The sequence below is a fragment of the Equus caballus genome, chromosome 20 (genome assembly GCF_041296265.1).
Source record: "Equus caballus isolate H_3958 breed thoroughbred chromosome 20, TB-T2T, whole genome shotgun sequence".
Classification (NCBI taxonomy): Eukaryota; Metazoa; Chordata; class Mammalia; order Perissodactyla; family Equidae; genus Equus; species Equus caballus.
In genome coordinates this window covers 51,053,044-51,125,132 of record NC_091703.1, presented here as the reverse complement: position 1 = coordinate 51,125,132, position 72,089 = coordinate 51,053,044, and the positions used below count along the sequence as shown (strand labels likewise).

The 72,089-nt window shown below is 37.3% G+C and overlaps 2 protein-coding genes and 1 pseudogene across 2 annotated transcripts; 2 read left to right on the top strand and 1 right to left on the bottom strand.

Moving 5' to 3' along the window:
- The first annotated feature begins 4,153 nt into the window (after window positions 1-4,153).
- On the top strand, window positions 4,154-21,342 carry CRISP2 (cysteine-rich secretory protein 2). The gene is made up of 10 exons (NM_001081932.1): window positions 4,154-4,239; window positions 5,110-5,208; window positions 6,361-6,397; window positions 8,106-8,176; window positions 11,588-11,704; window positions 12,485-12,572; window positions 16,167-16,312; window positions 16,740-16,837; window positions 18,745-18,833; window positions 20,788-21,342. The coding sequence occupies exons 4-10, from the start codon at window positions 8,108-8,110 to the stop codon at window positions 20,913-20,915; spliced, it is 735 nt and encodes a 244-aa protein (NP_001075401.1). The 5' UTR covers window positions 4,154-4,239; window positions 5,110-5,208; window positions 6,361-6,397; window positions 8,106-8,107; the 3' UTR covers window positions 20,916-21,342.
- Window positions 21,343-38,854: 17,512 nt separating this feature from the next.
- On the top strand, window positions 38,855-51,828 carry LOC100629418 (cysteine-rich venom protein-like). Its single transcript, XM_023625071.2, has 8 exons — window positions 38,855-38,941; window positions 39,984-40,042; window positions 44,867-44,986; window positions 46,802-46,892; window positions 48,018-48,163; window positions 49,283-49,377; window positions 50,181-50,269; window positions 51,382-51,828. Exons 2-8 carry the CDS (start codon window positions 39,989-39,991, stop codon window positions 51,507-51,509), a joined length of 723 nt encoding a protein of 240 aa, XP_023480839.1. The 5' UTR covers window positions 38,855-38,941; window positions 39,984-39,988; the 3' UTR covers window positions 51,510-51,828.
- A 10,374-nt stretch (window positions 51,829-62,202) lies between these two features.
- Window positions 62,203-67,357, bottom strand: LOC100068794 (mediator of RNA polymerase II transcription subunit 7-like; annotated as a pseudogene).
- Between the last annotated feature and the right edge of the window lie 4,732 nt (window positions 67,358-72,089).

Genomic DNA, 72,089 nt, shown 5'->3' with positions numbered 1-72,089 from the left:
CAAAACTACATGTGCATTTACCCTTTAACCCAACAATCCTTCTAGGATTCATCTTTAAATCATTTCTAGGAATTTCATATTCTTCTCACGACAACATGAAAATACATATGTGCAATGTTATTTATTAAAATAATTTTGTAACTGCAAAATATTGGAAATAACATATTGTCCATAAATAAACAGTTGGTTGAATAAACTATAGTGCATTCATACAACGTAGTACTATGCATTTTTTCAAAAGAATGAGGATCTTTATGAACTAATATGGGGTACTTTCCAGGTATATTATTAAAAATAAAAAAGAGCAAAATGCAAAAGCATTTTTACAGTATTCTATGTGTAAAAAAGAACGGCAAATACAAAAATACACATGTACTTATACATTTATAGAAAATGTACATGCAACATAGGAAGAGTATACCAGAAACCAATGAGATTGTTTATCTACATTGGTTGAGCAAGAATTGGCTAGGCATGATGGAGGGTGTCAAAGGAGTGGGAGAAAAATAGAGGGAGTGCTAATTCTCTGACTATTCCTTTTTGCATAGTTTTAGAGTGTGAACTATGTTAATGTCTCACGTATTCTTTAAAATAAAATATAATCAACAAGAGTGGGGAGGAAAATCCAGAAACGGAATAGAAACAAAAACAAATTAAACTATATTTCAAACACATAAAATAATCATCATAAAGGGTGAAAAAAAGAACCAATTCAACTAATATTTGAATGCCATATTTGGACTGTCTTCTATATTTATATAAACAAATGCTCCACTTTAGTAGATAAGGTTTTGATTTTTTTGTTTGTTTTTAACATAGACATATGGGTTAGTAGTTCCGAAACTACTATGTATCCTATGATTGAATAAATAAATAAATACATTATGAATAATGGGAGCCAGATCTCTCACTGTTGGAGAAAGGCTTTACACACATGGAAAGGAGGAATACACAAATAAACCTTGTGTTGTTGTTTTTGAATTGGAGGTATTGGTAGGAATTTATGGTTTTTAACAGAGTTGGAATGAGTTTCTAGGGAAATATCAGTGAGCAAAGCAGAAGGAATTCCTGCCCTTATGGATGGATAATCTTTGAAACTGGGAGATAAGAACATAAGGGTTTCCAGCCACTAGGGTCACAAACCACTCTTTGGGATGGTAAAAATTATTTATAAAATGTAATGCCAAAGGAGGAAATGCAGTCTTACCACTTTTTAATGATACCCATTGTGGCTTTGAGTTAAAGAAAATTCCAAAAAACAAAAATTCATATTGGCTGCCTCCTTAGCCCTGCAACATTGGCAGCCAGCATCAAAGACAGTGGTGGCTGAGTGCCCGTTGGGGGTGTCAGCCAAAGGCAAACTCATCTTTGATATCTGGAGCTACTGGCAACATGCTCACTGAGAGTTCCCAGTCGTCAGAGTCCTTAGCATCCCAGATCTGTGAAAGAGACTGGAGGAGAAGAGTAAGAAAAGAGCAGATGCCATGTGGGAGGTGACAAGATCTGTTAGTTAATCTTTCAGAAAATCCCTCAGGGCCTAGGGGCACCGAGTAGTTAATTGGGTGAAAAGTTTAGAGTTTATGGCTCTTTCACTTGAAGGTAGAGGGGAACACTATCTCTACCTGTTACACATATAAATGCACACGCACACATGAAGACAACTAATGGGAACTACCTTAAAACCCAAACCCAAGGAAATCTATGAAAAAGCTACTAGAACTAATAAGCAAGTTTAGCAAGGTCACATGATTACAGGGCAGAGGGGAGAACAATTTGCATATAGAGGAACAGGTTAAGATTACCGTGGATTTCTCAGCAGAATCCATGCAACAACCTAGTCCTCCTAACTCTCAGGCATTTTCAACACTGCTCCTTTTAACTCAGCACACTGCTAATTTCTGATTCTACTTGAGTATTCAGGAGTACCTGTAGTGTTCCTGTCAATAATGGAGATGTGCTTTTCCATGCACTCTCCAACACATGTAGACTCGAAACCTGCAAGCTTTCTTCTATTCCTAATTTGCCCTCCATACCAAACTCATCATCAACACTGTTTTTTAATCTCTTCCCATCCCACCCTTTTGTGCAATTGTCTAGTGCTTTAAAATTAATATGGGAAATTGTAATCACGCTCTTATTTTTCCTATCACCAATTTCTCAGCTCTGCAAATCACCCTGCATAATGCTATTAGGTAGCCTTCATGAGGTAATATTTGATCACATACTTTCACAACTCTCTAAACATCAATGAAATTCCTTTCCCACATTATACAAGCAAGCAAATCTTCTTAGACTTCTATACAAAATTTCCCCAAGATTTTCAACAGTCTGTTATTCTGACTTAAATATACCTTGTGATACATTGATTTGTCTGTTTCTGCTCTCCAACCAATTATAAAAAACTCTTTTTTCTTTCTGATGAAGTCATATACATTTTTCTAAGCGGTTCAAATGTCACTCTACCATTTAGTTTTTACCTGAATAATATCAACTCACAGAACTCCCAATTACTGTGTACATTTTCTATTTCAACTACTTAGCACTAAACTACCCTACCTGGTAATGTTCATATATATGTATCTTTCCCATAGTATTATAAGTCTTAGAGGAAAGAGAGGGTGTGTTCTTTTCTCTGCATTCCCTAAGAATCTAGGCCAGGTCAATATTTATTCACTCAACGAATATTTACAGGCTCCCACCTATGTCACTGGTATTGTGCTAGGCTTTGGAGACATGGCAATAACCAAGAGAGACATAGGGAATTTCTCAAAAACATGTTCGCTGACAGTATCTATCACTACAGCATTCAAGTTGCTATCATTCTGACATCATCTATGGGAAGAGGTAATAATTATAGGTATGGTGTCTCCAAGAATGAAAAATAGAATATTCACAGTAAATTATAGGATCATAATAAATTATTTTGCACCAGAAAAAAGAACATATTGTACCAAGCAATTCTATAAAAAGGTGGCTGGCAATTTTGTGGATACAGGCATCTGAAACACTAAATTAGTAATTTAAGTAAGATATGGTGTAAACATGAATATAAAAGTGAGAAAGAGAGATCCAGGGAAGTATTTCCTAAACATTCAGAAAGGCAAACTGTCAGGAGGGAATTTTGATTGAAAGCAGCCGTAAGAGTAAAGCAGTCTAGGATGACTTCTAAATTCCAAGATTTTTTCAGTCAGTGATACTCAAACTGTAATAGCAGTAAAGGAGAACCAAAATAACGTCTATGCATTGGTCACTTAAAATTTTAATATTGCTAAGAGAAAAACGGCATTCAGCCCCATGAAAAATGGCAGTTTGTTGTAGTTACGGTTGAGCCTAGGTGAATCTCCAGGGTTGGAATGAGAAATTTCAAGCTTCTTTGCACTGCTATGGAGAACCAGCATGTGATGAATGTTAATCTTTGGTTTGACACCTTCTGACTCAACCAGTCCTCTAGGTAATGAGTTAATTTATTCCTTTAAAACTTGAAAACAATTAAGCATAGAAGAAAACGCACCTATTACTCATCCGCCCTCTGTGAAGAGAAGCAACACGTCTTCAACCACACCCTAAAAGACCTGCTGAGCTTGAAGCCAGAAGCCTTAGAGCAGGAATTCTGGGCATCTTCCTAAGACTTATTCCTGTTACTCTTCTTGAACGTCTTAACCACAAAACTGTCGCGGAAGGGAAGAAGAAAGGCAAGAACAGGAAGTGTTTATGAGCGAAGCTGCAAAATGCCCTTTTTATCTACATAACCCTGAGTGCGCTGTTGGCACCACACTGATGTTTTGCTGCAAACATGTCTATGGACTTTTCCAAACAGCTCTTTCAATTCTGACTCGCATTAATTTAGGAGATTTTGTCTGAAAAGGAACGCCTCCTTTTTCAGCCACGCCCTGGGCATTTCGGATCCTGATATTATCTTCATCCTCCATCTAGTGTTCAGGTGTGTGAGCAGACATCTACCTTCCTCATCAAATGAAAGTAATGAGAGAAACGCAGAACTCTGCTTTTCACAAAGGAAAGTGCGTAAGATTTTCTCGGTGCAGCCCTAGAGGGCGTTGGGGTAGTTGCAGGAAGAATTCAGTTAGCCAATGACTGCGCTGAAGGCATAAAGCCCTATGACGTCGCACGCACACACGCACGTGGTAGCCCGGGTATCTTATTCTCGCTGTAGGAGGGGAGAGTAGCCGTTAGTCTCTGGCTCCGGACCCGCAGCAGGAAGATTTGGCAGCTGGAGCCAGGGTAAGAATTAGAACTGGTGGGAAACTGGAAATGACCAGGGCCTGGGGGATGGGGTAAAGACGGGAGAGCGAAAGATCTGTGAGGCGAGGGCTCTTCTAATCCTTTATGCCTCTTCGGCATTCTGATTGGCACATGGACTGATTCAGTGCGTGTGGATAGAGCGTTGTTTTGTTGCTTAGCATAAATCCACCAAAGACTTTCAATATGTCTCTCTCTGTTTATCCTGTTGAAACTCTTTACTTATCTTAAAAGAGAAGTCATTCTATGTATGTGAATTGCTCTGTCTTAGCAGAAGCCTGAAGTCATTTCTAAATCTGGCCTTTGATAAGGTGAAATCAAGAACTTTAGTTTCTTGTTTATGTTTTGAATGCACAGTTATTACAAAGTGTATAATAGAAACAACTGGCATTGTGATCGTTGACTCTTCTAGACTACTGTCATCTACGACTTTCAAGAAAAGACATGAAGAGATATAGTTGTGATCCATGTAGTAAATGCTCAGTTTGTCGGTGATTACTTATAGAAATTATCTTCTAAAGGGTGTATGGGTTGGAGGCCTAGGTAAGGAGCTGTGAGTCTTGAAAATGTGCTGTGACATTCCAAGGAAGTTAGTCAACCAACAGTTAATTGAACTTCTTTAAGAAGCCTGTTTCCTTGTTAGTGTTTGAAGGAAATGCCAGGATGCCAAACCACAATCTGATTTCAAAAGGAGATTATAGTCTTAATGGTGAGGTAAGGTAAATACAGTAAAGCAGTAGAGAGCAATACATAACAATTGGGTCAAATTTTAAGTGTGTGGCAGAGATTATTGATATCACCTATCTACTCTTCACATCTTTATTTTAAATATCCTCTTTTTCCCCATTCTAGGATTATGAAACCATACACCATCCTCTTCCTGTAGATGCCCTGGGAGACCCATGTTATCCTGGTCTTAAAACACCTGCAAGAAAGGGCACTTTTCCATTAGTAAGTAGCAAGGAAAAAAATGGCAGCCGCCTTTTAAACTGTGTATGAATGTGCGTTTAAAGGAATAAAATATGATCAATTTTTCTTTAAAGATGCTCTCAACAAAAGTGTCATTGCTTTCATTGATGCAACAAAGATGATTATAGATTGACTGAGTGAGGGTTTGGGGGAGAGGAGAGTGTCAAGGAGGAGTATGTGGCATCATGGTCTATTGAACTATGGAATTGTGGGTCATTTATTGCAAACCTATTAGATGACTGAGCTAAACAGAATCTTCAGGCTCATGTGTATGTCTTTCAATGAGCTAATGAGGATGCAACAGCTCAGGTGTTAGATTATTTTCCTAAAGTTAGCCAGAAGGTCTCCAGTAGAACTGGGCCTTGAACATTTGAATCTCTGATTAAATACTGATTTTTTTCCTGTGACACCTGGAAGTAAAAAAATCTTATAAGCACTTCTAAAATTAGCAGTTCAATCGAACAACATGCATTTATTGAAAGATCTTGTGAGCTCAGCAAACTACCATGCGTTGAAATGGGTAATAAAAATATTAATAATTTCCATTTACTGAATATTCTATGCCAGGCATTGCATTAGGTGTTTTATGCATATTATGCCTTTTAGTTTTCAAAGCAAATCTATGATATGATAATCCACATTTTACAGAAGAGGAAAGTGAAGCTCAGAGAGAATTTCCTGGAACTGATGGTTTACTAAAGACCATACTCTTAACCAGTAAACTGTAGAAAGTTGGTAACTGGGAAGTAAAAGTTATAGAAGGCTGAGGCATGGGCGTTCAGCTATAGGGTAGGATCCTGGTTACCTTAGCAGTGATTAACCAGTCTTGAGTGGTTATTATTAAAAAATGAGGCTAAAAAGGCAGCATCCAGATTTTAGTGTGCCTAAGAAGAGGAGTGGGCTGCTTAGGGAGGGAGGACCTGTTTGACTTGTGTTAAAAGCTACATGGGAACTAAATAATGTCAAAAACAATGTCAGACAACTGGCGATGAAATTTGAAGCTATTAGTGTGAAAAATTCTGTTTTGGAAATTTACTAACTTTGACTTACTTGCACAACCAGAATTTGCTAAAACAGGAATAGGTGTATTGTCTATTGTGCTCCAAGCTTCTCTCCACCTTCCTCTTCCTACAGCTGAAGCAGATACTTCATCCTGCTCTGAGAACCAACAGTAAGTGATAATTCATTTATTTTGATGTGAACATTTTTGTCAAACGTTTTTATTTTGCCAATGATAAAAAGATATAATTAATAAATTTACCCATGACTTTCAAACTTTATGGATAAATTTTTATTGATAGAATGATCTCAAGTTAATTTTACTCTTTTGTTCACTATATCAAATAGAAACTTAAATGAATTTTCACATTTCATTCTAAAGTAGATCATATAAATAATTTCCATGTTTGTGACTTTGAAACAACTATACTAGAACTATCTTTAATAGAAAAATGTAAAAGCATGACAATTTGTATTATATATACTTCCATTTAATGATTTTTACTATGAATATCTATGGTTATGTATTAATACAGGGATTGTTAAAATGAGGATAGAATGTCTCCATTGTGCTTCAGAATGATTGCTTTTTCCCAGTTGAAACTATGTTCCTTTCAATGTGCATTGACTTTGAAGTCATGGTTGGATGAAGGCTAATTTATGACATTACTGAAGAATGTGCCATTGGCATAGGTTAAGTAACTGTTCTATGCCTCAGTTTCTTCATATGTAAAATATAATCAGACCCACCAAGGTATGAGAGTGGAATTAGACATCGGATTTTACCACACATGATCAATAAATGTTCACTCCTCTCCTTTTTATGAGCACACTGTTGAGCATAAAGGGAATACATGGAACAGGTGTCAATTGTCTGCTATTTACAAATCAATAAGGCCTGAGAAGGACCACAAATAAATTGTTTAGAATTTGCTTTCCCTCCAAGAATTTGGGAGTACTATCTCACCCAAAGAAAACTACTCAAGGCACATTCCTTTAATTTACAAAGTGAGCAATCATTGACTAATGGTGGGAAGTGAGTGCTTCCTAAATGTAGTGATGATGTTGCTTCATCTAAAGGATCAAGGATTTTTTTGACACATTGAGAAGGGACAGCATGGGCAGCCCAATGCTGAACGTCTTTTAAAAAGTTAATATAAAATCTTTGAACCAAATCATGGATTCAGCAAATGTGAACACACTAGATTTTTAATGCATTAATTGTATTTGTATTTTTTCTATACTCGGAAATTTGGAAATATAGACAAGTATAAGGAATAAGATAAAAATAACTTTCAACCCCGCCGTTGGAGGAATAACCACTAATAAAGTGTTTGCACATTTATTTCTGTATAATCACAACCCTGGAATCTTGAGTAGAGTCATGGGTAAATAAAAGGACAAACAGTTCTACTTTTCATAGAGAAGAGCAAACCAAGAGATGGTACACAGTAAAAATAAACTTTCCCCAAAATTGAGATGAATAGTCAATCCAGTACCATAATTAACTATCAAGAAGCCTGGTTTCTTCCATATTTCCTTTTCGATGGGCTTAGGAGCCATAGAACTGGGCAGAAAGAAGTGGTATTCCTAGCCTTTATAGCCTTTATATATACCTATATATAGGTATACTTCAAGGGCATCAGTCAAGTTCCTCAGTTTTTTAAATTTTTGTTGTCCCTGTCAGAGACTAGGTTGGGTCTTCCTTGATTCTACTGGCACTGTATGATAATCTTCTCTTGTTACATTATCCATGAATTTGGGAATCACAGTTCCTTTGAGATAAGCAACATCATTATATTAGTTTTTCCCTCTTGGTCAGAGGTCCATGTGCTACATGTTTCAATGCAAACCTTTGTTCTCTTTGACTTGCTTCCCAGCAATGGCTTTCCTCCCAGTGGTGATGTTTTTGGCTGCTGTGCTACTTCCATCTTTACCCACAGAAGGAAAGGTAAGGTTAAAGTGGAAAATCTTTCCAGAGCTACCAAGGCAACTTTTTTGGGATGGCGAGGCATTATGAGAGTGGAAGGGGCAAGAGTGTCTGGTAATCACAAAGTAGTTGTTGGTAACTCAGAGCACTTAACACAGTTATCTAGATGAAAGTCTAAGGCTGAGCTGTCCAATGTCTGAGCCACTAGTCACAAGTAGCTATTGAATACTTGAAATGTGACTTGTATAAAACAAGATGTACTGTAAGTGTAAATTACACACCAGATTTCAAGATTTGTTACAAAACAAAGAAGAAATATCTCACTAATAATTTTTATATTTAATACATGATGACATGATATTTTGGATAATTAAATAATGTATCAGGTCCTTAGGGCTGTTGTAAGAAATTAACACAAATCCGATGGCTTAGAACAGCAGAAATTCATTCTCTCATGGTTATGGAGGCCACTTGTCTGAAATCAAGGCATCAGCAGGGCCATGCTCTCTCTGGAAGATCTAGGAGGCAATTCATTCCATGTCTCTCTCCTTCCTTCTGGTGGCTTCCACCAAGCCTTGGTGTTCTTTGGCTTGTGGCTGCATCACTCCAATCTCTGCCTCCATCTTCACGTCACCTTCTCTTCAATGTGTCACTTATAAGGACGCTTGTCATTGTATTTAGGGTCCACTCAGATAGTTCAGGATGATCTCGAGATCTTTAACTTAATTACACTGCAAAGACCCCTTTCCAAAGAAGGTCGCATTCACAGATTCTGGATTAGGACATGGACATATCATTTTTGCGGACTATCACTCAACCCATTTCAAATAAAATATTTAAATTAATATCACCTATTTCTTCTCACTTTTTTAATGTGACCACCAAAAAGTTAAAATTACATATAATGCTTGAATTATATTTCTAATGGACTCACTGGTCTGTGAGATTAAAAAGCTAATGATAGTCCTCCTCTCCCAAGACCTTTTCTGATTTTCTTTTTTTAATTCATGTCACTGTGATCCCCACAGAAAATTAACAATATATTTACATAATCCTAAATTAACACATCTTATTCCTACATCACCACATTTAATTTCATCAATACTTTATGACAAAATTATACGTGTTTTTTACATATAAAAAATCTAACTCTAAAGATCTTAGTGTTTTGTTTTGCTTTGTTTATTAATGGTCATAGACTTAGTATATGAGAGCCCAACTCTTGAACTCAAATCCTCTATTTTGAATATGCTACTTCCCTTAAATAATCCCAAGAACAGGGTCAGTCATCCTCTTCAGTGACTGGTGGGTAGGTGCCCAGATAAGGTGCTAGCTCCTGATCAGAAAACCTCTGAATGTGAGGAGCTTTGGCCATTGCTGCCTGCTCCCACACTCTCCTTTCACTCCAGGCATACAAGATTAGCTAGGATGCCTCAGACCATAGAATTCTGACACTGGGTCAAACGTCATTTGGCATCCAGAAATACAGTCATTATGTTGCCATAATCAAATTTTCAATCTCAAGGCAATTTATTCATCACCTAGGGCTTCATTCAAGTAGTTTGCTGTCTTCTCAATTTCTTTCTTTATGATTTCCTTTCATGGCCTTTTCTAATGCCCTATTATATTTCTTGTCCATCTCCTGATCTTCATTTATAAACTTATTTAAAAGGGAGATATCATTTAGTCTTTGGCACCACTAACTGTTTGTCGATCAGATGCTTTACATAGCCTCTGCCTAGTGTGGTTTTCAGTCCCTTCTCAGGATGCCTAGAAAACATTATTCTTCTTTCAAAACCCTAATCCAGACCATCTTTTGTGAAGCCTTTCCTAAGCTCGGTCAAGAAGAATTGATCCCTCCTTCCTTTATATCTGGTAGGTCCCACCTATCATTTCAGTTATTATGTGGCGGTGTAATTATTTATGACCTGTTGCCTGTCGAGTATAAACTCTTTAAGGAGAGATAGATAGATACTATATTTGATCCATTTTATTCTCAACACTTTTCATATTTCCTGTTGTCCAATGAAAGTTTTATTGATACTTATTTAAAAAAAAAAAAAGCATATCTTCCTCAGTAGAATTTTTACCTACAAAACAAGATGGGGTAATTGGCAGAAAATAATTACTTCTTTCTCAGGGACCAAATTTTGATGTGCTTTGAAATGAAACTACTTTACTTTAAGTAGGTTTTTGAAAGTCAATAGGAAATATCCAAGGATGTTATTTTATGCTTTGCTGTAATGCAGAGATTGACCACTACTGGTATTTCACATGTGCATCTTTTCTAACTTAGGAATCAGTAGCTGGGAATGGCCAGATCTGTGGGTACAATGGCATTCACTATTGGTCCCTGTCCTTAGGAACATACAACCAAGCAGGAGAAATGGGCATTTAAGTAAAACGTGGCAATGTGGTCAGACCTGTGTTTGCAGTATTTGGAGAGCTTTGAGAGAGCTCAGTATTGAGAGGAGGAGAGAATAACTTACCCAAAGATGTTAGGGAAAATCAACACAGGGCCTGTCTGTTTAAACTTACACTTCAAACTCTTGCTCAGGCTCATATAATATCACACCATTGTGTAAATTTAGGTCATCAAATTGCGTAAACCTTATGGAATAATTCACACACCCTACTGCACCTCCAGGCCTAGTCCTCTCCCCTCCCCCACAAAAGATACACCAAAAATATCAGCTCCTGATTTAGTACCTTGGCAGTTATATTTCTGTTATTAAAAGGAACAAAGTCAGCAATAGTCCATTAATGGATGGCTTTGCTCCCTCCAAATTACCTTGGAGATTCTTTTAATACTGAAAAAAATGTCTTTTGAGTGACCTCATAAAGTCTGCCCATAATAGGTAGAATTGTTTTACTAGAGTATTGAATGCACTTCAGCTGAACCTAAACATTCTTTCACCTAATGCATTCTAAATACATTCTTTCTCTAAATACAGACACCATGTTATCAAAGTCTAGGATGAATCTTGAGGTCCACCCTTATCCCCCTGCTGCAGCCTGATCAGATGTGAATGAATATGTCTGAATGTGCCTATTGTGTACTTTTGTGGTTATAAAATATTATCACTCTTATGTCTAGAAAAATCACATTAAGAGTTCCCTTGAAACTAGAATTTGGCATTTGTGGCCTTAGAGAAGTTTTTGATTTGTTGTGCCATGAATTACATTCCCATTCTCAATGCCTCAAACTACCTCTTTCCTGTTTGTCACAGCTTTGCATCAGATTCGTTGGCAACTCTTAAATAATAATTAATATTGGTTTGAACTGAATGCCTTTTTTAAAAAATTTTATTGAGGTCACTTTGGTTTATTACACTTTTTAAAGCGATCTTTGTTCCCTTGAATTAACTTATTCACTCTTAAATGCAATTTTCAAAGATGTTCAAAAATAACCCTAATCTTATTTCCCTTTAGGATCCAGCTTTTTCTGCTTTGTTAACCACTCAAACCCAAGTCCAAAGAGAGATTGTAAATAAACACAATGAACTAAGGAAATCAGTCTCTCCACCTGCCAGCAACATGCTAAAGATGGTAAGAGGCAGCAATATAGGGAAAGTGACGTGAACCAGTGGTGGTAGGAGCAGGTGGCCTGCAGTAACTGGCATCTCTTAAGAACTTTGTGAGTTAGCAAGTTCTGCCTCTATTTTGGTATACTATTTGACCTTGTTATGGGCCGGGCAGAAATTAATTTTCCTTTGTAACGGTTAAATGACTTGTCAAGGTTACAGGGCTATTAAGTTGGGAAGGCCGAGTTAGAAGCCAAATCTTGAGACATCAAATGTGAAGCTGCCACATTTTTTTGTTCATTATCTTTCCTAGTCTGAAATAAAGATCTCCTTTCCTTCAGGATCAGTGCCATTTAGGGTAGATAACAGCCTGCTTTCCAGGGCGTAGTCCATAAAAGCTAGATATCTCCCATATGAGCCCAGTGGTCTACAAATAGAGCTGGAAATAATCTAGGCCAGCTTATTACTATGGAAATATAGTTAGATTACTTCACATGATGATCAGTATTTAAAGTGGCACCATTACTAAAAATCCTAGGAGCTGCTGTGCTGTCATAAATAGTCAGATATTATTGTATTAGATACATCACCTATGGACTTCTCTTCATGTGGAAACTGGCACCGGGGCAGACAAAGACACACATGTACAAAACAAACGAAAAGATATTTTAATACCAATGACAATTAGATAATACATCTACAGAAATTTTAAAGTAGCGCAAATCAACATACCACTCAGATAATAAAGCATATGTCTCATTGGAGTTGAATCTTTAAGTGTATTTTTTTTTCCTGTGACATTTAGGAATGGAGCAGAGAAGCAACAGCAAATGCCCAAAAGTGGGCAAACAAGTGCACTTTAGAACACAGTAGTGCAGATGACCGGAAAACCAGTACGTAAATGAGTCAATATTTGCTGAATAAATGAACAAACAAAATAATATTGGATAAATAAAATAGAATGGACCATTCTGGGATGTTGCATTAAGAAGACTTTGTGAATAAATGCTGCTTTTACTGCTGTCTTTTTAAAATCAAAGTGTGTGTACCTAGAGAGATAATTATACGTACCATTTTGTTGTTGTTGATTGTTTGCATTATGCAAATCATTTCTTAAGCAATATTTTATTTGTTCCTCTCAACCAGCTCATAAGTAAATAGTTCATGTATCATCATTTTTCCAATTTTAAAGATTAGAAAACCAGGATGTAGGAGGAATGACTTACCCAGGAACGCAACCTGAAGTAGTGACATATGTTGGAAAGTTAACCAGGCTTTCTGATTTCTAACCCACTGCCCTATTTGTGATGTTATGTAGCTGTTTGGTGTTTTGAAATCTGTTTATTTTGTATTCATAAAATATATTGAATTATGTTAAATTGTTCCTGAATTTTGCTCTAAAAATATTTAACCTTTTTTAATCAGGATGAATATTTTGGGTATGTTGATTCATTTTTTAATTTTTGACAACTGTCAAGTATTTTGTGCCTGTAATGCATAGAAGAATATATGTGACTCAAAAAACTGTGACATATCTTTTCAAGGATCATAAAAACTATAAGAGAAAAAAATTTTATACATGAACTTTACATAAATTATTTATTTACATTTTCAAGCATGATATACATATAAGCAAGCTCAATTTGAAAGTATGAATAATTTACCAGTTATTTAATAGACCTATTATTTATATTATTGATGCTAACATTATAATGAAATTATGAAGAGAGATGATTGCATTCAGTAGAAGATTGAAATAAATGGTCTAGAAGTTCCAAGTCTACTGTTAGATTCTTTATATCTTTCCATCCCTATTAAAGCAGATATCCAAGAACACTTTATATTCTCTTTAAGCAGCATGTGGATGTCATATTTAAAGCCACTAAAATGTAAATATTAAATGAGTGCTTGAAAAGATAGGGAGAAGTTTCTGAGGTGCAAGGTGCTTCTTTCTTTTTTCAATTAGGTTTATTGTGGTAAGAACCCTTATTTTTATTTTTTTATTTTATTGTGGTAAGAACACTGAACATGAGATTTACCCTCTTAACAAATTCTCAAGCGTACAATACAATATTGTTGACTATAGGTACAATATCATACAGGAGATCTCTAGAACTTATTCATCTTGCCTACCTGGAACTTTATGCCACATTTTCAGCCCCAGCAACCACCATTCCACCCTTTGATTCTATGAATTTGACTGTTTTAGATACTTCGTAGAAATGAAATCATGCAGTAGCTGTCTTTCTGTGACTGGCTTATTTCACTTAATGTAACGTCCTCAAAGTTCATCCATGTTGTCGCATGTTGCATAATTTCCTTCTTTTTTCAAGGTTGAATGATCTTCTCTTGTGTGTATATATATAGATATATATACCACGTTTTGTTTACCCATTCATCTGTCAATGGACATTTAGATTGTTTCCACATTGTACATATTGTGAATATACTGCAAAGAACTTAAGAGTGCTAAATCTCTTCAAGATCCTAATTTCAGTTCCTTTGGATAAATACTCAGAAATGGATTGCTGGAAAATTTGATAGTTCTACTTTTAATTTTTTGCAGAACCTCCCTATGGTTTTCCACAGCAGCCACACCATTTTGCTTTCTCACCAACAGTGTTACAGGATTCCATTTTCTCCACATCCTCACCATCAATTGATGTCTTCTTTTTTTTTTTAATAGACATCCTGACAGTTGTAAGATGATACCTCATTCTGGTTTTGATTTGCATTTCCCTGATGATGAGTGACATTGAGCACCTTTTTGTATACTTGTTAGCCATGTGTGTGTCTTCTTTGGAGAAATTTCTATTCAAGTCCATTGTGGTCAGAAAAGATCCGTAGTCAGTCCCTCTTGCGACCCCCAGAAAAGATGGATCTTTGGACATTCCATCCAACTCTTTCTCTTCCCAAAGAGAGGTTAAGAGCTAGAGTTTTTTGCCTGCTTACTCTGTGCTGAACCAGGAAGGGACATTATAGCAACTGCCAGCCCAAATCTCTCTCTCTTCTCACTAGTCCCAGGCAGCAAGATTATTCTACATCTTGTTAACATTCTGAGACAGGCAAATCAGACGCCAGTCCTTTGGGTGACCTCTGGAAAATTTGTGGCATTGGATGCCCAGACCAACTCTTTCCCTCCCCAAGGAGAAGCAGGAAGCTGTGGTTTCTGTCTGCTTGTCTCATCACAGGATGAGCCAAGGAGAAGAGCTATGGCATCTGCCAATCCAAATCACCGTCTCTGTTCTCCCCCAGGGGCAAGACTGGGCCAAACCCATCAGAGCTCCCAAACTGGCAAGACAGATGCCAGTTCTTAGGGCAGCCCTGGAAAAATTGAAGCATTGGACGAACTCTTTGCCTTCCCAGGTGAAAGCTGAGAGCTAGAATTTTTCATTTGCTTGCTCTATGCCGAGCCCGGAGGAGGAGTTACGGCGTCTATCAACCCAAGCCACTATCTCCATTCTCCCCCAGGTGGTTAGCCTGTGCCTGACCGTCAGAGCTCCTAGACTATCAAGACAGAAACCAGCACACTGGGAACTCCCCTTGAAAAAGTTGGGATGCTGTCCCATGAACCAATTCTTTCTCTCCCCCGGGAGAAGCTGGTTGCTAGGGGGGTCTCTCCCTGATCATATGGCACTGTGCTGAAGATAGGATTCTAGCAAGAGGGTGTCCCAGTCTCCCTACAGGCTTCAGTGAGTCTGCTTTCATGTTTCTCCAGGGTACTGGAGCCTTTCGGTTAAGTTTTGGATTTCTCACAAGGGCAATGTGTTCATGAGTTGTTGCTGAATCAGTGTGTGTGTTGGGCGAGGGAGAGTCCAGGGCTTCCTACTTTAACACCTTGCTGATGTCACCCTCTGCAAGGCCTTCTTGCCTAACTCTCTCAGCAGGGTTTGGCCTTGTGACATTCTGATTTATTGATAAAGAGGAAATCCAAAAATTTTGAAAATTGTCATTCCTCCTGATGTCAGCTACCTTTTTGGGGGGGGCTCTTAAAGACTGCCTATAAAGCTTTTTCTTCAAAGTTTACACAAGATCATAATCATAAACATTAATTCAGCATCCTGTATGTGAAAAATCTCTGATGAAGGTGGGGAAGAGGAGGAGAGAATAAAATAAAAGTTGGTGGCTGCCTTTTGCAAGCTTACAATACAAATCTGAGAGCACAGGAGGCAGTACACATGTGAAGAATTTAGCATGAAAAAGAATGCATCTTTGACAGTCCAGAAGGAGAAGGATTTTTAAAGGATAAGATCTTCTCAAGCTGCTCAAAGTTTTCATGTTGAGGCCAGCCTCAGTGTACTGGGAAGATCTGTCTTATATTCAGCTTTATAGCTGATAAGGAATGTAAGCACCTTTTATATATTAATTAATAGTTAGCAAGTATAGGCACTGTGTTTGAAGGGCAAAAGCCTTTGGTTCACTGAGTTGATTTCTTTTGCCATCAAATGCTTTAGTGCTTTCCTCATGAATGATCTGTTTCTTCTTAGGTACGAGATGTGGTGAGAATATCTATATGTCAAGCGACCCTACTCCCTGGTCAGATGCAATCCAAAGCTGGTATGATGAGAGCCTTGACTTTACCTATGGTGTAGGACCAAAGAGTGCCGGTTCAGTAGTTGGACATTACACTCAGGTAAGGGAAACAAATTAAAATACTTTTACCGTAAATGCTGTAACAGAGAAAACTTCTCCAAATTATGACCAACTCCAATGATTTGGGGGAAGAGCCCGAGTAGGTATAATGCAAATAGTCCTGGCATTTGGCTGCTACTTCATCTAGAGCTGTCGTCTTTTTCCATGGCCTGCAAACTCTTGGTAGGGAAGTAGACTCGGTACTTTCCCAACATTATAAATGGATAAAGTAGTGAACCTACATGAAAATTTAATATTTTAGAATTTTGTGACTTTGTTTCAATCATTTAACTAAATATTTCCATCAGGTACATGGTTATAAACGACAATAGTAATGGTTTTTCAGTTATATATTTGCTTCTGTTTTTTTTTTTAATATTTTCCCTCTTCTTTAATGCACTATCATATATTCCTTTATGGATTTGTAGGCTGTTTGGTACTCATCTTACCGCGTTGGATGTGGAATTGCCTACTGTCCCAATCAAGAAAGCCTAAAATACTACTATGTTTGCCAATATTGTCCTGTGTAAGTATACACTTAAGAGTTGAATGCCAATAACTTCATCTGTGATTTAATATTTTAAAACTCTCATTTACTAGATAAACCAGAATAAAAAGCATATTTCAGTAAAGGGAAAGAATAAATCTTTGGAAATGTTCTTTAAGCTGAGATACATTCAGCTTACCAGAGAGGAGACTAAGTTCTCAGTTCCAAGTTTAAATTTGAAGCCTTTTCCTCAATTATAAATTGATCGCCTTTCCCTGAGATTCAAGGTTATTCCGTGAGCGTGTGTAGTGTGTATTTCTCTGGATTTGGTATCGTCAGTTCTAGCTAATTTCACACTCTAGGAAGCTGGCAGCTTGATGGTTAAGCAGGGGGTGGTAGTGGAGTGGCAAATAAGGGATGGCAAATTGTGATTTCAGCCCTTTCTGATAAATGTTCCTACTCCTGCTTTGAAAACCACTTAATGTTATTAGCATCAGAAATCATTCATTCTTTTGGGTCTCAAACATTTTTCAACAAATCTTTGATATATTTCAGAGCCCTTAAAAAGGTAACATCTTAAATCTTTGTTTCTCAGAAGTTTTCACAGAAATACTCCATAATGAACCAACCCTTAAGGTCTTGATTTATAGCAGGAAACAGGCTCTTTCATCAAGCAGGATGTTTGAAGTTATCCACAATAAGTACTATGGATGTATTGAAGATCTAAAGTTAATGTATCCGTTAGTCTTAATTTCTTTTAATGTTTGAAATTGCTTACCACTGGAGGCAGGGGGAAGACTTCTATAAGATTTATTTTGAGGCTGTAGATAATCCGGGGATGTAGATTTCCGGTTTGAGAGGTATGACCTCCAAAGTCATTTTCCTGTAAGCCCCTATTAGGGTTTAGTAGAAAGAATTGAAAGATCCGAGGATAAAGCATCCAAGTGCACTGCCTGGCTGTGAGTGGGTGCATCTGGAGCCAGGCATCTGAAGTGAGAGCTGGAGTGAATAATGAGGGAAAGCAGGAGTGAGGGAACTTCCAGAACACTTTTGTATCCACTTGACAGTTTTTCCAAGAGCTCCCACACGTCCAGCTATGTTCTGTGCAGGGAGACTGAGATAGAAATGCATTGCCTTGGGATCTTGGCCCACTTGACACTATTGAGATTTGGACTCCTATGTACTTTCAAATGAACAAGATGCCAATAGGGTAATGATCATCAGTGAGTTACAAGTTAGTCACTGTATGATGATTACACCTTAGATATTGCTACTTCTCAAAACGTTTTTTAATTAATGTATTTGTTTTTGCTAAACAGAAAAATCTCTTACACGCCACCTCTAGAAACTCATAAACCTTCCCCAGCTCTCTCTGCTCCACAAACACAAACACCACTAACTACTTAATATCACTATCCCCGTCTAGAGGTCAAAAATTTGTATACCGGAGCTTTACTGTCTCTGGTTCATATTAGAGAAATTATGGTATTTTACCATCTTTCAAATCTAAATTGATATTGTAACATTGAGTATTCTTTTCCATACTACAACCCCCTGCCCCAGGAACCTCACCTGTCTTTCTAGGAAATACGTTCAACCCCCAGCCAGCACATTGAGGTCTGTTGCTTTACCGATGTGACGGAGTCTATCAGGAGATGAAGAGAGTGTCGCCACATGGAAATATACTCTGAAAACTTTAGACTCTAGTTATCCCAATTTAGTTATTCAGCCTGCAGAATTATAGTCAAGGAGATAGGTCAATGTGTGAAGTATTTTCTTAATTTGTATCTTATCTGAAGTACACACTGGGAGTTGTAATTTTTCAGTTTTGCCAACATAACTAAAAAATTTAATAAGTATGTATGTTTGATGATTGATGCTGCCCTTGGAGTAGAAACTAAACAGCAAAGTGAAAAATATTTGACATTATGTATTTTAAATTTCAGTGGTAATAATGTGAATAAAAAGAACACCCCTTACCAGCAAGGAACACCTTGTGCCAGTTGCCCTGGTAACTGTGACAATGGACTATGCAGTAAGTTTGAAGTGATTAACTTGCTATTTTAACAAAGAGTTGATATTGTTTTTTCTTTTTATGGATTAAGAAATCTCCTTAAGTAGCCAATTTAAATAATGTCTTTATGCAAAAGGCAAAATGATACTCAACAGAGTGTGTGTTTAAGTAAACATTTTACACACTTCAATAACCTACATATTATTTGTAATGAAAAGAATATTACCATATGTAAGATAATAAAACTTCTACCATCAATGTGTTTTTGTGACTATGCAGAACTTTTTAATATTAACTATATGTGTTTCTGGTAAATGGTTCATTTCGTCAAAATTAACATTATACTAAAGGTCGTATTTTGATAGAATCAAAGTGTATAAATCTAAGGATGTCAGACCACATTATGGCTCAGTCTAGACAGGCAAACCAAATATTATATTTCTTTTCTGCTGAGTTCATCATGCTGATTACTTCATTTTCTTCTATCGTATAATTGGAATCATAGTGTTTAATGTAATAAATGATCAGTTGCCCTATAATTTGATAGTAGTTTTGTGCACATTTTTAATAAAATTCCATCTCTATACAGTATTGGCTCACAGAACTCACAAACACATTGTTGCAAAAGGAGAGAATAAAATAAATGTCATATGTATCATTTCTAAAGTTGTCATAAATAGAAGTAAAAATAGCTGTTGGCATTTTATAGTTGGGATACTTTTATTAAAATTATTACAAACAATAGAGTTAATCCATTCTCTGAGATTCTTCCCCTTCAAGTGCATTCATCATTAGTTAGCATTCTTTATGACTGAATTATATAGCTATAATGCAAAATATAGATGATATAAAAGCTATAAATCAACTGAAGAGAAAAAACATTGAATATTTATACCTCTGCGGAATGATATTTGCTAAGGAACTTGGAATTTCTCCTGTTAGCACACTCAATTGAAAGATTTTAAACAAAAGAGTGACAAGGTCAGAATGATATTTTATAAAGAGCTTTCTGGCAATAGTATGTAGAAACAATTGGATGAAAGTCAGCCAGAAAGCTGTTGAAAACCATAGGTTGAAAAAAAGTGGATGTCTTTACTGCATTACTGGCAAAATGAATGAAGAGAAATGGACAGGGGTGAGAGACAAGAAATGGAATAGCCAGTATTTGTTACCTGTGCTGGCTGAGCGCTGGTCAGAAGTAGAAAAGAAAGCAGTTCAGGTTGATTCAGTTCCTGGCCTAAATTACTGAGTAGTCAGAGAGCCATTTCACTGAGATTGTGGGAGGGGTGTAGGGAGACCATACCCAAGAATTGTCAGCCTTGTGGGTAGTATGATGAGTTTAGTTTGAGATTTGTTGAATTTGGGGCTCCTGGGGAACATCTGAGAAGAAATATGAGAAGGAAAGGGGGCATATTATCATTGTTTTACATCTTTATCTTCCCATAGAAATCACTTTCTCCAGAAAGAAAGCACTGGAGTCTAAACAGTGCTGCTCATTAGTGTGACATGATGGAGATGTTCTCGACCAGCATGTGTCTTACAAGTAGCCACTAGTCACATGTGGCCTTTGAACACTTGAAATGTGGCAAGTAAGATTAAGGAACTGAATTTTTTATTTTATCTAACTTTGAATAATTTAAATTTAAATAGCTGCATGTGGCTCGGGGCTCCCATTTTAGACGCTGCAGGTGTAGAGAGATTCATTATGTTTATTTTATTCTCTTTGCTAAGAGAGAAAATTGGGTCAATTCATTTTAGAAACATATCACCAAGATCAGAATAAAAAAGTGAGGAATTAATCAGTGAGCTCAACTAAGACACTCCATATGTCCCTCGAGAAGTGAAAGACCATCATAGTGTAAGTGACGCTGAGCTTTGTCCAGTCCTACACCACCTCATGCACTTTGAATGTATGGATTATGTTGCTGCCACTGAGGAAAATGATAATGACGTAACTAATCTGTTTTTGTTACAGCCAATAGCTGCGAGTATGAAGATCTCCTTAGTAACTGTGATTCCTTGAAGAAAACAGCTGGCTGTGAACATGAATTGCTCAAGGAAAAGTGCAAGGCTACTTGTCGATGTGAAAACAAAATTTACTGAAGTTCCAGTGTGCATTGCGCAAGACTAAGTGGAGAAGGGCTGCATCCTTTTGTTGACACATACCAGAGGGGAAATTATAGGCATGCTAGTTGCAAATTTGATTCCAGACAGCAATGCATCTTTTTCTGTTGGATCTTTACAGAAATCTCTTCCATACAATGATTTACAAAAGCAGAGTAGTCTGTGATGACAACATTGGGCTTTGATGTGAATTTGATACTTTAAATGTAATGAATTGAGTCAAGTTGAAGATTTGAATGCTCTACAACCATAAGACTTAGGTCCTAGAACTTTGGATTAAAATGAAGAATTACGTGTTTCCTGAAACAACATGTCAACAAAAACCAAAAACACTGTAATATCAATGTCATTCCTACTGCATGATTTTTAACATGTATAAAGAATGAATTCAAAGATTGACATCTACCTTTGTCTCATGGCCTCATCTTTCAACAAAAGTTATAAGTAAGAATAAAGAACTTACTACCTGAGCAACCACATAGATGTGATTCTTGTGCCATATTTTATAGTATTCAGAATTAACCCTAGCTCTATTCAGCCTAGATGAATGGTTCTACAGAGCAGAATTTCCAAAATATTTGCCTGTAAAATTAAATTTTAACAAAAAAGGAATCAGTTGTATTCTTGCTTCCTTTTTGCCTTTGACGTTTTGATCTCCTTCCTACCAGTTTAGTTGATAAATTTAAAAAAGGACATTATTTGACAGCATCTACAAATATAGCTTCACATGAAAAAAAAGTAAGAATAAATATTTTACAGAGATTTACCATTTATAAGTCTTTGCATACGTTCTCATTTAAGACTGGTAACAACAAAGTATAGTAGGCCCAATTTATGGATAAGAAAATATATACCAGAAATCTAAAAACAGTGAAGGAGGTGTTGAAAGTAGTCAGAAAATAGGTCTGGCCAGACAAACGGTGAACTAGCATGAGCCACTGATGCCCCCAAGATGAAACAGATTATCCAAATCATCCTATACTCATTAACAAAATAGAATTCATAATTCTAAAGCTTCTAAAACAAAAGTTCCCAGGCCCAGATAGTTTTACTGCAGAATTCTACCAAACATTTAAAGAAGAATTAATACAAATTCTACACAATCTTTTCCAGAAAATTGAATAGGAAGGAACACTCCTCAATATGTTCTTTGAGACTAGTATTATCTTACTACTAAACCCAAGGAAAATACAAGAGGAAAACAAAATGAAATAAAACAATAATCCTTTGACTGCATTTTGCAGATAAGTAAACAAGGATAGGAGGGTTGAGTACCTTGTTCAGACAGAAACAGCCAGCAAACGTCAGAGCACAGACTCAACCCAAAAACAGCCTGACAGAAGCCTCATGTTTTTAAGCAATACACAATGCTGTTTCCTGATCTAGACTAAAATTAACTGACAGTTTGGATTAAATGTGTATTCATGCTGAGTAATTTGAAAAGAAAAATTGGCTTTATATAAAGTTCTTAGGTAGATTACTTGTTCTATGTTCATGGAGATGTTTTATTTTTGACAATGTGGTATTTAAGCCTTGTAATTCAATGGCAGTCAGGCATAGAATACCTCCTTATAACTTCATAAAATTACACAGTGACTCAATCCTATTGACTTCCATTTCTATTATCTTAAAAACTGATTCTGTAATTATAAAAAAGTTGACAAGAAGTAGATTAAACCTTGAAGAGTACTGATTGAGTGAGGGCATGAGGGAGACTTTTGGAATGCTGGTTACACAGCTACACACATACGTAAAAATTAAGTTGACTATATGTCTTTAAGATTTTGTGTGCTATATTATATGCAAGTTATACCTTAATTTAAAAAAGAATAAACATGCAGAAGAGATGGAAGCAAGGAGGGATGAAAGGAAGGAAAGAAGAGAAAAAAAGAAAAGAAAATAGATTACCATGATAGAGCACAGAGGCACAGGTTTGGGGAGAAAATGAGGTGTTCAGTTTGGGGCATATTAATATGGGGCATATTATAAGTGGAGGTATGGAGTAGCAGTTGAATATGTGAGCCTGGGATTCAGTCTAGAATGGAAATAAAACTTTGGGAATGATCACTGTATAGACGATGCTTAAAGTCATGATACTATATTAAATTCCTGGGAGTGAGTGAAGCAATATTCTGAATCCCATACCATGCTGAAGCTGGTGAAGATAAGATGTACAGGTCCACCAAGAGTGTCAAAAACAGGAGAAGAACAAAAAAGGATTAAAGAGTGTAATGTAAATGGATGCCAGAGAGACAGATTACTGTATAACTCCTATTTTTTAAAAATTTTTTCTGTCAAAGAGAGAAATCTTTAAACTCTATAATCCAGCACAGTTATCAGAAGAAGGAAAATAGTAATATTTTTTTAATTTTTTTTTAAAGATTTTATTTTTTTATTTTTTCCTTTTTCTCCCCAAAGTCCCCCAGTACATGGCTGTATATTCTTCGCTGTGGGTGCTTCTAGTTGTGGCATGTGGGATGCCACCTCAGCGTGGCTTGATGAGCAGTGCCATGTCCGCGCCCAACATTCAAACCAACGAAACACTGGGCCGCCTGCAGCGGAGCGCACGAACTTAACCACTCGGCCACGGGGCCAGCCCCAGGAAAATAGTAATGTAATCTGTGAGCAGACAGTAACAAGTCATCTAGATGCTTGGGGGCTATACAAAAGCTTTTTGAAGTGATCGTGGAATCACTATCAGTTAACCTTGAAAAATGAGGAAGGAGAGCAATGCGAGGTGACTGACCTATGACAAATGGAAGAGACAAAAAACATCTTGAAAGCTTGATATTAAGCTGTGGGAAATTCCTACAATTTAAAATATTTTTCTTTTACGTTTTGACATTCTTGAACCATGGTTTCGTAGATAAAACAGAGTGATAAACACACACTTTTAAAAAGATTGTGCTAAACTAAATTTGTTTCTCTTTTCGATAGTCGATGCATATAAATCAGTTGATCCCATTTTATAAAACTATAAGTGTTTGGGAGCCCACAGTTCATCTAAATGCTTAGCAGAATTGCATTCAATTCTTATTAGAACGTGGGGATTACTTGCAAATATTATAATGGGTACTTGAAACTGGTTGGTTGAAAAAAATGCTAATAATAGGGACAATATCAATCTGCAGTTCTCTGTACTTGCTTACACAAATTTCTGACCTCAGTTGGATGCTATTAGTCACTGCTTCCAGTGACTTCCATGGAAGCGGTCAAGTAGGCAGTGCACTGGGTCAGCACTGAGCAACCTCTCAGGAATTTGTAAATAACATTTTATTTCTTAGTTAAACCAAGATTTGACAATGTGATTTTTCAATTTCAATTTCAACTGAAACGTTTGAGAAGCCCCAAAACTCCAGTCAAGGTAACCTATATTTACTCTCCTGAAAATAAGATTGGAATGTAACGATAATTCATTAAATTGAAACTTAATGAGGAAAGACTATGTATTAGACAGGGTGTGTCAGTGTAAGGCAGTGGCCCATAAGAGTTATCTCCCAGCCAGCAGCATCAACTTCACCTGGCAACTTGTTAAAACCTCTGAATCAGAAACTGGGGGTAAGGCCCAGCAATCTATGTTTTAACACATCCTCCGCTAAATCACGCTGAAGTTCAAGACCAAGTGACCGATGGCACAGAATAGGGAAGGCACCAAATTTGGCAGACTCCAGTGTAGTCATTAGGGGCCAGTATTCCATGTGGGTCAATGCTCTTTCATTAATCCCATTACGACTTGAATGAAGTGCCTCTCAAAACCCTTTGCCTTTGCTCTACTTTTATGATCAAAGCAGCTTTTTAATTTCATGCTTGACCTTCAAATTGCCGTCACTGTGAAAGAGGAGCCCTTAATGGGAGACATGATCATCCTAAACTTGGACAGATGGCTAATACCTTAAATGACAGAATCAAGAGGAGCAAGCATTGGGAAAGCTGGAATATGGCAGTAAGGAAGACAGAATTGAGGTTCAAAAATCAAGTGTGGATGAACAAGTCGAGCAATACCAGGTGCATGAGTGTCTTATTTGAAAAAGACCTGGAGCTTTTCATTAACTGCAGAAGTGACTTATGACCACAGTAAGACAGCACTACTAATGTGTTGATGTAAGCCTAGAGAGGGAAATATTCACTCAAGACAAATAAAGCCCATTCTACTGTGCATTGTGGAGAACACACCAGAACCCTATATTCTGATGTCAACTTTTAACAGAGCGCTTGAACTAGTGTCCAAATGACGACGATAGGGAGGTGAGGTCTATTAAAACCGTAATCATCCAACAGGACATCCACATAGCCATTGAGACACCAAATCTGCAGCATCCCACACACGTGAGCATGGCTGCCTCTCACTCAACAATCATTTCTGGAAGACACAGTCATTCCTATACTTGCTTTGGATTTGGCACTATAGACTGTTTAGTGCCACTAGTCTCCCTTTGCAAGTAACAAAACTTGGTAGAAGGAATTAAAGTGGGAAAGGTGCCAACTTGACACTGGTCCTTCTTGAGATATGGTGATCAGAGGCTTTTGGGCAGGGCCTGGCTTTAATGATAAAACATGTGACAGTGACCTCAGGCTGGAGAGTCTCCTCTCTTATCTCCTTCTCTTTAAGTCCTGATGCTATCAGGTTTGCCCCTCCACAATTACAAATATCCCAACCACATAGAAGAAATAGAAGGGGTTGGGGGAGGAACTAGTTATGATATGAGACAGCAAGCCTCACTTGCCACAAGTAACTTCATTTGCCTTCCACTTCTCAGATTAAAAAAGGAGAGTAATAGAGCTATCAGGATTCTTTTCTGGAAAAGATGTAATTAGGTGGAAAATTTTATTCCCCAGAGCTTCAGAAGAACTCTATCCCCATAGAAAAGCAAAGTCTCTTGTTGGACTACACTTCTTCTAATGTGGCCCCATGCTGAAACGGGGACACAACACTGCTCATGGGGTTGTGTATGCCTTATCACCTAGTCAGGTTATACAAGCTCTGTGGAGTCATGGCTGACTTTTCTCGTGTGTTCCCTAAGGCACCCAGCACCCTGTAGAACAATACTTGATGCCCAGGGAATATTTGTTGTGTTGACTTATTTCTAAACACCTTTTCTAGTGCTCTATTTTTGATGTCATTATTTTTGCTTTTAAATTCTGGATGCATTTTTGGTATCCTGACCCTGCAAGTATGAGATGTCAGAGCTTAAAGGGACCTTCCTGGGGCCAGCCCAGTGGCATAGCGGTTGGGTTCATGGGCTCCACTTTTGCGGCCCGGGTTCACCGGGTCAGATCCCAGGCGCAGACAGACACACTGCTCGTCCAGCCATGCTGTGGTAGGCATCCCACATATAGAGTGGAGGGGGGTGGGCACAGATGTTAGCTCGGGGCCAATCTGCCTCAGAAAAAAAAGACCTTCAGAGGTTCTATAGCTTGCACTCTTTTTAGAGACAAGAGCACTGAAACCCCAAAGATGAGGTTACAGAGATAATCAGTAGCAGTTACAAGTCTAACATTGATTCATAATCAGGCTCCCTGACTTCAATTTCGGTAATTGTTCCATTAGAACTATATCCATTCTTGTATATCATCATTTCTTATTTATCTACCACAATCATACTTGCCTTCATTACCTATATCCTTATTAATTACCAATCCCTTAAAAGATTGTCTTCCGAGCTTTCTTTACATTTCCTCAGGTATATCTTTAATCCTTATTAAATTTGGTGTGTATTTAGCTAGAACTCTGTTCAGTATCCCACGTCCAGTACTCTGCTTGACATTAGCTACTGAGCAGTAATTTAAAGGATGGATACATGAGAAAGTAAGTAAATGAATGAAAAAACAACTGAGGAATTGCTACAGGACTGTGTTTGGTGAGACTGACAGATATTTTCAGAAGTCAAAGGATTCTTTACCAAAGAGTCCTTTGGCAAAGGATTTAAGAAATCATTAATGTATTTCCTGCTATGATTGTATGCAAAAGAACACAATCTGTTCTTCAATCTATTGAAAATAAAGAAGAGAATAGTCGTCATCTCCACCTCTTTGGTTAACATGGAACATCACTTCTATTTTTGTGGGGAGGAAGAAATAAGAGCCAACTTCCCTTTGAAACATAATGAATACAAGGAAGAAACATGTAAAGGAATCAAGAAAGTTTAGTTGATTCCCAAATTCTCTCTCTCTTTAAATTATGTTTATTATTTTAGAATGATAAGTTGATATATTGGTTGTTTCATGCATGTAAAATTTAAAGAGAAAGTAAAAATATCTAAACATTTAGTATAAAGGAATATAGCACAATATATTTGATGGAACAAGAACATTGAAATTAAAGGCAACTATGGGCTCTGATATATATCAAGTTATATTTATAATTGACTCTCCATTGGATATCCAGCACCATTATGCATACCTCTCGTAAACCAGGGATAGTCTTTCATAATACATATTGAGGATCTAATATGTCCCATATGTGCTGTTAGTTGCATTGGGAGATCCTGACTTCATAGCAGGTATGGATCTCCTCAATTTTTAAAGCAATGTGAGCAGGTTTTATATTATTTTCTAAATATAAAGAACTCCATTAACTGGAGATCATTACTACTAACAGGGATGCAAATAAGGTTCAACATTTTTCTCAGCAACTTGGAGTTATGAGTTTAGGGTGCTGACTTGCCAAATTTTAGGTTGAACTAAGGCTGGCAGGGATAACAAACACAGAATCAAGATAAAAGTGATCAAAGGGATGAAGCCAACCTACACCACAAAAAGAAACAAAGAAAGAAAGAAAGAAAGAGAGAGAGAAAGAGAAAAGAAAGAGAGAAGGAAGAGAGGGAAAGAAGGAGGGAAGGAAGGGAAGAAGAACTTTGATTCTGGTATACTTTTGGGTCACTGGGTCAAGGTGATAAGGAGGTAGCTGAGAAACTACACTAATTTCAGTCTCCTTTGGTGGAATAAAGTAGGTGTTAGCCTTTTCTTCTTCCTATGAAGCCATATGGAGAAATGAAAAGCCAAGAGTCTCTAGAGAAGGAAGGTCTGCACCTGCTCCCATTCTCGGAACTCACACATCACACAATTACCTAACTCTCTGAGCCGGTTTTTCTAAGCGTCAAAATAAAAATTCTTGCCCAATTACTTTACAGTCCTATTCTTACATAATGATATTTCTGAACTTTTCCTGACAGTAAAACATTATGCAAACATTAGATATCATTATTACTCTGCTCAGACTACACAAAGAGTATTATTTTCTAATGTATGATTCCGCAAAGGAGACTTTAATAAAGGATGATTTAACAGGAAAGTACCTGAAAACCATGACTTGTTACAAATTCTTTACATAAGGAAAAAAGATTGAGGCTGTGGGGATATGATATTCTTAAGTATCATTGGACTCCATTCCCTGGTCTATCAATTATGAGTGTCCTAACTTATCACATCAAATCCCAGTCACCATGTGCCCTGTTACCAAACTATACTTCCTGGAGCGCACTTAGTATGTGTCTCTTGCCTAAAAATCTTCCAAAAGATTCTGTTTCCTATAAATTAAAGCGTTTAACTTGAAATGTTGTGACCCTTCATAAACTGGCTAGAAACTCTATTCCCAAACTTTTCCCCTTACGATAGTAGGATAATGCAACTATTTGGGATCCCCTAGAAGATAGCATAGTAAGGATAAATAGTTTCCTCTACAATTCCAAAATATCTGCTTTTATGTATATCCCTATCCAACTAAATAGATATATCAGTTCATATTCTTGTATTGCAAAACAATAAGAAAACCCAATCCAAAATGACAAACAGTACAGAAGCTTTTTCTGACCTGTATGACTAGAAAGACCCAGAGGAAGGCAGAGAGCTGGAGCCAAAGGTTTTCAATGTTCTCGAGTCACCAGATTCATTTGTCTCCTGTCTCCTCAGTTATACCCTCCTCCACGACTTGGCTTCACCTGCAGTTTATGTTTTAATGCTATTAAAAATTAATCTGTAGTTTTAAACATGGAACTAAGAGCACGTGTATTTATCTCCTCAGTGAATGCGTTTTTATACAACAGCAGGAAATGAATAAAAAAATAAGATTTAATGTCACCTCCCAGCTTCCTTAGGCCAGGCTTCAAGGAATAAAAAGATCTCTAACTCAAGGAGGGGCAACGGGCTATAGCTTCTCGCCATTCCAGACAGGGCACAGGACTCATGGCAGAGGGCCAGGTGGGGTGATGAGAGTTTGCAATACTCCACTGGATCTGAGAAACTGGTTTTTTTCTGTCAAGGGACAAAAAGTCTCACTAGTGGATGTTAGCAGATGTGACAGCACAAGCACGGGACTGGATGTTTTTCCTGCTACTTCAGACTTTCCCAGGAAAGGCAACCATGGAGCCATGGGAGCCAAGCAGCAATGGGGCAGTTTCTTCTAAGGATTAATTATCTATAGTCACAGCTCTTACAAAGAATGGCCTGGCTGTCCGTGAACATGTGAGCCATCAATTCTTCTCAATTATTTTTAAGAATCACATCACATTTTAAACAGCATTTGATCCTAAATGATAATTGCTATATTATAATGAGTGTGTGAGCCTCTGTTTAAGACCTAACAATTTCAAATAATTGAGGGGAGACTTGATGATCAAAGGGAATGACAGGCTAATGTGCATGATCATTATGTAACTATACGCCTTTTGCATATCGTATACTGCAAATTGTACCACAGCAATGACTGTGCCCTATTTTTATAAGACTTAGCTAAAAAAGAAAGGTTAGCTGGCTATTGAAGTAAAGTGAGTGAGCAATAATGGAACAGGAGATACATGTCTAACCGTAGAACTGACCGGACTTGCCAATTGATTGGATGGGAGGGAGAACTTAACAGACAATATGAAATCAAGAATGATCTTTTTCCTCTATACTTGTCATCTTCAATTATCTCCTCTCCTTTGAGTCTTGTTATCCTTCTCTGTAATATTTTTACCAGAAAAATTCACAGAAAATATTAATTGTACTTTCATTTTGTTTCCCACTGACATAGACATAAATTTCATTCAGAAAAAGTCAAGCATCAGATTTAAAATAAGAATGATGAATGGTACTCAGTGACTATGGGCACTCTCCTTATTATTAAGATTATCTTTCTTTGAATCCAAGCTATTTAGATAAACATAGCATTAAAAGTAACCTGAAACACTGTAATAATTCACTAAAGATTTCTAAGTTTAGAAGAGGTTGTCTGCACAAGAAAAATTGTCACGTTCATTAGAGCAAGAGGGAAGAAGCAAAGTTGATCAAATGGTTTTAAAAATGGTCATTTAGTTCTTTGAGTGAAAATAAAGTCACTTAAATTAAACAAATTTCCTGTTCTCCTTTGTCTTTCACTTAGCTTCCAAGTCTGTGAAATATAGTAAACAAATAAAAAAACTGCTTAAACTCTTTTGATGAAATCATTATTACATGCAGTCCATGACAATTATTAGTAAAGAGGAACAAAAACTTCCCTTCAAGCCTTAGGTTAAGCCAGCTGTCTCCCTGTCACTCTTATCTGGGCAGATTCTTTTACCTGAATGATTTCTGGAGTAGCGCATCTGTATTGTGAGGAAAGCTGATTATCTATTCAGCTTCCGAAGATCTAACAAGTTACAAGCACATGGAAAATAACAAAGCATTTTATATATTTCATAATGGCAAAAGAATTTAAGGCATTCTCAATTCCACGTCTTATGTCCCACAGCCAACCTCAATACTGGTCTAGTTCAGGTAATCATCATTTCTTGATGACGGTGATGTAATTTCCAGTCTTCCTTCCAGCCACATACACACCAGACCGTACCACTCTCAGGATATACAAACCTTCAATGGCTTTGTATACAGTTTCAATCAGGATGGGCTGGGTAGTGCTGCAGAAACAAAATAGCCCCTAAATCTTAGTGACTTAAATAGTATATGTTTATTGCTCACTCATGTTATATTTCCATCACAAGTTGGAGAGGAACATTGCTGCACGTTACCTTCAATCAAAGATCAAACTGATGGAGGTTTCACCATTGAATGAATATCACCATAGTAGAAAAAGGAAATATGGAAACATCTTTGAAGCTTCCATCTAGAAATGACATAGATCAATTCTGCTAGCATTTTATTAGCTTAAACAAGTGACATGGTCATTAATAACTTTAAGAAATGGAGAAATGCAATTCTACCATGTGCCTAGAAGGAGGAGCACAGGAAATATCTCATAATACCACATAACATCCTTCTAGACCAAAAATTTAATTCACTCTCCTTAACACCTGCAAGCTATACCTACCCTTCTTCCCAAAAGAGATACCACAAAAGTCACATCCAGTCATGGCATTTTTCTCAAAGACTGCATCTCTCCACACAAGGGATGCTTCTCTTGATCTTGTGATCTACAAATTAAAACAAGATTTTAACCCTACACAGAGTTAATACAAAACAATAAAAGAGGAGTTTGATAACTGCAACAAACAATGTCAGTCAGAATGGGGGAAAATGGAAGACATATATCAGGCAGTGGTCCATAGCATTTCTGAAATCCTGCTGAGAAGACATGGTGAGATACCCCCTATCACGGGGGTGGAGATTGTTCTCTGGTTAATCCCTGATTTTGTTCCCTTTTTCATTATTCTCTGTGACCCACAGCTCTACCCTCTGAGAGAAACTTCACTTTAAAGTATATATATATATATATGTGTGTGTGTGTGTGTGTGTGTGCATATTTCTCAGTTATCACTGAAGTTGCTAAGTAGAGACTATGCTCTCTTTGAAGATGGAACAGCTATCTAAGCTCAGGCCCATACACAGTTGTGAGTTTCAAATGCAGTCAGACATCACTTAATGACGAGGATATGTTCTGAGAAATGCCCCTTAGGTGACTTCATCATTGTGCAAACATTATATAGTGTACTTACACAAACCTAGATGGTATAGCCTACTACACATCCAGGCTATATGGTACAAGTCTTAGGGGACCACTGTCATATATGCAGTTGGTCATTGGCCAAAATATCACTATGCACCTGACTGTAATTTTAAGTTTTAAACAGTCACAGCCTCTTTTAATCCCGGCTGATGTTTCTGTTTTCTTTTTCTTTTTGTTTTCTGAGTAGCGTGACACCCTCAAAAACATAGTTATCTCATGATTTATTTGAATCCAGTCCATTCCTAATACCTCCATATGTTGTCCTTTTTTCTTTCTCACTTCCATAACACCTCTTCTCTATTTAATAGAAGTTACTTTGACCTGATGTTGCTTTGGTAAGAAAGCAATATTCTTTTCTGAGTTATTTTTCCCGGAGGAAGTATTTGCTGGGAGCTATATACTAAATTTGACCCTTACTCTAAGACTCCTTAATCTTTTCAGAGGTTTTAGCAATAGGTGGGATTGTCTTTTGCTTAATTTGACTCTTGCCAGCAGGCTGAGTTTTAAATGGTTTAAATCTCCATGACTCACTTTTTTGTTAGTTGCATGTATGTACCCTTAAACAACATCTCTCCCATTCCCCAGCCCCTGGTAACCACCATTCCACTCTGTGTTTTGGAGCTCGGCTTTTTTTTAATTCCACATATTAGAGATACCACACAGTATTTGTTTTTCTCTGTCTGACTTATCTCACTTAGCATAATGTCCTCAAGGTCCACTCATGTTGCTGCAAATGACAGGATTTTCTTTTTTCTCGTGGTTAAATAGTATTATATATACCACCTCTTCTTTATCCACTCATCCATTGATGGACATATATCTTGGCTGTTGTGAATAATGCTGACATAAACACAGAGTGCATAAATCTCTTTGATAACCTGTTTTTATTTCCTTTGCATATATACTCAAAAGCAGGATTGCTGGATTGTATGGTAGTTCTATTTTTAATTTTTTTTTTTAAAGATTGGCACCTGGGCTAACAACTGTTGCCAATCTTTTCTTTTTTTTTTTCTGCTTTATCTCCCCAAAGCCCCCCTGTACACAGTTGTATATCTTAGTTGCAGGTCCTTCTAGTTGTGGGATGCGGGACGCCGTCTCAACGTGGCCCGACGAGCAGTGCCATGTCTGCGCCCAGGATCCGAACCCTGGGCCGCCGCAGCGGAGCACGCAAACCCAACCACTTGGCCACAGAGCCGGCCCCTATTTTTAATTTTTTAAGGAACCTCTATATTGTTCTCCATAGTGGCTGTGTCAACTGTACACAATTATTCCCTTTTCTCCACATCCTTACCAACATTTCTTATCTTTTGTCTTCTTGATGATAGCCATTCTAAAAAGTATGAGGTGACATCTCATTGTGGCTTTGATTTTACTTCCCTGATGATTAGTGATATTGAGCACCTTTCCATGTGCCTGTTGGCCATTTAGGTGTCTTCTTTGAAAAAATATCTATTTAGTTCCTCTGCCTAGTTTTTAATTGGATTGTTTGTCTTTTTGTTTTGAGTTGTATGAGTTCTTCACAAATTTTGAATATTAACCTCTTATCCAATACATGGTTTGCAAATATTTTCTCCCATTTCACAGTTTACTTTTTCATTTTGTTGTTTATTTTGCTATGCAGAAGCTTTTAAGTTTGATGTAGTCCCACTTGTTGAATTTTTCTTTTGTTGTTTGTGCTTGTAATGTCATATCCAAAAAATCTTGGCCAAGATCAATGTCAAGGAGCTTCTTCCCTATGTTTTCTTCTAAGGATTTTATGTTTTCAAGTCTTATGTTTAAGTCATTGATTCATTTTGAGTTAATTTTTGTGAAGGGTGTAAGATAGGGATCCAATTTCATTGTTCTGCATGTGGTTATCCAGTTTTCCTAACACATTTGTTGAAGAAACCATTCTTTCCCCATTGGATGCTCTTTGCTCCTTTTTCAAATATCAATTAACTATATATACAGGGCTTTAATTCTGCGCTCTCTATTCTGTTCCATTGATCTATGTGTCTATTTTTATGCCAGTACCATACTGTTTAAATTACTATAGCTTTGTAGTATAATATCAAATAAGAAAGTGTGATGCCTCAAAAGTCTTCTATCTCATGATTGCTTTGGCTATTCGGAGTCTTTCGTGGCTCCATAATAATTTTAGCATTGATTTTTTCCTACTTATGTGAAAAATGCTATTGGAATTTTGATGGGGATTGAGTTGAATCTATAGATGACTTTAGGTAGCATAGACATTTTACCAATATTAGCTCTTCCAATTCATGAACACAGGATGTCTTTCCATTTGTTTTGTCTTTTTTGATTTCTTTCAGCAAAGTCTTTTAGTTTTCATTGTACAGATCTTTCACTTCTTTGGTTAAATTTATTCCTAGATAACGTATTGTTTTTGATGCTATTTTGAATGGAATAGTTTTATTTTTTTTTCAGATGTTTCATGTTAGTGCATAGAAATGCAACTGATTCCTTGTATTGATTTTATATTCTTGAATTTTACTGAATTCATTGATTTGATCCAACAGTTTTTTAGTTGAGCCTTTGGAATTTTCAGTATATAAGATGATATCATCTGCAAATAGCAATAATTTTACTTCTTCCTTTCTGATTTGGATGCCTTTTACTTCTTTGTCTTGCCTGATTGCTCTAGCTAGGACTTCCAGTACAATGTCGAATAAGAGTTGAGAGTGGTCACCCTTGTCTTGTTTCTGATTTTAGAAGAAAGGCTTTTAATTTTCTCCATTGAGTATAATAACTGTGGGTTTGTCGTATATGGTCTTTGCTATGTTGAGGTATGTTCCTTCTATACCCGACTATTGAGAGTTTTTATCATGAAGGGATGTTGTATTTGTCAAATGCTTTTTCTGTATTTATTGAGATGATCATATGATTTTTTTCTTTCATTCTATTAATATGGTATATCACATTTATAGATTTGTATATGATGAACCATTATATAATAACCTTCCTTGTGTCTTCTTACTGTTTTTGTCTTAAATTTTATCTTGTCTGATATAAGTATATCTACCCCTGCTTTCTTTTGGTTTCCACTTGCATGGGATATCTTTTTCCACTTTTTCACTTTCAGTCTATGTGGATCCTTAATTCTGAATTGGGTCTCTTTTAGCAGCGTATAATTGAGGCTTCTTTTTTATCTGTCCAGTCACTCTGTGCCTTTTGCTTGGCAAATTCAATCCATTTACACTTAGAGTAATAATTGATATGTAAAGACTTACTAATGCCATCTTATTAATCACTTTCTGATTGTTTTGTATTTCCAATGTTTCTTTTTCCCTCTTTTTCTGCCTACCTTTGTAGATTGGTTGTTTTCCATGGTGATATGATTTGTTCCTCTTTATTTGTCTTTTGTGGACCTACTCTCGGTTTTTGTTTTGTGGTTACCATGGGGTTTACATAAAACATTTTATAAATAAAATAATCCATTTTCAACTGATAGCAGCTTATCTTCAATCGCCTATGAAGGCTTCAGCCTTTTCCTCCTCCCTTTCATGTTACTGATGTCATAATCTACCACTTTTTATGTTGTATTTGTTAGCAGTTTATAGTAGCTATAGTTTTTTTTACTACTCTTTTCCTTCAACTTTTATACAATAGTTGAGTGGTTAGTACACTATCCTAATATAGAGTTACATTTTTCTAAGTCTGACTGTACATTTTTCACCATTACCAATGTACTGTGTACTTTCATATCACCAATTAGCGTCTTTTCATTTCAGCTTGAAGAACTCCTTTCAGCATTTCTTGTATGCAGGTTTAGTGATAGTGAACTCGGTCAGCTTTTGTTTGTCTGGGAAAGCCTTTATTTCTCCTTTATATCTGAAGGATAACTTTGCCAGGGAAAGTGCTCTTGGCTAGCAATTTTTATCTTTCAACATTTTCAATATGTCATTCCACTCTCTCCTGGGCTGTAGAGTTTCTGCTGAGAAATCTGCTGATGGTCTAAAGGGGTTCCTTTGTAGGTTACCTTTTTTCCCTGTGGCTGCCTTTGGGATTCTTTCTTTACCATTGATTTTTGACAGTTTCATTATAACATATCTTGGAGATCTTCTTGCATTGAGATAATAAGATGTCCTATTAGTTTCGTGGACTTATAATTCTGTCTTTCTCCAGGTTTGAGAAGTCCTCAGCTATTATTTCTTTAAATATACTTTCTGCACCCTTTTTCTCTTCTCCTACATTTCCGATTATTCTGATATTTATCTCTCTGATGGAATCTAATAACTCTGGTAGGCTTTCTCACTCTTTTTAATTTTAGTTTCTTTTTCTCTTCTAACTACAATTTCAAAATTCCTATCCTCTAATTCATTTACCATTCCTTCCATTTGCTCTGCCCTGCTACAGATGCTCTCTATTGCATTCTTCATCTCATTTGTTGATTTCTTCATCTCCAGAATTTATACTCGTTTCTTTTTTGCAATTGCAATCCCTTTGGTAAAGAAGTCATTTTGTTCATATTTTATTCCTGATTTCACAGAATTTTCTTTCTGAGTTTTCTATAACTCATTGAGTTTCTTCATACCAGTTATTTTGGATTCTTTATTGGTTATATCACAATATTCCATGTCTTTGACGTCAATTTCTGGAGAATTATTGTTATTTTCTTTGTGTGATGCCATATTATCTTGATTTTTCTTGTGACTTGTAGTTATGCATTTCTGCTTTCCCTTTGAAGTAGCAGACACTTCTTCAACTCTTTATCCATTGTCTTCAGCAGATGGAGTTTTATTTCTATTATGTGAGGTGTGTTTTTTTCAGTTTTTGTGAAACTGTATCTGCTGCACTTTTCTTGTTTCCCCTTGAGGGTGAATTTTTAATCTTTTGTGTCTATTCTGGTTCTTTTAATTCACCCAGCTGGCTTTGGAATCCTCTGTTGTGTTCCAGAAGGTGGCGCTATAGCTCAACTTTGTAGTTTATCCCTTGCCCATCAACTGCGGCCTCTTTACTGACTATGCTCCCAGTTTTCCAGAGTACCTTCTCACAGGTGCACTGGGGAGCACGCACAAAAAGCTGACAGTAGAGTTGAAGGCGATGTGGGTTTAGCATTTGGTGCATTGGGGGTGCCCATGGACCTGGTAGGGAGATTTCCAGGGATGGCACCCCGAGACATTGGTGGGTAGAATTTCTGCTGAGCACAATCCCTTTAACACTGTTTGAAATTCTTATCTGCCTCTTTCCCAATGTCCTCTGTCCCCCCAGGCTAAAGCTCCCACCTTACTACTCCAGGTGCTGGTGGGGAGAAATGGGTTTCTCCAGCCGCATCCCGCCCAGCTGGGGTAGCTGGGCTGTCACGCACCACTTTCCTTTTTCCCTGCGGGAGAGATCGCTTCTGCTGGATAAATCAGCTCCCTACAGTGTTTCCTTGGGGGAAGGGAGGTGCCAAGAAAGTTTCTGTTACCACTCCACTGTGACTAGATTCCTATTTTTTCTTTTTCCTCCAGTGTTGTGCTAGAGTCTCCCTTCGGGAAGGCTAGACTTCTGCACTGGCTCGTACATGAGTGCCTGCTTAGGCGTAAGCCACCTGACTTTTTGCCCAACTGTGGCAAGAGGGGTCTAGGCAGTTTTGCTGGCTCCGCTGGTTCCACAGCTCAGATGGAGGTTTGTCTGTATCTTACCAGCTGCATTGGTAAGTGAAATTCCTCTCTGGACTCTTGGAGTAAAAGTCCTAGGTTCCAAAATATCCACAAAGGTGCCTTTGTTTATGTATGATTGTCTAATTTGTTGATTAAAAAGGGGAATAAAAACGAGGAACATCTTATGCTACCAGGTTGCTATCACTTCTTCCACATATACTTCTTTCTTTTTTTTTTCCTAAGGAGGATTACCCCTGAGCTAATATCTGTGCCAGTCTTCTTCTATTTTGTATGTGGGTCACTGCCACAGCATGGCTGAGGAGTGGTGTAGGTTGGCACCAATAGCCAAACTGTGAACCCTGGACGCTGAAGCAGAGCACGGGAAACTTAACCGCTATGGCCTGGGGCCGTCCCCCCCCCATATAGTTCTTTCCATGCTCCATAGTATCTTGCTTTGTCCAGTGTTACTAATAAATTAATTAATTAAAAATTAGTGAAAGATAATAATAACGGTCACTAAGTGCCTACAATATTGCAAGCCCTAAGAGTTTCAGCTGAATTAACTTATTTCATAATAACTCTAACATCTCATGGTTATTAAGATTACCCCATTTTACAGTTGAGAAAATTGAGGCACGAGGAAAATATATCACTTGCTTATGTTTTCTTGGTTAGTGAGCGGTGAAGCTGGGATATGAACAAGGGCGACTGGCTGCAGAGACCACTCCCTAAAACACTATTGTGGCTGCCTTTCCAATCTAGATTAACACAATCTTGGAGGAAAACTATTTTTTAATGAAAGCATGAAAAATTAACAGTTTTTAGAATAAATTTATTACATATGTCAAACTCATTTTTCCCCCTTTGATGTATTTGGGAGATCTTTTCTTTCAGCAAATTATGATACTGTATTTCTAGAAAATTATTTGAATGCATTATTTCAATATGGTGCATTTGATGATAAAAATAAGGTAAAAATTATTTTCCTGCATTCATTAAATCTCAGATTGTATGAATGATTTTAATAATGGAACATAACGTGAGATTTTTTTTAATATGCCTTATATCATGCTTAGACGACACAAGGGCAATTTACTGAATGCTAATTAGTTAGTAATTCTATGGAATGCTTTGAGAAAAAATACATACGTCTCTATCTAGTTAAATTGTATTATATTCTCTAGACCATTGTCGTAAAACTAAAGTCTTCCCTAACCTATCATTACTAACATTGTTAAACCTAATTACAGCAGAACTGCAATTATTAACTGAATTCTTCTTTAGAACTCAATATTGGGCTTATTTAGTACTGAAGCAGGTGATAAGATCTTTTAGGGGAGGTTTTCACCGTCACACGTTACTATTACCTTGCACAATTCAGAGTAACCAAACAGGAAAGAGAAGTGATTTGTGTTTCATATATATACTGCTGTTCTGAGGAACAAAATAAGTTCATCTCTCTTTGGACATAGAAACATCTTTTCCTTCCCATCTGCTCATTTCAGGTAAAACATTTGCTGCATTATTTAATAATAAGAGCTGTCTACAGTGGGAATAAAACTTTTGTAGTCTTTAATTTTATTCTCAACTTTACTGCTAGTAGATGGGAGTGTATTAATTATTAGGATTTATATCAAATATTTTTTTCAGCATTGCCTTGGTCCAATATACCAAATAAACCAAAAGATGAATCATGCATGGCATATTGTACTCATATTTGACTTAACACTTTTTAATGGGGAGTAGAGATAAACTGCAGTATATTCAGAACAAAGATATTAGGGAACTGAGGATAGTCAAAACCATGTCATACACAAATTGGTTGAAGGGGGCAGGCTGTCCAACTTTTCGGACAGGATCCCCAATGGGGCAATGATAGCCAACATTAATACTTAATAGTCATAAAGAAGAATTAGAGCAAAATTTAATGGGAAAAAGGTGTTTTAAGAAATAACTTCTAAAATAAAAGAATTGCTATAAAAGTAACACTTGGCAATTTTTTAATAATAGTAATAACAGTGGAGAATTATATGGACTAAGAGTAAGAGTGTGATGGAAATATAAAGCCATCACTCTTTGGAGTATTCACTTGTATAACTTTAGCGTACAATCTTGCAAATCTGCAACTTGCTTTGTTCTCTGGTACATTAAAGAGTATAATGACCAAGAGAGAAATTTTTTAAGACAAGGTTTTAAACTAACTTCCTCCAACTGGAGATGCTCATCAGTGATATGAATTATTACAGATCAACTTCTCCTTTGGTTAGGTCTCAAATTCTTGTCTTTCTAAAGGTATTAAGAAGAATTCCTGGGTTCCAACCTAGCAATGGGTAACACAAGAATAAAGCCTGCATTTGTAGGTAAAGGGTGAGATTGACTTTCATTGAGAAAAACTGTTCATCTGACCAAGAAAATCTGTTCTTATATTCTACAAAAACTCTGAAAAAAGTTATATGAGTCCATTTCTTAATATTATAATAATTTTGTTCATAAAGTAAGCTATTTCTATGTACTCATAAATCTCATTAATGCTTCATTTCTTCTCAGAGACAATGGTGTTGGTGGTCATATGCTTCATGTTAGTGCTGCAACAAGCTGCAGGAATGGTAAGGATTTGACTTAGAAGATAGATTTTAAGCTCTAATAATAGGGCTGCCTTACCCATTACTCATGGTGAATGTTACACAGACAAAGATGATGTTTGCAAATCTCCTGGGATGGGGAGCAAAAGGAAATCTTCTCTGGTCATATAATACACCTGGTTCTCACCAATGCATGTATTCACAGTAATCAATAACTTTCTTACTGGTTAAAACTACTAAGCAATAGACAGTAGGTCAGCAATGAGCATCAGATGTGAAGTATAGCATGAATCAGAAGCATAAAGTAACTCACTGCTTGCCTTATAGAAATCCATTTTTATCATGAGTAGCTTATTCAGTTGAAGAATTTAACATATGCTTGAAGATATAGTTTCTAGACCTACCAAAGTGTATATTTGATATTACAAAGTCCTAAACAGCAACAGTTCAAAAATGAAAGTATAATTTTGGCTTCCAAAGTTTAGCTCACTCCATTTCAATTTAGTTCAATTCAACAACCACGTATTTAATGTCTACTATACCAGACACTTGCTAGATGCTAGGGATGGAGCAATAAATAAGATTAACTTGCTACTGCTCACATAACACTTCAGAGTAGTAGAGGATTTATGGGTCAACAGGCAATTTTAAAAGTATGATAAGTGCATTGCAAAGGTACCTATGGGGCTTCAAAGAACATTATTACTGAACATTTGCTATTTTTAAAAAATTCTAAGCACTTTGTATTTATCATCTCATCTAGTCCTGATGATAATACAATTAGTAGAATTTAGACCAGTGAGGAGAGAGGATAGAGATGGAAAAGGGAAGTATTTGAGGAAAAGGTTACATCAGGTCTGAAGTGTGACAGATAAGAGAGAGAGCATGAGAGTTTGAGCAGAAGCCAGTTTGGAGTATGAAGAAGTAAGAGACAGTCATGTTTGGTGGAGTTAGAAGAGATGAACTGTGGGATGAAGCTGGAGTTGTAAGAGGAGGCTCCAGTCTTATCAGACCTAAGCAATCAGGAAGCGTTCAAATTAGAGACAGACAGAGTCAGATTTGCATTTCAGAAAGACCACTCTATCATATGACCGAGGGCAACACAGGAGGCAGGGAGACTCGTTGGGAACTTGCTCAGTAATGTAAGTGAAATGTTATGATAGTGGCCTGTGCTTGATTATGGGAATGAGGATCTAATTCCAAAGTAGAAGCTACAGGATTCAGAGATTGATTAGACATGAGATGCGAGGAGAGGGTGACAACATCAGTTTGCATCACTGGGTCACTGGTGATGCCATTCACTAGAATAGAGGGCACCTGATGATGATCAGGCATAGAGGGGAGCCAAGGATGAATTCGTCTGGCGCAGGTAGGTTTCAGGTGAGTCGTGAATGAGATCTGAGCTGGAGATAGAGGTTTGGGGGTCATCAGCGTATAAGTGACACCGAAACTGCAAAGGTGGAAAATGTATAAAGTAAAAAAGGAAAGAATACTGAAGAATACCAAGATTGAACAGTGAGCCAGAGGAAGGGAAGCTTAAAGGGAAGGAGACTGAGACGAAGAAATAGCAACATCACAAAAGTCAAGGGGAAAGTGATTCAAGAAGAAAGATGTACGCAACATTTCCCAATGCTACTGAGACAAATAGCATAAGGAATGAAAAGTTTCCATTATATTTACCATTGATGAGGTTGTGATGGTCTCAGCAAATGCCAGTTCAGTAGGGTTGTGGGGACAGAAGACAGAATGTAGTAGGTTGAGAAACAAGTGGAATGTGAACAAGTAGAGAAAGATATAAGCTTTTAGAAAAATAGGATATATCCCACTCCTTGCTGAAAGAGGAAACTCAATGAAGAAATGAAAGATCTGCCCCGTAAATTTCTACTTCCTTTTACCCTCCTTGACTATAAGAACAAGTAGGTTAGGTGGTGTAACAGGAAAAAGGAAGGTAGTTTTATACCCTTGAAGTTTAGTGATTATCATAATTTGACTTCTGTATTTATTTAAAGGGATAGTGGGTTTGACTTCTAAAGAACTGAAGCTTTTACCAGACTAGGATGTTATTTGAGTAAAACAAAAAGAAGAAAGCATCTTCCATATTTCTCAAAAGAAGATAAGGAAAAACAAGTTTTCCATAGTTGGTTACCATCTTTGTGCACCGTGTAGGTAGATTAGTATCAGCACATGGGAAGAAGAATTTTAGCTAAAGTTTAGAAGTGCTATTTCCTAAGTGATCATTGCATTGTAGGTGCCAGTCTCTTGACCCGGAAAGACCCTAGGATTTATTTAGTGTCAAAAGAATTTGTTCACATTCTGGCATTTTTGCTCACTGATTTTGTAAGTTTAGATAAGAGATTTTTAAAATGTCTAATTTCCATCTATAAAATGGGCATGAGTTTTAGTCAATCCTGCCATTTATTCTGAGCAGTGTCCATTAAGGAGTGATTTATTTAGTCTAGAATATCTCTGAACCTTAATTTCTTCATTTTTTCCAGTCAGATAATAATTCTTACCACAATGGGGTGCTTTGAGAAACAAATTATATAATAGTACTTCCATAAAGTGTAGAAATTAAAATTCTTTCACAGCTTTTTTAAGATACAGGGAAAGAAAATGTGACAATATATTAATGAATGTTATGAATATCCCCAAAGCTGAGTGTGATGGGTCTGCTGCTTAGTACTCACAGTGTTGGCCTCCAGGAAACCCATTGCACATTCAAGGGTCTCAGTTATCATTTGCTTTTGGCTTCTTAATCGTGTGAGCTATAACTTTAAGAGCACGTTTGGCCTTCTGCCCTCTTGTTATTCACATAGCACTTTAAAACATCAGGGACTATTCTTGCTGCTTTGTGTTTGGTAATGGTGTGATTGGAAAAGCAATAATGAGAAGGTCAATGTGAGGTGATGTCTGAGTAAAAGGATGCATTACTGCAAAGAAATTAGACGCTAATTCAGTTATTTAAGCAAACTTGCCCAGCTTTAGTGGTGTACTTAATATACTCAAATGCTTGTGATCCTCTGAAACTTATTTTCAGAACGTCTTTTGTGGGGTTTTTTTGCCAAATACTTCCTTTGGGTTTGATCAGTGAGTCAAAAGATGTTATTAGCAAATCCAAGAAATAAAAAAGACATATGAGCACACTGATAGCAAAATGCTTAATGTGGTAAGCTGTTTTCGAAAAAACAATGGTAGCTTCCATATGTTGCCGTCATTATTAAATGAGAGCCTATAAGCATAAACGGTATGTTATCTGTTTATTAATTTGCACTTCTAAGTTTAAATTAATTGGTTTCTGGATATAATGAAAAAAGAGATTCTCCATAATCCAGTCAACCTTTCTGAATCTGTTCTTTCCTGGGTAAAACAAGGCACTTCTTTCACTCAGAGTCTAGATAAGGATCAGAATTTAACACAGATGTTTTCTTTTGTTCCAAATTTATTGAGATATAATTGACACATACACATAATTGTACAACATGTTGATTTGTTACACTTATATATTACAGATGATAACCACCATAGCTTTAGCTAACACCTCCATCATGTCACATCATTACCATTTCTTTTTTCAACCCAAATGTTTTCAGTGCATGAGCATTAATGAAGCGATATTTATAGAGGAAGGAACAGGGTTGAAGGAACAAAGGTAGAGACCAGCAGCAGTGGAAAGCCTTTCCACTGCTAGGCCTCAGGGACTAAAGGAAGAAATAATGTTATGGAGTTTGAAGCCAAAAAAATGGGATCAAGAATGGAGATATCTACTCCAGAGATGGAGTGCAGAAGTAGGAAGGGAGTGGCAAGAAATGTGCCGACCTCTACCCCATCTCAACCCTCTATTTTCCTACCAGTGCCTCCCTTTGATTCACTCTATCCAGAAAGCCTCAGTAAGACAAGTGAGCCCAGGGCGTGCAGACCAGAAAGGTCAGCTCCAGCCCACAGGTCAGGGCACAGAAGGATGGGCAGTACACAGGTTGGGCAGTACAGCAAGTAGAGAAGAACCAGCACAGCATCTACTAAATGATTTCTGGGGTTTCTTTCAGCTTTTTCAGTCCATAATTTTTAATGAGTAATTTTTCCATTTTTAAAAAATATGTTGCCCCTTAGTTATGCTCTTATTTAGACAGAAAAGGATAACAATTTCTGAGGGCGGTTTAAACATAAGTATGCACACAACTCATAATCTCTATAAGATACTGAATACAGTTGGCGGAGACACCCCAGAATGCCACTCATATTGTTTAATCTAAATAATATCTGGATCTACTATAGCCTTCTTACATTTCTCTGTGGTTTTTTAAGCCTGAAATTCTCTGCATTTTGAGTAGATATTTCTTGTTGGATATCATATGGCTCAAATTCTCTTTGTGAGTAAAAGGTTGGAACTATTTTTTTGTTCTATTGGCATTTTCTGGTGATAATTAGGCCGATGATGAGGACTTTAAATTCTTGCATGTTATAGGATAGGATCGTGTGTAAATAGGTCTTGTGGATCAAATTAATCTATTATTGAAGGCAAAAAATGGTGATATTCAAAAGGACAAGCCCAAGTTCCGCGCAATTTTATGAGTCAGACTACTTATTGATTCTCAAAGCATGGTCCCTGAGAACCTGTTGGAAAGGCAAATTCTCTCACCCCACCCAGTCTTCCTGAATCAGAAACTCTGGGGGTGGAGCCTGTAATCGTGTATTAACTAGCCCTCTGGGTGAGTTTGATGTTAAAGCTAGAGAACACAAAGCTAAACATTTTTATTAACTTCCACATTGAAATAAAGCAATTGTAGTTCTGTTACTTTGGTTTTCAATATGGTAACATTGTCCTTAGTAACTTTTTGCTTCATTTTAAAGTCAGATATCTCAGTTTCCTCTTTATCCACCCGTCATCTATCAATCCAAATGGAGATTGTTAATACACACAATGACATGAGAAGGATGGTGAAGCCCACTGCTTCCAACATGCTTAAAATGGTAAGTTTTGTCATGTTGATGGATCGTTATCAACTAGCATTTAACCATTTAGCAATGGACGTTAAGCTAGGATCTACATATGTGAAATGCTCTAATCTGTTTATTTCACTAGAAAGTTGACCTGTTGGCTGGTGGTTAAATGCAACACCCTGCGTTTGAACTGAACATGTTGATTCTATCATTCTAGGATGAAGATATAATTAATGGACCAATGTTGTGGAAGAAACCCTGTAAATTACCTAACTTGAATAATTAGATGCCAAACTACAAATGAAAACTTAAACTGTATAATAAAATATGGCATATAGGTCTGGAATATGAGAGTCCCACTCTTTTTGGCCATGATCAGATCATTTGTTATATAATGTGAACAGATTTGGACAACACATTAATAAAAGGAGCATATACCGAAGATGTTGATTAGCATGGTGCAGAGCCTGGAAACCCAAACACAATAAAGTAGGAGATAATTTGGGCTAAATAAAGAATATCCCAGGAGGATATGATAGTTGACTCTAAGATAATTACTTAATCTAGAGGAGCCTCAGCTTTCTTGGCTATTAGTGGGAATGATACTTCAAACTTTGTTCAATCTTTGTGAGGATTATTAGAGAAATATTAAAGTAAACATGTAAATAAAGTGCCAGTAACATATGGGATGCGAAATAGAAATTAGTTCCCGTTTCTCTTTTCAATTCAAGTATTTAAAGTGTTATATGACAAATGAATTAGATTTCCCAAAGGGCTGAGCTAGAATCAACAAATCATAGGTATTTGGAGGCTATACTATACCTCAATAGATTAAAAAAATCTGTGTAGCAATTAATGCTACAGTGAGCTGTCCTAGAAGGTACTGAACACATATTTCAATTATGGTCAAAATGAGTATTTTTTGGAAAGGATTCCTGTAATTAATGGGAAATAGAATCTATTATCTTTCTGGTTCATTCCATTTCTGCGACTCTATGACAGTCGGTTCTTAATCTAGGCTATGGGAAGGAATTTTTCCAGTGAGCCTCATGTCTAGCTTCACTTCTGAGAAAGTGTGTTGTGCCAAATGCACAGGATAAATACCTCATGACCGTAATAAGTAATTGGAATTGCCTTCCCAAAGATACAAGATAAGTCTGCTCTATTCTGAACATTTCTTCTCATCTTAGCTTGGGACATTTTTTTTTTTCTTCCTTTAAAGGAATGCTAGTAATCTTGGCTTAACTTGTCTGAATTACGATAATACTAAATCCCTATTTGCATTGATTTTCCTAGATTTTTTTCTATTTTGTATATGAGATAAGGGTGAGCATTTATTTTTCCATACATTTTGTCCTTCACACTGTTGTATTTCATTTAGTATAACACAGTCTTACTAATGCTTACTATAACATCCAATGTATATTAACATATGAAGACTACTGCAGATGCAATAGACATTTTGGGGGGAAAACAGCGCATATTTAGTCTCATTTCTAGTTAAATAGCCATAGCCCCAAGCTAGAAAAGAAAAGAATTATCACCCGTATTGTCTATCTAAAAGAGTGAGCCTTGGTTTTGAAATATTTATTTTCCTGCTAAGAAGATGGCTATTCTTTTTCCTAAAATATTTCACCTGTGACCCACATATAGAAAGATACTTCCTAGTAACTAAGTCATTTAGGAAAGCAAGAAATGTATCTTTTGTTAGAACAATGGAAAAATAAGAAATTCGGGAAAATAATTCATCAGATAGGCATTTGTTTTCAATATAATCATCCACATCTCCATTATCTCATGAAAGCTTCGTATTTTCATTTCCAAATGTTTTTCATTTATTTCAAGATGTGGAATCATGAAGCTGCAAAGAATGCTGAAAAGTGGGCAAAAAAGTGCACCCTGACTCACAGTTCTTCCTCCAAACGAAAAATTAGCTGTAAGTCAAGCTTCTCCAGTGAATGATATGTCATTTTATAAAAACTAAAAATTAACTAAAAATCATTGAAGTAGCAGACATGGCAGTTTGGGAAAGGTGATCTAATTTTTGTCTGTTGGTTTTAGCTTTATCACCTGTCACAGACACACACCCTGCTTCTTTTCTTATTGTCCTTCCATCTTTTTAAAACTCTTGTCCTAAAATCTCTTTACTCCTGCTACTCCAAGTCAAAAAAGTAAAATGAGTCGGTAGGGATCAAAGGCAAAAGCTTTGAGGGAGGAAAACAACAAAAAATTGTTTGAAGTACTTTTTTCTGAAGTTAAGTCTATTTAGATACTCATCATCCTTATTTAGCCACATGCCAAATTTATTCCTGAAATGCAAAAAAATCTCCCACTTAACACAGTATAGTCAAAGTTACCAAACCACAAGCTCCTGGTGAAAATAATTATTTCTTTCAGTATAACTTTCCAGAACATAAGTGTAAGTGGTGTTAATGTAGAATTAACCCCACTCCGCCTGTCCATTCTACTCCAACCTATCTTACTCGTTTTTACTAATATCTGGTCAGCCTCCACCTCATCACATACATGCCATTGTCACTCTTGCATCCATGGCTTTGATTTTCTCATTTTCCTACTGGATAACCCATCTCTATCTGATCTATTTGCTCTCTGCTTCACATGTGCTCCCCTTATTTCCTTAGCTGAAGAGCCAAGGATCAAAATTATGTCTGAAACTGTTTTTACTATCCCCTGTATGCATATCATGAAGGCATAGCAGATAAGCAATACTTACCAATTCACAGTGTTTATCAGTTTACTAGTGTTACCAAAATGATGACTGTGATTGCATGAAACTACATAATCAGTTTGAAAATGAATTACTGTTTACCTTTAAAAAAGAGCTATTCCTAGGTTGCAGGAAAAGTGATTCCAATTCACAGAGCCAAGCTGTTGAAATTGAAATTGGATATCTCCCATAGGTCAGTTGGTGAAAGATGGCTGCACATCTTTGGGAGGTGATATTGATCCCCAAAACTAAAATGTAATGTTTTAATAGTTTTCATTGAGGATTCTTCACTAGTGGTTTAACTGTTGGTTCATTGTTTTTTCTAATTTTTAGTTGCTGGCTGTGGGGAGAATATACTCATGTCCAGTCGTATCAAATCTTGGCCAGATGTAATCCAATATTTTTACGAGGAACTTAAATATTTTAAATATGGATTTGGACGTACTCGAGCAAATGTTAAAATTGGCCATTACACCCAGGTAAAAATGAAATGACAAAAGCTTAATGTTTCTTGTCCTCTACCATCCCAGAATTACTTTTTCTCCTGAGTTTATCATGGAAATGCCAAGCACTCATCTGAGCTATGTAATCTTTATGTGAGCATGAAAGCTCCCCTACTTTATAAAGTATGTGCTACCTGTTAATATACATAAGCATCTGTCTACTATTTCTTGGATACCCACAAACACTTATCTCATCATTGTGACCTTGATTTGCCACAGCAGATTTTTTGAAATGATAGTTCTGGAAGTAAAGTGATGAAATGAATTCGATTATATTTAAGCAACAGTAAATGACCTTTAAACAAAAGTCTTGAAGTCTTTTCTCTGGGCCAGTCACAGGATGAAATGCTAAAGAGAAAAATAATCAACAATATTAGACTCATATATCCACTTTTTTTTTTTAAAAGATTTGATTTTTTCCTTTTTCTCCCCAAAGCCCCCTGGTACATGGTTGTATATTCTTAGTTGTGGGTCCTTCTAGTTGTGGCATGTGGGACGCCGCCTCAGTGTGGCTTGATGAGCGGTGCCATGTCCGCACCCAGGATTCGAACCGACAAAACACTGGGCCGCCTACAGCGGAGTGCGCGACCTTAACCGCTCGGCCATGGGGCCAGCCCCTTATATATCCACTTTTTAAAATTTTTGAATAGATAATTTTTGTATTATATTAAAATTAAAGAAAAGTTATATTGGGGCACCGGAGATTATCTGCACAAAAACACAACGACAATAAGCTTTTTTTCTTCTTTTTCCTGCAAAAATCAAATTGCTTGTAGGTGACTTTCTCCTCATTGCCCAACACTCCGTTGTCTACATATTTATGAATTTGGGAATGAATCACTGTTATAACAAAGGTATCATGAATGCATAAAGCTTCCTTCGATGTTAAATGAAGCGCTATAGTTGTAAGAGAGATTTTAAAAGAATAATCATCAAGTTTATAGGGAAATTTAAAATATCTGAAGCCTATACTTTTCAGCTTTTAAAATTTCCTTCATTGATGATTTCTAATAAGCAGTTAAGAAACAAAAAGCCAACAGTGTGAACACTATAAATTTAATTAAAATGACTTGATTTTAAACTTTTCACTTACAGCTTGTTTGGCCCACTTCCCACCAGCTCGGCTGTGCATTAGCCTACTGTCCTCACAAGACTTTAAAGTATTTCTATGTTTGCCAGTATTGCCCCGGGTAAGTACAGTGCAAGAGATCCTTTTGGTCATATAGTAGGCCAAGTGGCTTGCACCTTGAGCTATAATCCAACCCCTTTCATCAATCTGAGGTTCTAGGGTAGCTTCATGGAGAGCCTTGAAGGCAGGTTTTGAAGAATGGAGAGACTTGGGAAAGACAGGAAACAACAAGTAGTGCATTCTCAGGGGTGATAAACCATGGGGATATCGATAGCATGGTGTATAGAGAATGGGCTCTGGGGGCCACAAGGTTCAAATACAAACATTGGCTCTGCCACTCACTAGTTGTGTGACCTTCAGTTCCCCAATAACATAATAACATGGAGTTCCTTTTTTCTTATCTATAAAGAAGCAGTGGCAATACATTTCTTGTAGGATCTTTCTGAGGATTAAATATGAAAAGCTATGTTAAGTGTCTAGCATCGTTCATGGCACATAATAGATTCTCAATGAAAGCAAATTCATCTAATAAAGAAGTAAGTAATAGTCTGCATAATGCTAATACCAAAAATTCTTAGGAACCTTACTGCAAACCTGTCTTCTGGCTGCACGCCTTTGGTCCTCTGTAAAGGCAGTGGGAGTAAAGGCAGTAGAGTAGGAGATGGAACCCCATCTCCTTTCTTCTGCATATATTTATATACTACCAATTTACCTGGAAATTGTCTCTGTGGCTTCACCCTTCAAAAATCCCTCCTCTTCTTTCCTAAGCTCTTGAGACTCTTGCTGTATATTCCACTCCCATGGCACAATCCTATATTCCTTAATGTTGTCACTAATTCTGTCCTTCAAAAATTTGATTGCCAGGGGAAACTATGTGAAAAGAATGAATACCCCATATAAAAAAGGAGAACCATGTGGAGACTGCCCTCATCATTGTGATAATGGGCTTTGCAGTAAGTAAGATCCATTCTGCATCTTTACGTGGTGATGTCTACATGGACACTGACGTTACTGAGGATGACTGTGTCAGAATCTGCCCTGATAGATATATGCCCCCATTCTGCTTCTGGGTCTTCCTTTTCCTACATCAACCTTTTAGACCTTGGCAATAAAACCAGATCTAAAAATGAAGTGGTAAGTTCAGCTGCCATTTGAGAGTAATGATGACTAAAACAATACAGACATGAGGTAGTCATTCAGAGCAAAGTTAACCCAAGCCAAAGTGGAGATTAAGTTTCCCTTTAAGTCCTTCTTTTTCTCGGTGAGGGAGGGAAAAGGCAAAAGTATAGAAACCAACTGACTATAATATCAGACAGGGTCAGGCCTGATTTGGTTTTGCCCCTAAACAAAAGGGAATATGTAAAAAAGAAACTTAATATTGTGCTCCCCAGTGTGGCTACCCCTTCCCTCTGTCTCACACACACACATATGCACACAGTCAGAACTCAGACACACTCTGCCAGTTCCATCACTTGATTGCTCCCTAACAGCTGCATTTCACTGGAAGCAGGCACCTGAAAAAAGAGTGTGGGGCTATTTTAAGAAAATGTTGAAGGTTCCAGCTAGTCTTCTGTTAATCCCCAGACAGTACACACACACACACCAGAGCCACTGCTAGTAGAGGATGCTATTCCTTCCTGTGGTTTGTTGAATGGAATGGGAGATGGATTTGTGTTCCCCTTTGGTACCCTTGTCCCTTTGTGCAATCCACTCATCACACAAGCAGATATGATAGCACACAGACACACACACATATACACACTGGGCTAAATAAGTAACACCTGAAACATATTGGGAATTAAGGTTATTTCTGTTACTGTGCACCTTATTGGTACAAGACAGGAAACTTTATTTGATTTTATAAAGCTCTAGCTGTGTAAACTCTATATCTGCTACATAAGGTATGTCTGTTAAGCCGTTTAAAACTGTTACATATTATTATGTACTGAACTTTAAATAACAGAATGTCCAGAGTAAGTAGATTTCCCCTGAGATAATACAGTTTTGGGTAACTGATAGTTTCATCCAAGAAGCAGCGTTTTATTTGCCTTTTATTTCATTTTAGCCAATCCCTGCATGCATGTGAATAAGTACTCAAATTGTGACGACTTGGTTGGAAAACACGGCTGTGATACAAAAGACATGATGGAAAGCTGCCCGGCCACCTGCAAATGCCCCACAGAAATAAGATAGAACATCTTTAATGGTGCAGTTTCTTCTTAAGAGCAAAGTGACTTCCCTTAAAAAAAAATGACTGTAAAAATTTCATATCTTCTTTTATCAGTTCACACGTTTTGAAAAAGTCTTCTATTGAATACATCCTCTTTCATGAATTAAATTTGATAATATCTGAATTTTAAAAGGTAATAAAAACAGTAAATTCAGTAACTGTGAACTATAGATATGAATGTAATGTTGACTGTAATAAATTATTTAGTCATCATAATTGATAACATACTTAAAGCTTTTGTGTAACTCTTATGAATAAACATGCTCAAATTTTTTTAAAACAGCTCAGAAATTCTTTTTTTCACTAAGACTTTAAAAAAAATGCATTGATGAGGATATGCACCTGCATCCCTGAAGAGCTCTGTTCTGGTTGGCATCTGTAGGCCAGAGATAATAGGGGCATATGCTGACCTCAATGATAATTAAAAATATATACATATCTAAGTTTGTTGGCAGAAATGTGAAAGAAGTTGCCATAATGATAATTCACAAACACTTACCCAGGTGCTGGACCTAAACCAGTTCATAGATTTGGCCTCCCCAATTGAAGGGGAGTTCACATTGCTAGAGAAAGCACCCAGCAATGCAGTCATGTACGTATTCCATGAACCTTTCTTCAGGCCATCCCTCAAAGAAACCTGCGGCCATTTATCAAGGTGACTGACACTGAGAAGTGGAAAAAAATTTTTTGTAGCTTACTAGATACTGACTTAAAACTAATACTTATCTCCAAAGACTTGAAGAACCACCACAGTACGTGGATCAGACTGGAACTTATAAAGGTCAAGACAGTGAAGTCATGGCCCTAGTGCCTCTCGGACTACCCACAGTAGGACTGCAGACCAATCCTATGCTTAATTCTCCAGTTCCAAACTACAGAGTAGAAATCAATATACTTAGAAATCCTCAAAATCTCCACATTGGTTCTCTGACCCAAAGATTAAAGAGCTATCATGGTAGAAAGTGCCAAATGGAAGCTTCTGAAGCTATCCATTCACTCTCAGCAAGACTGTAAGTCCAAAATAAGTTCAAATGTCTTGGGTATTCAGAAATTTGTGTTACAACCTAGACAAAAAGTTCAGAGGTGGTAACTGTGTCTACACCCTTATTTAACTTGCCCATTTGACTAGTGAAAAAGCTAGATGGTTTGTGGGCAATAACTGTAGACCATCACAGACTTAATCACATGTTGGCACCGCTCACAACTGCGAGTCTACATATCAAATCTTCATTAGAGAAAATCAACAGATTGCGTGGCACTGGGAGTATATTTATAGCCTTACAATTGCTTTTATTCTATTACAACTAACAAAGATAATTAGAGACGATTTTCCCTTATATAGCAAAGAAACTGTCTAATCTACTCGCCCCATAGTGCTTCTACTATCACCTTATTCACATAATGTCAATCTATTGCCATAGTACCACACTACTGTTTTAATAGCTTTGGCGAAAAGGATAAGGTTTTGGACGTATTAGTTTTTATGAAATATTTCAGGTGCGATGTAGAGATTAACATAATAAACATCCGTATACTCACCTGCCAGCTTAAGAAACAAAATAATTTGTAGAGTTGAAACTCCCTTATTTTTCCTGCCTCTATCTTGAATTTATTGCTTGTCATGTCCATGAATATCACAACATAGTTTTTCCATATGTGTTTCCCTAGGCGTATTTAGTATTGTTTTTCATATTTTCAAATTTTATGTAAATACTAGAACACTGTACATACTATCTCTTGTCTCTTTATCGCAATATGTTTTGAAGATTCATTCATTCTGATGTTATCAAGCATATACTAGCAATTAATATAATATTAGGGAAAGATACTGGAATAGGTGCATCAGCAATGTTGTCTTCAGTTGGTTATGGTTTCCTATTGTTTCATTCTTATCATTTAATGATAAACTACTAATACTGTTGCTTCACTTTGTTTTTCTACTGTACTTTGTTGTGGGGCATTTGGTTAATAGAACAATATGTGTTGTTGTATTTTGCATGTTTTGGACTAGAATTTTCTAATATCTAGAATTAGAGACAAAAATGTACTGTGGTTCAAATATTTCCAAAGTAGATATACAAATACTATACATAATATTTGTCTGGACTATGATTATTGTTACTGGTGGTTTATTTTTTCCATGAGTGAGATGTAAACATGATGGATTGAATACAGGTCTTTACTAAACCGCCACTCCCTCCCAAAACCCCACTAATACTTGGGTAAAGAGATAAAAGGGAGGAACATCAAAACTTTTGAACCTGGTGACTCATTGGATAAGAGGTAACTGATTTAGCAGGACAGAAAAAGTTGACCACTAATAGTGGGAAAGCTCTGAAACAACTATTCTGTCATGTAGAACCCAAGGAAGTCTCAGGAAATGGTAACACCAAGTAGTTGTAAAATTGTAGGTGTGGATGGGAATAAGAAAATGAAAATGGGTTGAAAGCCTACCATTTAGAATAATCTTTCTCCCATTCTAAGCACCCAGGTGACCACATTTTTCTCCTCCTAATAGAAGACTGAAGGCTTACACTTTGAAGAAAACCCTTCAATTATGTAACAAAACTGAGAAATATAAAGGAAATGAACGATAAATTTAACAACATAAATGTTAATCACATAACTCAGTAATAAAAAAAATGATATGAAAAAAGATAAGGGCTACCTAATAAAATTATATGACCACCAAAGGGATATTTTCTGCAATATGCCAAGACTTATTGCAAAACAATTTGAACGCGAAAACCCAACAGAAAGATGGACAAAAGACCTTATCAAACAATAAAAAAATAAACACCAGGAGCCAGGCTGGTGGTGCAGCAGTTAAGTTCTCATGTTCTGCTTCGGCAGCCCAGGGTTCACCAGTTCGGATCCCAGGTACAGACCTACGTGCTGCTTATCAAGCCATACTGTGGCAGGCGTCCCACATATAAAGTAGAGGAAGATGGGCAGGGATGTTAGCTAAGGGCCAGTCTTCCTCAGCAAAAATAGGAGAATGTCAGCTCAGGGCCAATCTTCCTCAAAAAATAAATAAATAAATAACCATCAACAATAAAATATGTAAAGAGGCCCAGATTTACAACTTAACTGCAGATATAGACAACGAAAAGTTACCATTTTTCATGTATCACATTGACGAGGATTTGAAGTTTATTAGTACCCAGGGTCGATGAAGAAAACAATCACTCTTTCTTAGGGGAGCATAAACAAGTTTTGGCGGGGACATAGAGAAAAGGGAACACTTGTGCGTTATTGGTTGGAATGTAAATTGATGGAGTCACTATGGAAAACAGTTTGGAGGTTCCTCCAAAACTTAAAAATAAAACTATCATATGATCCAGCAATTCTACTTCTGGGTATTTATCCAAAGAAAACGAAACCACTAACTTAAAAAGATATATGCACCCCATCATGTTCATTGCAGCATTATTTACCATAGCTAAGCCATGGAAACTACCTAAATGTACGTCAGTGGACAAATGGACACAGAAAATGTGATATATATATAACAATGGAATATTATTCAGCCACAAAAAAGAATGACATCTTGCCATTTGTGACAACACGGATGGATCTTGAGGGCATTATTCTAACTGAAATAAGTCAGACAGAAAAAGATTAATACCTTGTAGTCTCACTTATATTTTTAGTCTAAAAAAAATGGAGCTCATGTATACAAAAAACAGATTAATGGTTGCCTAAGGCAGGTAGTGGGGGGTGGGCGAAATGGGTGAACAGGTTAAAAGGTACAAATTTCCAGTTATAAAATGAATGAGTCAAAGGGGTGTAATGTACAGCATGGTAACTACAGTTAATAATACTATATTGCGTATTTGAAAGTAGCTAGAAGAGTGGATCTTGAAAATTCTCATCACAAGAAAAACAAATTTTGTGACGATGTATGGCAATAGATGTTAACTGGACTTATTGTGGTGATCATTTTGCAATATATACAAATATCAAATCATGACATTGTACATCTGAAATTAATATAATGTTATTCAATTATATCTCAAATAAATAAATGTTTCTGAATGAATAAATATCTAACAAAATGTTAATTGAATTTATGAGTTCAATATACCAGAAAGATAGAAATGTAATTTTTAAAAAAGCTTGTCACATACTTTCCACATTATATACTAAAATACATTATAGAGAAAGAATTTAAATGTCATAATTAAAAACAACAAACACACACATGATGAATATCTGCAATTAGAGCGGGGAAAGTGTTAAAAGGCTTAAAAGCAATGAAAGACACTATGAAAGGGAACAATATCATATTTGACCATGTAAAAGCTCAAGATGTAATAACTAAAAAAGAAAAATCTAGAAACAAAAAATATGTACAACTATATGAAAAAAATATTTTCCCTGCAAATGGCAAAAAGGTTAGATACCCTTAATATGTAAATAATTTGTTCAAACAAATAATGAAAGCTGAACAATTAAGAGTAGGTAAAGATATAAATAAGCTCACAAAAGAAGAAACATTTAAAAACAAGAAAATGTGAAAAAGTTCAATTTCAATAATCACTTGTTTAATTAATAGTTGTTAAAGACCTGTATGTGTCAGACCTGCAAGGACAAGCAGCGTTTTGGTATTCCAACGCTGGGAAACTAGCATTAAACAGATCAACAAAAATCTGTATAGTATTCCAAGTGGTGATAAGACACATAAAGCACTGAAGTTGGAAGATTGTTATCTTAGTGTAGTCAGGGTAGACCTCTGTGATAAGGTATGTGCCTCTTCCCAATTTACAATCTCTCAGTTCTAAATCCATCATTCTTTGCCCTCCTTTGTGCTCCTGGATCTCTTCCTAGTCTGTTCCTTCCTTGAGGACTCTGCCTCAGACTGAGAGGTAGATGCTGTTGCTTCCTAAATCTGCTATTCCTATATTCCGTAGCGTTCCCTTCACTCCCTCAGGTGCTAAAATGTTAAGTCAGTGCTAGTTTTTACAGTAGACATTAGGTTATCCAACAGATATAGCATTTTTAGATTATAATTGAAATAAAAGGCAAAATTGCAAAATTCTATAAATAAATCATAATTCTCCAAGAAAATTTTCTCAGAAATGTTTGAGGATGGTATGGTGAGAAAATATTGGATTTAGGGTTAAACATATTTGGCTTGGATCCTGATTCTTCTACTTAATAGCTACGTGGCCTTGAACAATCTTATCCTGGCCCCCACAGCTATGTGGGGCACTCAGTACCACCTGAGAGAGTTATTGTGTGGACTGAGTGAAATGATGTTTACAAAAACAGGGTCTCACCCAATCAAGTAAAACGACTTCAGTTTTAATTCTGCAAAATTAAGATATTGAAATAGGAAAGCATTAGGATCCCTTCCACTTCTAGTTTTCTCTGGTTTCAAAGAAAGCAAAATAACAGGAGTTAGCACTTTGAAAAATTTTTTAAGCCCCGCTTTGCTTTATCAGTCCTGGGGACTGAGTTTTACTGGTGCCAAAAAAATTATGTAAAAATTCAACTCTATTTCAAATTTTCAGAGACAGAGTATTTAAATACTGCTGGTGATTGGTAGTATTTTCCCTAATTTTGAAATAAAATGTGTTCAGTTGGCCAGGCATTTGTGTAATGATGGCGTTTTCCACATTCTCAAAGCAACTGTGGAATTTATTGATATTTTCAATAAAATATTGACAAAGAGAAAGACGAATCATCTATATGGCTTTAGTATACATAAAGCCGTGTATATTGCACTTTAGGAGTAATTTAAATGATTCACAATGTGAATTTCGACCATGCATGAATTTCTTTGTAAACTGACACTACCAACTAGCTCCCTGTACTCATCCTCATAAGGAGATGGCTGTGGAGCATAGTGAGTAAAGAAGGACATGGAGGTAAATATATTTTTTAAATATTTCAAAATTATTTAAAAATATTTTTAAGCATCTGACCAGTCAGTTTCAGACCTCAACTTTTCCCATTTCTGTCATACTAGTTTTTAGTTGGACCTTTCACACCTTGCAGAAAACTTAGGGATTTGAATATTTAGGAAATATCTTTGGAGACCTCATAAATTTAATGACATCCTGCCGTAAGATTGCTCAAAGGGAGAGAAATGCAATTAGATTAAAAGGTGTGATATAACAGAAACATATTCAATAACCTGCTGCTAGTCAAACACCAAAACATTGCTGCAGTGGGCAGGTTTGAGGAGCCCTCATCTCAGACACCTGAGATTCTCTCTGTCAAGGTCATACCACTATTGTGACCTTCATCACTGCCATAATATTCTAGGACAGACTTTCGTTTTCAAACGATTTCTCAGTGAAACAACATATGCCTAGAAGAAATTCACATCTAATCACAGTTTAATTTTCTATCTTGAGGAAAGGTAAACAATAGGAAACACACTACTGATTTGGGGGAAAATATGGCCATTTCTGTGACAATTCTACAGATATAAGGTAATGCAATGTATAAACATTTTTAGATGAAATGTATGACCATCTCAAAACTGTGAAATAAATATTAATCATTATTTTAATCTCTACAGGTAATGAAATCAACTTAGATATTTAAGCAGGAATCTATTACGTATTTCAAAATAAGAAAGTATTTATTAGCATCAAGATGAACCGATAAAGAACACAAATGATAACTTAGATCATTTCTATCTGGAAACACTTTGTACTTTTTTCATACACGGTTAAAGATCGTATTTCCCTTGGCACACAGTGAAATTTTCAAACATGGTATGATACACGTATATAAAGGAACAATTTATTTTTCTAAGATATTAAACTTTACCTCTCAGTTTCATTTCCCAACTCCTAACCATTTTCTATTCTAGATAGAGAAAAACAAACCTTTGTTTTGCATTTTTCTTCCTATTCCCATTGGGTTCACAGGTCATCCAGCAGCCATTTGTGAAGGACGGGTTCGATGCCGTTTCAGCCCTACTTTCCAGTTGTTTGTGTAGGGTTGCATAATATGATTTTCTTTTCTATTTTTAGGTTTCTCAACATACCCTAGCTGGATCATAAACATTCATGCCTTCTCCATCACCTACTCACAACAAGATTTTCCGTGGGAGCTCTATGGTGCCCCTATACTATTTATAAAGACATTATACATATAGCATATGATGCTTTTTGAAAAACTATTTATCTTCTCACAATAACATTATAAGTGTTATCATCTACACTTAACACATTAAAAAATGAAATAAAATAACACTAAGAACCTAAAATAAGAGTATGCGCAAAGAGCATGCATCGTAAAACCAGACAGATAGGGTCTGACATCTTACTCTTTAAGTTATAAGCCATGTGATTTTAGACAAATTAATTTCTATTGGCCTCAACTTCATTTTCAGGGAAAAAAGATATACAACAATAATAATACCATCCTCCTGAGATTGTTGTAAAAATTAACAATAGTGTAAGTAAAGAGATAAGTATCTTGTAGCTGTCACTATTGCTATTCTATCATTTATATTATCATAATAGACAACTTATAAATATTTACTGGAATTTACGGATTTGTCTTGAAGTGAAAAGTAAGAAAGGAGAGAAATCTCCTGTAGGTTATAATTTAATGGTCAAAAGAAAGGTCACTCATGCTCAAAAATTACTGCACCATGGCTCAACTTTTCCCAATTGGGTATTGGGAATACTTCGTCTTCAAATGTAGAAAGCCTGGCTGTTACAACACAAAGGGCATTTAAGGAAGTTTTAAACCAAGGCAGAAAATGACAGGAAGAAGGAAGCTGGCAGATAAAACCTCTATGTTTTCTCCATTGGATATGCTATTCTGAGATGCGTGATTCACATAGTATCTCTTTGCAGATATCACTCAAGATCAGTCAACCGCACTGGCCACAAAGCTATTGCCACCTTTGTGATGCCCGCTTCTGCATGTGCTCTCCCTCCTTCCTTATCTTCTTTCTCTCTTAATCTTGCTTATCTGGAATTGCTCTCTGCAATAAAGTTAAAACATAAGTTTTTGCCTCAGGCTCTATTTTCCAAAGAACCTGAGCTAAGACAGTATGCTAAAATAGAATCTGCAGAGAAAATATTATGCAATGGGGCCAAAATTACTTATACTTTTTATAGAAGATCTATAATTATATATCTCTCAAGCTTACATTCATTATTACCCATCTTTCCAATTGCCCACAATTGGGTGGAGACCTCATGGTAATCATCTTTCTTAATTATGGTGGATGAGATCTATGAAGACTAGAAAACTAGGCTAGATGAGAAAATTACTGGTACTGTTTAATAAAGGTCATTAAACAGAAGGGGATATAACTACTAATTTCTCACTTCCAATTTTTCTCCATATTAGTTAATTACTTAATTATTTACCCAGGTTCTCAGGCAGAAGGCTAGGAGTAAAGCTTGTTTTTTTTTTTTTTTTTTTTTGGTGAGGAAGATTTTCCCTGAGCTAACACCTGTTGCCAATCTTCCTCCACTTTGTATGTGGGACACCACCACAGCATGGCTTGATGAGAGGTGTGTAGGTCTGCACCCAGGATCCAGGCCATGAACCCTGGGCCACCGAAGCAGAGCGTGCAAATTTAACACCAGGCTGGCCCCTAGGAGTCATTCTTTATTCCTGGCTTTTTTTTTGGGGAATTTAAGATTCTGCATGGAATTTTAATCCCTTAATCCCCCCCACACACACAAACACATAAATTCATGTGCAAATTATGTTGTGACTCTTGTAACAATGATATAATGTAATTTGCTTAGTTTTTTACTGCACAGGGATTTGCAAAGTAGCCAAAAATTGGTTTTGCACCTCTTAGCCTAACATCCTCCTCAAAAATATAAAAGCATTGAGATCAAAGAAGGAAAAAGATTCTTTGGAGAGTTGCTCAAGTGTTATGCAATGTCCAGCTTGCTCCCCTCCAAGGGGATCAGTGGGCTGTGCTTCTCCTTCCATTTAAGCTTACAAGAGCATGGTCTATGTCCTCTGGTGTCTCTGGAGCTCAAAGGTCCATACTAAACACATGCAGGAAAAGAACCAAAGATGGGGCTGGCCACTAGCTGCCTGTCTAACAGAGAGGCACCTACTTGGGAACAGCCCGCACTCCCAAGATTTGTAAAGGAAAAGGATGCATGAATGTTTCACATATTGGGGACCCAGCCTGAGGCCATTTTAAACTGGACTTTGCCAGCTCTAGGGCTGGAGACCTTAATAGAGCAAGTCTCTGCAGGGTGGAATAATGGAAACCAGGGACTAAGGGAAAGATCAAAAGTGGACATCTGGGAAAAGGTATTCCTTTATCAGTGATTCTTAATCTTGAGCATGCATCAGACTCACCTGAGGGCTTGTTACACCACAGCTTGCGGGGCTCCATCCCTAGAGGTTGATTCACTAAGTCTAGGATAAGGCTGGAGAATCTGCACTTCTAACAAGTCCCCAAGGAATGCTAATGCTGCTGGTCCAGGACTACACTTGGAGAACCACTGACCTACATTAAGAGAAAGACTGTCAGAGATCCTCAGATACAGACAGACTCTTCATCAAAACCTTGCAGAGAAAAGAGAAGAAAGTACAGAAGCAGAATCTCAGTGCTCAAAATAAGTTGATTTCTTGCTCACACAAAGTCAGATCAGATGGGATTGGGTGGGTAGAGGAAATGAAAGGAGGGCTTAGTCATTCAAGGACCCAAACTGACTGACCCTTTACCCTCTTCAAGTGGCTTCAAAAGTTATCCTGGGAGTGGCCGTACAACCAGCAGATGAGAGAATAGAATGGAAGATCATGAGAGAAATTTTTATGAAGCAGGCCTGAATTCCTACATCCATTGCTAAGAATCCTCCGTCTCTAAGAATTTAGTCACATGCCCAAACATAGATGCAAGGGGAGCAGAAAAATGTAGTCCCTGGTAGGGCGGTCATATCTCAGCAACAGAAGTCAGGAGAGCAAGAATCTCCAATGAACATCTAGCAGTTTCTGCCACTGAATCCCCTTCCCATTGCTGGCTTCCAGGCTTGAGCAAGTCTGAATTTAGCTTTGAAGGAAATGTATAGTTAATTACACAGACATTTTAATTACTAAAATGAGTGTTTGTAACTAAAAATGACCAGAGGACTTATTATCTGAGTGACTGGAAAAAGTTATGAGACTCATCAGGATAGGGAAAAGAGGATGAAAAATTGTGTTTACAGAGCAGTCATGAGGAAAAAGAAATTTGCTCTTCTAAAATTCTAGAGTTCCTCTCTTTTAATGTTACACTACTTTTTTAGAGATTAAGCAAACTTTTAAGTGAAGTAAATCTAAAGATTTCGTAATTTCACATTTGCTATACAACGTGACATCCTTTATTTATCTGTCATTCTTAAAGCAAATGGCAAATTTACTTTTCACAGATGAAAGCTTGCTATTACTGAGGATATCTTCAACATCTTACTCCAACTCCAAAAACAGGAAGATTCCACACAGTAGCATCAAACGCTTTGTTTTTTAAGGTGATTACGGTTAGCAGGTGTACTCTCTTGCCTATGCTTACCATAAAGTGAAGTAATGACATCTCCTGATTCATAAAGCTGGGGAGTCAAGCTGGGGCTTGACTTCTAGTTATACGTCTTTTAAGACTAAGAGTAAATTAACTAATATTTGATGCTATTTATTGAAAAGGAAAAGCAAGACGTAAACAAATATCCTTCATGATCTTTCACTCATTTTCTCTATTAGGACACACAAAGCAGCATCTTTCTCTATGATCCAGTCTCTCCTATGAGCAGAATTTTCTCTTTGTTGTTCATCCTGACCACTACAATTCTTTCTATCATCAGTGTCCATTCTTTCAGTTTTTACTCTCATCCCTGTTTCTGATGGGGCAAATCATCAGGCAAAGAAACCAAGTAATTTTGAATCATCTCAATGCCTCACTGCAGATGCTTCTGAAACCTCTCAGCTGTTTCAAGACATTGATGTTTCTGCACCTCCACCTGGACTCTCAAGGTCTCCCTTGCTTGATGGGGTCAGTATTCATTAATGAATTAATACACATGAACAAAAAGCAGTTTAAGATCTAGTTTCTTGTCTCGTTTTATATTCCCAGGGCTCCTTATCAAGAAATCTAAGGGGTCTACAAAATTAGTAAGGACAGATGTTTTGAGTTTCCTTTATTGTGATCAGACTGCACAGGATGAAGCCCTTTGATGTCCCGACTTTCTAAAGGGCAAGTGATAAGATCATCACATTGGAACTGGTTGTTAAACTTCACGTCACTGTCCTTTATCGGAGGCGGAGGCTTGGGAGTGAGGCCTTCCTGAATATTTTCATCTGTATACTCCTTGCTGTACTGCATCGGAGGTGGCGGAAGGGCTCTCACTTGCTGTGGTTCACTCGTTGTGGGAGATCAAGAACGACAAGCTTGAGGTGTACACTGGTGTCGGCCTTTGCCACCCTCGCTCACATCTGACTTCTGGTCTCCTCTAGAAAGAAGCCACTGATGCATTTTTTATTCCTTTCTTTTACTCACATGCCACATCCAGTCTATTAGTAAATCATGGCGGCTTTCCCTGCAAAATATTTCCCAATTTATTCCATTTTCCTCCATTTGTACCGCTCTAAACCTAGACCAAACCGCCCTTGTCTCTTGGCCTGTCACTACAAAACCCCTAACTGGTCTCTCTGCTTTCGTTCTTGTCCCCTACCTCCTGACTGATTCCGCATATGGCAACATGCCTTAAATTAATTCATGCCATGTTATGCCACTTTCAACAGTTTCTCATTGTTTTTAGAATAAATCAAAACGTCTCAGTCTTCTCTCCCTCGTCTGCCACGCTCTCGTGCTCTAACTTAGGTCTCACCACAGTCACCAAGGCCCACAATAAAACAATTTGATTACAAACCAAACCAGTTAGGCATTTTATTCAAATTATAATGGGACATTTTCTTATGGAGTTCTAAATATCCACACAAGAAAACTTCATGAGATCAAGAATGAGAGGCAAATTTGAAAAAGCTTGTTACAAATGTGAGCCATTAAATTCCTAAATAATCACATTTTACAGTAATTGAATTATTAATTTAACAAGATATAATACATATTGGGGCAGAAAGTACTGGGATAGGAAAGTGATATGTGCTCAAGAGTAGACAGTGCATTCTTCTAAAATACTTTTTTCTCAGTATACGTTTGGCTTCTTTTTTGCCCTTCTCCTTTTTCCTCAAATATTTTTTCTTTTCTTTGTTACTTAATGACACTATAATGACAGCAGTAAAGTTTCAGGCTTTCATGTCCAAATTTAGTTACTCCACCAATATTTATGTCTTCCCAACGCTGTGCTAAGCACTCTCCTAGATGCTCAGAACACTGCAGGGCACACATGGTCTATAAGTGGACTTTTGAATGATAACAGGCACGTGCTGACGACCATATTCATCCATTCCTTCATGAATGAATTTGATCAATAATAATTACTGATTACAGAAGTCTCTTCAACTTAAAAGAAAATTACTAATGTAGCATCAGTAATTGTTTTTTTAAGTTAAAGAGACTTCTGTCCACAAGAAAGTAGCTTGATAAATCTTGTTATTACCAAGCATCATATCTTATTGATAATTAGTTTATCTGCAGACCTGAAAGCTTCAAGTGAAAGGAAGGGGTAGTAATTTCTGATCACAGAGAATGGGGCACCCCTAGGTTGGAGCCCCATAGCCTTAGGGTCAGGGAGCTCCATGAGTGTACACAGAAAAACAAATGACATACAATTGTTGGGTTACGGCCTGTGGGAGAGGTGAAAGAATGTCAAATGGAACTTGTCCTGCTCCTCTTCTCCCTCCTCTGTGTCCCTCTGTCTCTATCTTTATCTCTATCTCTATCTAATTCTCTCTCTCACTTTTTCCCTCTGTCTACCCAAGGCAAAACTTGTAATTATTCTCCACTCACCCAGGTATCTTCTTTTTTTAAATTATTTTTCTTATTTTATTGCTTTTTGACTTCAGGCAGTTAGCTAACAGGGAATTTCCAAAAAAGATAAAGAATATAGAAACAATAGAGCAAATTCTTAGTCTCAAGGTATTTTTTCACGGCCCACTAAGGTTTTTGCATTCCAATTCTCTTTTTTTCCAATAGTGTAAGCCCTCTTACTGCAACATTCTTGCCAAAGCATTACAGAAATGTGAAAATAATTAAACAATGGGACCCATTGTTAAAAGATCACAAGCCTCAACTCAAGATGTACAACTTCAACATCCAGATTGAGGTAAATTCAACCCTTGGAAGCAGCCTCACGTGGAGTGGGTCACATGTTAGGGAGTTAGGTGTTTACAATTTTCTCTAGAAGGAATTACAACAGAAGATAGGGGTTTGAGAGTCTCTCAGCTTTGCACAGAATCAAATTATCTTAAGAAAACGGAATATAGATATGTCACAACTCCTCTGGCCTCCGTTTTTTCACACTTAAATGGAGAGGTTTGGACTTCATAACTAATATAATAATCACATGATGCTCTCATCATACACTAAGGTGAACACAACTGGCTCCAAGAAACATTGCCCAGACCGACCTTAAGATCAACCTTCAGCCCTGGGCAAAATTATGAAGAGGGGGTTGTTTACATGTAATTAATTTCAACCAGTATTCTCTGTGCCCTTTCTTCAACTGTGTATAAATCTATCCCTCTGGTATTTGACTGTTAGGGGTTTTGAGAGAAAACACAAAATCTCTTTACAGTATAACCTGTAGACAACCTATAGAAAGAATCCAATAATACTCACTTATACTAACATTTTAAGCACTATGTTCTCCCAGGTTTATTTGCATTTTCTGTCTTCCTTCTCTCTTCCTCTCTTTATGTCACTAAACATTAATTGAACGCAACTATAGGACAGATAGTGTGGTATGTGCTGTGGACATGAGAATAAACGAAGTATAATTCTTGCCCTCATACTCTCATGTCTTACAAAAGATACAGGCTTGTTGTTAGTTAATAATAATAAAATGTGAAATAGAAACAGAGAGAGAGAAAGAAAGCGTTCTTGGAAACCTAGAAAGGGTCAATGAACTTTGTCTAGGAGTTTTGCAGAGGCTTTCACAAAGAAAACCATGTTTAATATAGAAAGATGTAAGAGTTTGCTTACCAGGCAAAGAAAGATCTTTGTGTGTCCTCGGGAATGAAGGAAACATTGCCATCACGGGGAAAGTTACGAGCAAATAAATGAAGAATGATGTATATTCTGTTGCAGCCAGAACTTAGAACAAGAGACCAGACATCAAATGTAAAAGATTATAAATAGACTCGCATCCACACAGAGTAACTTGTATTTCTTATAGACAGTGTGGAACTAGTAAACGTCTTCTTCATGCTGTATTTTTATAAATGCACCTGGAAGTGGAAGGGAAGGTGAACAGATTGGGGGAAACTAATTAGGAGGCTATTGGACGAGTTCAGATGAGAAGCAATAAAAAATAGGAAAAGAGACAGGGCACCATCCGAGAAACAAATTTATGGTAGAATAATGTGCTGGTGACCTGAGGATTAGGGAGGAAGAAAAAGTGTAAAGATGACTAAGATTTCAATTTGGGAGAATAAGTGGAATGAGATGTCACTAACTATTACTGGGAATATGGGAGCAGAAGCTAGCTTAGGACAGAGAATAATGAGCTCAATTTTAGACACATTAGATTTTAAAAGTCTGCAAAATCTTCAGTAGTTAATTGTACAGATATTTCTGGGCCTCAGAAGAAATGTCCGAACTGGAAATGTAGGTTTTTCACATTGAAACCATAGAAGTAGATGAAGTGACATAAGGAGAATGTGTAGAGGAGGTAGGAGGGTGTTGAAATGATAAGGAACTATTAGTTTCTTTTTTTCAAAATAGAAAACAATTCAGGCTTTTTATAAAATTTAAACCGTACAAAAGTCATAATCTAGAAAATTTACCTTTATATCCCATCCTTCTGTAACTCCTTCCTTCATTAATAACTGAGGCTCAATACTTACACTTAAAGATTTTTTTCTCTCATTGTGGAATAAAGGACCCATATTGAGAAGAAATTTGTAGTTACAGGAACCAGAATGAAAAATAAAGATAAACTCCTGTTTTAAGTGTCCTGGAAATCTGAGTTCTATAAAATAAGGAGCTATTTCCCTTGCCTAACACCTATACAGATCTAATAAGTTCTGAGAGGCAGTGAAAAACAGGAAGAAACCATTTCTCCAGCTGTATAGCTGCACTTCCATATTCTTGGGGCATAGGCTCTAGGAGATCCCCCAACCCTCCCTGGATATCAAAATTGCCTGGTATTTGCATATAATCTTTGCACATCCTTCCGTATACTTTAAATCGCCTCTAGATTACTTTTAATTCAATGTAAATAATATGTAAATGGTTGTAACATTGTATTGTTTAGGGAATAATGACAAGAAAAGAAGTCTGTACATGTTCAGTACAGACACAACCATCATAGTGCTTTTGATCCCAGATTGGTTGAATCTGTGGATGCAGAACCACAGATACAAATGGCAGATGTATATAGATATATATTTTTAAAGGATAAGAATATAGAATAGCTTCTTACATACAGATGTGGATTCAGTCATTAGAAAGCTATGTCAATATTTGTTAAACTTGGGGGGAAAGAGTAGGCAGCAAAAATCTTATTTTTCAAGAGTTCATAACTTTTTACCTTAAAAGCCAACTGGTCTGAGGGGAATAATAACCTACAAGTCCCTAGATGATGGAACCGCTCCTAAATCTCTGAACTCACTTCCTACCATCTTCCTCCTTGGTCACCCTGCTGTAGCCTGGTTTGAACTTTTTCTGTTCCTCTAACATCATAATTTCTTTACTGAGACAGGACATGTTATCCCACTACTAGAAATACCTTCTCGCAGATAGTACATTTCATGCCATTTCACTTCATTTAGGACCTTTGTGATACTGTGATTTATAATTAAAAAAACTATTTGGTCTTGGGACCCATTCCAGGCACAGAGCTCCTAAAACCCTTGGAATTTTCTAAGAGAGCAATAAAGGTGCCTTTTGTTATGTTAATAAAATGATTTTTGGAAAGCACCTCAGGGTGGGGGCTGGTTATCAGTGGAGCCAACCACGTGATTAGAGGTTGGAAATTTTAGTCCTGCCTCCCCCCTCCCGCCACCGCCCCGATCTCTGGGGAGGAGAGAGGGGCTGGAGGTTGAGTTCCATGGCCAATGAATTAATCAACCATGCCTATGTAATGAAGCCTCCATAAAAACACAAAAGAATGGGGTTCAGAGAGCTTCCAGGTTGGTGAACACATGGAGATTTGGGGAGAGTGGCAAGCTTGGTGAAAGCATGGGAGCTCTGTGCCCTTTTCCCACACCTTGCCCTATGCATCTCTTCCATCTGGCTGTTCCTGAATTATATCCTTTTATAATAAACTAGTAATCTAGTAATTAAAATGTTTCTCTGAGTTCTGTCAGCTGCTCTAGCAAATTAATAGAATTCAAGGAGAGGGTCTTTGGAACCTCCACTCTATAGCTGGTAGGTCAGAAGCACAGCTGACAAGCTGGGATTGTAATTGGCATCTGAAGTGGAGGGCAGTTGTGTGGGACCCAGGCCTTAACTTGTGGGATCTGATACTATATCAGGGTGTAGATAATGTTGGACTTGAGTTGAATTGTAAGACACCCAGTTGGTATCCTAGAATTGCTTGTTGGTGTGGGGAAACTCCCTCTCTGCCCCACATTGTAACTGGGTGTAGAATTCTTAGGTCATCTCAGAAGAGTAGGATTTACTAGAATTTCCCTGGCTGGTGGAAACATGTGGTTTGGGAAGAAGAAGGATGAAAGGGTGGGGGATGAGGAACCTTTGATTCCTGAGCGGCCACTGGATCACTCATGGTATGAAGCATGAGCTATGCAGCCATCAGTTACTAAAGAGAAAAGTTATTGTTATCTGAAATAGCTAAAATGAAATTAAGAAAACACCTGGTCAGACCTTGATGCTAGATTAAGCTCAGATTTCAGTGGATCTGAGCTTTGGCCACTACCCTCAAAGCTGCTTCCCAAGGGAAAAACTGCAGAGACAACAGAAAGCACATCCAAGACTTCTGGTCACCAAGAAGGTAGTCAATGTGGAATAGGGGCACAACCAAGAAACTACTGAAACCAGGGAGTATAGTGTAAAGGAGTTGTTTCATTATGAGTCAGCATCATCAGCTTCCTAAGGAACCTTTACTAAAATGGATTATGAAAGTAGGTAATTTAGGGCTGTGTCTTTGGTTTTGAATGCTGCATAGTGGAAAAGGATGTTTGAGTTGATAGAGGCCCCGCAGCTCACTATGGAACAATCACAGACAACTATAAGAGATCCACACACACTGGAGGTTATTCTGGAGGGAACAGCCAGCTTGGCGGACTGGATAAAAGCCACTGTAAGGTTTGTTTACCTTGAGAAGGAGGACTATCCATCACCCCCTATAAATGCCAAGTGGAACACCCCAGATGAAGCAGATGATATGCTTATTATGCAGGCCTTATGATTGACTTTATGATGCCAGGATTTCACCTGCTGAATATGCCCATTACCCAGGTCATGGTAAACGCTGGTTAAGGGGCCCCCTTTCACGTGGGCACCGCAGCATATAACTTTATTGTTGCAAAACTGAAAAACAGCTCCAGAAGTCTTATCGAATTTGCTGTCTCAGCTTCCCCTCAAGGGTCTTACAGATGCTAATAGACAAGAGAATGGAAAGAGGCCAAGGGAGGGTCAAGAGACTCTTTCCAACAAGATAGAAATTTTTAAAGTGTTATTAAGAAATAAGATGAATAAAGCAAATATTGTTAGGACTAAAACATAGAGAAAACAGAAAAGGGAGAGTCGCAGGACTCACCCCAGCTGGGTGAAAATCTTTGGATGGTTAGTAAGAAACGGGTTGACTAGAACAAACATTGATAGGGTTAAAACAGAGGTTTTAATACAGCAGTGCCTAAGGTTGGCTGGGCCAAAGGGACCTCTTGGTGGTACTGCAACATGAAAGGGGCCCAGAAAAGTTTGCTCTATTTACCCCTGTTTGGAAAAATTTAAAAAGTTGAAAGGTAGAGATTAGTATGAGAAGCCCGACCACAATCACTTGGGGCACTGGTTAGGTAGATTAGTCAAGTTAAAACTGACAAAAGGGCACGGTCCCTTGGCTCAACTCCTCAGTGGGGACCCAAAGCCTTTTACACAAGAGTAGGTAAAATGGTCAGGGGGTGGAGCAGAGAACTTTCCAGGACTCCTTGATATGGGAGTCCCACTAAATGATACCAAAACCCATTGATAAAGCCCTGACTCAAGCTACAGTTAGATTGACAGAATGTAAAAATTTAATGGTTGATAAGATTATGGAAATCGGAATGTTTAAGCAGGCTTTATGTAAGCAAGCTTTCTTTAGCTTTTCCTGAATGGTTTCTGGTGAACAGTTTCCTTATCTAGTACTGTAAAATCAAAACTCGTTGATGAAGTCCTAATGGAGGCCACAGTTAAGAAGGTAAGTGTTGATGAAATTAAGGTAAACATTTATAGGCAAATTGATGTGTTTGAACTGGCTTTATGTGAAGTGGTTGCATTTCTTTTATCTGATTGTATTATGGGAATGGAAATTCTAACTGATTGGGGAATATTTCCCTTATCTAGTGTCATAAAAGAGAGGGCACGTAAATTTGCCCTTCAGGCAACATTAACTGGACTTGTTAAATGGGAATCAGTAAGATTGCCTGAGCCCACACTGTGGAATAGAAGCTGGAATGCTGGTCAGAACAAATTTTCTGTAATAGCCTGGTGTGGAGCCTAGACTGTGGCTTACAGAAAAAGCCCATGAGCGCCCCTCAGTGACGGCCACTAGAACTTTGGGCTACAGAATATCCGTTTGAGGGGCATTTACAGATCTTGCAATCAGACATTAATTGAAGCTACCTCAATGACCGGAGGACATAAAGTGACCTTAAAACCTGAAATAGCCATAATATCTAAGACAATGTCAGAGAAACACAGTGCCCAGGAAAGGTCTATAATAGTATGGAAATAGTTTATATAGGATCTTATTATTGGGAGAAGGCAAGGAGGAGATACTCATAAGCAGGAAGCCTCTTTTCCCTCGGGACTAACTCTGGAACTGTGTGATGAGCTGTTGGATTCCACTGTCACTTGGGCGGTGCCCTATAAACATCTCTTGACTGAGTGACAAAGATGTGGATGTCAGTTCCAAGGTGAACGGCCAACCTCTTGTTTGTAAGGTCGCCACTCTGAAGAAGATTAAAAACAGATCAGCTTAGTGTGCTGGAGTGCATGCTGTTTTCCTAGCAGTAATGGAAGAATTGAACAGTGGGAAAAGCCCTTATGTTTGGATTTTTACTGACTCATGGGCAGTGGCCAATGGCATGGCCATATGGTCAGGCGGAAAGGCAATGGAAACCTGGCCTATTAAAGGCATGCCTTTATGGGGCATGACCCTATGGAAATTAGACAGGTGCATTAAAGTAGGACATGTCGATTTCCATTAGAAGAACTCCTTTCTGGGTTTAGAAGCTGGCTGGAATCAACAAGAGCTATCCCCATGTGCTTACTTGAGGTGGCCACCTGGGTCCATGAATTGAATAGACATAGGAGTACTGCAGCAATGCAGAGATGGCCTAATCTAGACATAGTCCTCTTGCACCCTGAGGTACAAAATGCCTATAGGAACTCTTCTGTCTGCCAACAAGAAAGACAGAGACTACAAGTGACTTTGTGGCAGATTCCATGGCGGGAAGGCCCTGAACATGGCTGACAAGTCAGACTGGTGCTGGTAGCCCTGAGGCTCTACAAGAGGGTCCTAATAGGAATAAACACCGACTCTGGACTGGGATTGTATTTCTCCAGATCAAGGAAAACATTTTACAGCCCACAATGTCCAACAATGGGCTGAGAGATATCCTCCTCAGAGTAATAGTTTGACAGAGAATTGGAAAGGGCAATTATAATATGTTTGTCTAAAATGAGGAGATAAAAGCATGAAGGGCTGGCTTACACACCTCCATGAGTATGCACTCAACATGAGGGGGACTAAAGGAGCACGCCACTAGATTTCTGGTTTTTCTGGTGGATCTGGGGAAGATAGGGTAGGGAAGGATGCTGGTATTGCTATGCAAATCTTGCCAAGGTGGGAGGACACTGGCATTAAAGACTGTGTATTTTTTTTCTTTCTTTCCAAAATCACCTCAATTATTTTTCCCCTACCTGATGCAGCAGTCAAAGGACCAGAGCTGCAGCTACAAGTGCTGGAAATAGGGATGATTCCTAAGAAAGGAGTGAATAAATGGGCTGGGTAATGAGCAAAATCCAATATTACATTAGCACTTCTAAAGAGGCTCAGAGCAAGAGACGATATTGTCTCTTGGCTCAATTATGCCAGATGTCTGAAAGGGTGAAGCCCTATATTGCTGAGGACACTCCTGCTTTTGGAACCTGACAAGATCAAATGGAATCTCTCAAACCTGACTGGCCTTGCCTTGGGGGACATTTTCATATATGATGATGGACGACTGGGTAGATATTAAAGACTGAATGGGATTCTAGTAATGTGCCAGTA

Coding starts and splice junctions, on each gene's coding strand:
- CRISP2 (NM_001081932.1), top strand. CDS start 8,108: ATGGCTTTCCTCCCAGTGGTGATGTTTTTGGCTGCTGTGCTACTTCCA. Junction 16,313..16,739: donor TAGTTGGACATTACACTCAG/GTAAGGGAAACA, acceptor ATGGATTTGTAG/GCTGTTTGGTACTCATCTTA. Junction 16,838..18,744: donor GTTTGCCAATATTGTCCTGT/GTAAGTATACAC, acceptor TTTAAATTTCAG/TGGTAATAATGTGAATAAAA.
- LOC100629418 (XM_023625071.2), top strand. CDS start 39,989: ATGGTGTTGGTGGTCATATGCTTCATGTTAGTGCTGCAACAAGCTGCA. Junction 40,043..44,866: donor TGCAACAAGCTGCAGGAATG/GTAAGGATTTGA, acceptor TTCATTTTAAAG/TCAGATATCTCAGTTTCCTC. Junction 44,987..46,801: donor CTTCCAACATGCTTAAAATG/GTAAGTTTTGTC, acceptor ATTTATTTCAAG/ATGTGGAATCATGAAGCTGC.